The 71,525-nt window shown below is 42.8% G+C and overlaps 3 protein-coding genes and 2 long non-coding RNA genes across 7 annotated transcripts; 3 read left to right on the forward strand and 2 right to left on the reverse strand.

The window, feature by feature from the left end:
* Positions 1–8,737: 8,737 nt before the first annotated feature.
* Positions 8,738–26,606, forward strand: LOC148119270 (E3 ubiquitin-protein ligase TRIM31-like). 2 transcript variants are annotated; one of them, XM_087898670.1, is made up of 9 exons: positions 8,738–8,792; positions 8,895–9,422; positions 9,846–9,941; positions 11,633–11,863; positions 14,534–14,556; positions 15,449–15,564; positions 16,764–16,838; positions 17,282–17,323; positions 18,157–26,606. In XM_087898670.1, exons 2-9 carry the CDS (start codon positions 9,012–9,014, stop codon positions 18,675–18,677), a joined length of 1,515 nt encoding a protein of 504 aa, XP_087754796.1. In that variant the 5' UTR covers positions 8,738–8,792; positions 8,895–9,011; the 3' UTR covers positions 18,678–26,606. The 2 variants fall into 2 exon arrangements, with proteins under 2 accessions (XP_087754796.1, XP_087754795.1); XM_087898669.1 differs by lacking the exon at positions 8,738–8,792 and having other exon boundaries at positions 8,799–9,422.
* LOC148119271 (uncharacterized) lies at positions 8,909–12,228 on the reverse strand. The gene is made up of 2 exons (XR_015735544.1): positions 12,109–12,228; positions 8,909–9,598 (listed from the first exon to the last, which is right to left on the reverse strand). It is a non-coding gene; the product is annotated as an uncharacterized LOC148119271 (long non-coding RNA).
* An 859-nt stretch (positions 26,607–27,465) lies between the features above and the next one.
* On the forward strand, positions 27,466–30,417 carry LOC148119272 (uncharacterized). Its single transcript, XR_015735545.1, has 2 exons — positions 27,466–27,974; positions 29,187–30,417. It is a non-coding gene; the product is annotated as an uncharacterized LOC148119272 (long non-coding RNA).
* Positions 30,418–32,793: 2,376 nt separating this feature from the next.
* Positions 32,794–34,778, reverse strand: LOC125408444 (E3 ubiquitin ligase TRIM40). The gene is made up of 2 exons (XM_048446737.3): positions 34,437–34,778; positions 32,794–32,802 (listed from the first exon to the last, which is right to left on the reverse strand). The coding sequence occupies exons 1-2, from the start codon at positions 34,776–34,778 to the stop codon at positions 32,794–32,796; spliced, it is 351 nt and encodes a 116-aa protein (XP_048302694.3).
* A 2,153-nt stretch (positions 34,779–36,931) lies between these two features.
* On the forward strand, positions 36,932–53,980 carry LOC148119273 (E3 ubiquitin-protein ligase TRIM31-like). Of its 2 annotated transcripts, none has more exons than XM_087898672.1 (8): positions 36,932–37,273; positions 37,697–37,792; positions 39,603–39,833; positions 42,656–42,678; positions 46,159–46,274; positions 47,648–47,722; positions 48,172–48,213; positions 51,047–53,980. In XM_087898672.1, exons 1-8 carry the CDS (start codon positions 37,070–37,072, stop codon positions 51,565–51,567), a joined length of 1,308 nt encoding a protein of 435 aa, XP_087754798.1. In that variant the 5' UTR covers positions 36,932–37,069; the 3' UTR covers positions 51,568–53,980. The 2 variants fall into 2 exon arrangements, with proteins under 2 accessions (XP_087754798.1, XP_087754799.1); XM_087898673.1 differs by lacking the exon at positions 36,932–37,273 and adding an exon at positions 38,679–38,758.
* The last annotated feature ends 17,545 nt before the right edge of the window (positions 53,981–71,525 follow it).

Here is a 71,525-nt window from a genome sequence, read left to right on the forward strand (position 1 = left end):
CTCTTGTACAAGCTGTTCTAAAGCCTGCAACTTTTCCTAAGCTAGAGGCCACTGCTTAACCCATATTGGTTTCTCAGTTAACCATTTTAAAGGTAGGGCTGTTAGTACCTCTGAAGGCTTTTCAATTGCTTTGTATTGTTGCACAGTCTGAATGGCTGGTGTCCATTGTCTGTAATATCTTGTAATATTTCTCTCAGAAACAAAAGTTTTGGGGGCTGCAGAAATGTTAATCTGTGTATTCCATTGCTGCAATATGTTATGTCACCACAAATTCACTGCAATATTGGCTATATATGGCCTTAGTCTATTTGCCCTTCTGACCCTATGCATTAAACCCATCTTGTGCTTTGTTTTACCCGACATAGGGCTCCTATTTCTAGGAACTGAACATCTACCTCTTGAAGAGGCCAATTCAGATGCCAAGATTCTAGAGTAATGATACTTACATCTGCGCCTGTGTCTAATATGCCTTCAATAAAAAATATCATTTATACAAACTCTTAGTTTTTGTCTTTGACCATTTATAAAAGTCTGGCAAAATATACATTTTTCTCTGTCCTACTGGAGTTTTTGACTCATCCTCCACATCTAACTCATCATTCAGACCAATAATGCTGTAGCAGGCATTGGATTCTTTAATTTTCCTGGTGAGACACATTCTGCACAGTAACTGGGAATGAGTAGACCACATTAGTGCTGTGAGATGCTCCCCCATGGCATGTCCTGATGGCATTGAGTTGCCTTGTCTATCTTTCATTGACTTACATTCATTGGTCCAATGTCTACTTTTTCTCACCTCCTACATATTCCTGAAGGCTGAGTCCTCCTATTTCTGCTATTCCCAGAGGGAGAGATTATTCCTAGGAGTTCATTGTCTACAGTTCCTTCTCAGATGTCCTATTCTACTAAGGTTAAAACATTTGGTATTTTAATGTCTTCTCTTACCATTGGAAATTGCTTTTCCTACCCATGCTTCAGTACCATATTCTAGTGTCTCAACATTCATTGTACACAAGACCCATTCATCCATAAGTGCAGATCTGATATTTTAAGGCCCAAGGGTCCAATTTCATTCAATGTTGGCATTCTCAGAAGCCAAAGATTTAATTATTATACGACTAACTTCAGGGTCAGTTACCCCTATTTGTAAAACCCTAGTTAGTCTTTGCAAAAATTCACTAAAAGTTTCTCTCTGACCCTGTTTAACCCTAAGATATAATTCAAGTCTCTTTTCTAGTTCCTGAATCCTGTTCCAAGCCTTTAAAGCTGCTGTGGTACATAAGGACAAGGTGTGGTCATTATAAAGAGCTTGATCCTGAGGATCAGAGTAAAGTCCTTTACCTAGAATTTGATCTAGGGAAATCTCAAGTCCTTTTGCTTTTTTTGTTGTTGTTGTTGCTCTAAAATTCTCTTCCTCTTTACAAAAGTCCCACCAAAGCAATTGTGGCCCACTTTCTAGGACTGTTGAGACTAACTGAGTCCAATCTTGAGACGTGGCTTTGCTACTGAAAGCCCACATTTTGACCATTTCCCTAACAAAGGATGAATGTGCTCCATAAGCTACAATTGCTTGTTTAATTTCTTTTAGATCAGTCATATGGGCTCCCATGTATACTCCTTAACAAACTTTGGGTACAGGGAGCCAGATACTTTTTCTGATGTTATTTCTGAAAAGGCAGGCAGAACTCTGGGGTAGCTGTCCCAGAGATTTTTATGTACTGGCGAGGTTAAACTTTGCCTTTTTATCTTTTGTGCCTGGTCATCAAATTTGATAATTTTTTCAATCTTTTTAGATCTGTTTACCACTGCCTTTTGTAGCATCTGGATCTCTTGTCCAGTGTTCTGCTCTAATTCTCTCATTGAGGATTCCAAAGCATGAAATCTTTCCAGTAGAGATAGTGTCTCATCCTTAGACATAGTCCTTATAGCATGCATATTACCTTCCTGAAGAGACATTCTATTAATCAATCTGTCATACCCCTTTGGCAGACTCTGATTAAGACATTCAACAGTGCGAATTCTCTCAAATAATGTTTCAGCACCCACTGTCATTGATTGGGTTTTATGTGCTAAATCAGCTGTTTCCTTCTCCAGTGTGCTAAAACTTCCTTTAAATATTACTATCAGTCTATACCATTTCCAAAAGGATCTCAGTTGACCAAGCTTTGTTAGTTAAAGTGGTTGTATCCTTCTTCAGATTTCCAACCTCTTTCTTGAGAAGTGTGGTTTCAGACCGAAAAGACTGTACCATTTCTAAAAATGCCTCATTCTTAGCCCTATTGTCAAACCATAATTTTACAAAAAAAAAAAATGAGTAAAAGACTAATCCCCAGAACCAAAAATAGTGATATTGAAGGGACATCATATATGTCTTGTAAAATCTCGCATATTGTGTAAGTAATGAGGCTATTGAAACCTTGGATGGTCATATTGTCTGACATATTGTCCTTTTAATTCAGCAACTTACGATCTATAATTAGGATATTAAATCTTACCTCTGGTTTAATTAGCTGAATTAGGTGCAATAACCATAACCTGCCAGTAGGTGTCATGGGCTACCTGCAAAACTAACCCAGCAGGGCATAGCTGTGCATGTAAATTCACCTGTGGCCAGTCTGAAATCTGATTTTTGAGAAAATGCTGAAAGAAAAGACTGTGTACTCTGGATGTATCTAGAGCAATGGAATAGGCAAATGCAAACAAATCATTACAAAGATGCCAGGGACTGGCTCAGGGGAGCCACTCAGACCGCGGGAGAATCAGGGTAAAGGTTCAGGAGAATTCAGGAATCAGCGAAGGAAATGACAGACAGACACATTCAATGTGGTTGACTATGCTGCTGTAACTTTACTTCAATTAGTGTAAGGCTTTTATACTTTACAAACAAGGAACTTGGCAAAAGCATACCTCAGCAAATTATAAAATAGAAAAGAACAGCATAAAACAGTTTTACACAGAGAATCTTTGAAGATGCTTTGGCATGGGTACAAGGACTTTTGCTCTTTCATATTTTGTTAATTAAACTCTTTTTCTTGCCTTCAGAGAGGCCACTGCCCTTGAGCCAGGCCATCTTTATAAGCCTATACCAGGTGGCTGGCTGGGTTGAGCTAAGTGACCTTGTGCTCAGAATATCCTGGGTGGGAGAGAGAAAGGCCACTATCTTCCTGGGAAAACTTTCTGCTAGGAAATTTCATAATCTCAAACTTCTCTGAAACTCATCTTACACCATTAATCTCAACTCTCCTCCCTCCCTGACTCAGATGTTGTTATCAGTCTAGGCTTTTTCTGGCCATAAGGAAGGCTTCATAGGCCTCCTGTTTGCAACTGCACGTATCTCCCCAGGCAGATGCCTAGTGGGGACTGCTGCAATTGTTTTTCTGCAGAAGGCTTCTAAGGTTTCTCCTAGTAAGATTAACTCCTTTTGCTCCACATCATCAAAGAATTATTCTAACAATGACCCCCAGTTCCCAGAACTGGCTACTTCTTTAAAGGCTTTAATGAATGGTGGGGCAGAGCTCAAAATGTCCTCAGCAGTCTTGTTTGTATCTGCAACTGCCTGGAATAGTCTGATCTGTTGGCAATATGCAAGAATCACAAAGAACAGAAAGACAAGGAAAAGACAGCCATATTGGCACCAAGGAGAGCGAGGTCAAGTCAGTGCAGGTAGCAACTTCAGGTGGCATCATGACCACAAATGATTGCCAAGGGACAGCCTGGGGCAACAACTCCGCGGAGCACAGACCCCAATCCTACGGCAACAGTCCATCCAGTCAGCTTTTCTGCTACACCGGCGTGACAGCTGTGGATGTAGCACAAAGAAACAGAACTCAGACCAGGGAAGCTGGTCTCACCCAAATGTTTGCAGTGCACCCTGGCGGGAAGAAAACAGTAGGACACTGGGGACTTGAAGCCAATCCGAGGTGTGTAAAGAGAAAATATAAAGAACTGCAGCTGATCTGTAGCAAATAAGGCCACTGTGCAAGATGCTATATTGAACTGCTGGCTCCACACACAGACCACAGCTTGGCTAGTGGTGGGCAGTAGAGATGGGGGATTCTAAAACCAAATGTTGGGCAGCAATTATGCCATAAAACAATCCCACACCAATTCAGAATTAGGATAATAAAAGGGTCATTTATTTAAGGGGAAAACTTACAGATCACCATCCTAAACAACAGTCCTCTGAGCACAAAGAAACAGAGTCTAGCAGTCAGAATGGGAGCTGGAAGCAAGAGAGATATTAGAGACCATGCCCCAGGAGGCTGGTATCTTATAGGCTATTGGCTGAAGGAGCAGAATGTGCTCCCACAGCTCCTGGGTCCTCTGCAAGAACAACAAGTGTTCTTAAGCTGAGCCATTTCTTCAGGCTCCCAGGACATTTCCTTTATGAATTATGACTGAGACTAGAGAGATGGCTCAGTGAATAAAAACGCTGGTCACACAAGTTTGATGACCTCAGTTCCATCCCTACAATGCATTTAAAGGGTTGGCTGTGGTGGTGCATAAGTGCAAGGCCAGCAGTCCCAGGCAGAGCAGGAGGCAGGCAGGAGAATAGGTCAGAAACCTTCAGGGTAGCTAGCCTGGACTACTCTGTAGCAGAAACACGACAGGCCCTGCCCCAACAAGGAGGAAAGTGGAAACAGACTCCTGAAGTTTTGTCCTCAGATCCCCTATTCTTTATATGCTATGGCATAGTCAGTACACACACACACACACACACACACACACACACACACAGAGAGAGAGAGAGAGAGAGAGAGAGAGAGAGAGAGAGATCGGAAGAAATGGAGCTCTGAAATATATAGATGAGGAGAGAAAAAGTGGCTGTAGGATAAAACTATGATGGTTTTTGTTTAAGTGCATTGTACAAGGGCAGAGGCAGGGAGACCAAGGAGGCACGTGTGTGCCTGTGAGAAATCCTTCATGCTCTATAGTTGTGTCCTTTGATGATCCCATCCTTTACCCAGGATGCAAATAACATCTAGAGAGAACTGCCAATCAACATGTTGAATAGAACCACATGGCACAGGGGGCACTTAAGGACACTACAGAAAATGTTCTAGGCTCTAGGTTTGAGCATAAGAAATCCAGAGAAACAAGACAGCTCTTGGGACTCAGAAGACGTGGGGAGCTCTTGGCAGGTGCCCCTGAATTTCATCCAATAGCCTGGAGGAAACAGCCTCCAACTCTCAGCAGTGATCTCAAGTAGAGTGGACTATAAGAAACTGAACTCAAGCTGGGGTGGCTCCTGCCTGTGACCCCATCATTTGTGAGACAATCATGGAGCTAGCTGAGAGCATCACCATGGTGACCACAGTCTCTTCAAATGGGCTGAGCATAGATGTTAAGTATTATCAACATAACAAAACAAGGGAGCTGGAGAGATGGTTAGCAGTTAAAAGCACTGACTGCTCTTCCAGAGGTCCTGAGTTCAATTCTCAACAATCACATGGTGGCTCAAAACTATCTCTATTGAGATCCGGAGCCCTCCTCTGGACTGCAGGCATATATACAGGCAGAACACTGTATACACAATAAATAAATAAATATTTAAAAAAAACAAACAAAAACCTAATTAGCTCAAAATATATCCACTTGGCCTTTGGTGGTAACAGGAGCCATGGAAATCAACACAAACCGAAGCTGCAGCAGACATGGGCCTTGGCAGCAGCCCAGACCCAGTAATCACCAAGGCCCAAGGTGGCAAGCAAGCCACCTACCTAGGCCGCTTCTCACTGCCTTCACCTCATCAGATCCGCCTCTCACCACAGGACGTGACCATTCTGTCCCTGCCACTCTCATATCCTGCCATGTATTGAAAGACTTTAAATGCATTTGTAAGCCCCCTCAACCCTAAGACATTTTTCTAAAACCTTACACTCACTCTCTCTTGCAAATGGGACAGTTGCCCCCCCCACCACCACATACATGCTGAACTGCTCATCATCCTCTGACCTTGTGAATAATTTTCAAACATAACTCCATTCTGGGAATTAAGGCAAAGACAACCCCCAGATGTTGACTCAGTTCCTGATGTTTGATTTAGTCACTAGAACAAGGTCAGGAAGGCCACAGATGCTCCCCATCTCTCACCTGACCACGCAGCTATTCTCCTGCCCTGGAATGGACCAATCACTGCTAGTGACCTTTTAAATAGGCCAATCCAATAAATTGGAAAAAACCCTACAGGTTCCCCCCTTGTGTCTGTGGTTTTTTGCTTTAAAAGATGGACTGTAACAGCTATCGAGTGTCCTTCTTATCCCGAACCTGAAGGGCCCTGTCATGACAGAATAAAAATCCTCTTGCTTTTGTATCAATTGAGGCTGTGTGAGTGGTGTCTGAAGCAACTCCTCCTTTAAGTTTGGACTTCTAGTCCAACAGTATTTGCTCACTATAATAATGCTGGGCAGGCCCATGGTTTCTCCTAGCATGTACATCTCCTCCTGCAGTCATTATTTCTTAACAAAACTTGCCTGAAAATTAAATTCTGGGAGCTAGAGATGGATCAGTGGTTTAGAACATTTACTGCTCTTCCAGAGGAACCAGGTTAGATTCCCAGTACCCTAGGTGCAGTTCACAACCATCTGGAACTCCAATCCCAGGAGATCAGATGCCCTCTTCTGGCTTTCAGGAGTAATGCATGTGCTTCACAGATTTGCAAGCAAAACACCTATGTATACACTAAAAGAAGTATTGATATCTAAAGATAAAAATTTTAAAGATATAATTTAATTTAAAAATAAATTTTACCTCTAGATCTGACAGCTGAGTGTGAATGCAATCTATAAATCTTTACACAGATATTTACTTCAATTCAACCTTAAATTGAAACAGACAGACAGTCCTGAAAAGGGTGTTATTTCTGAGAGTATATGGCTTTCAGCAGTTGCTATAATCAAGGTGACCACTGTCTTACGAGTGGATAATTTTGAGAATGAACGGAAATGCTGTTGATATTTATATCAGGACAGAAATAAACCTAGGACTGTTCCCAGGAAATCAGAATGAATGGTTGTTGGGGCTATAACCACAAGATCAGCCACAGCCTTGTGTGACCTGACAACGACCTCACACTCATGAACCTGTCAACTGTGGTTGCCTGTGCAGATCAGGTCAGTCAAGAATTCATCTGGATGGGAGAGGGTTCCTAACTTCCCACCTCACTCTGAGGAGCCATTGGCAGCTGATGGATGCTGGGGAAGGACAGTCCTTATCTTTGGGGTTGTCTAACTGTAGTTGTTCATGCTACAGACAATGGTCCCACATCATTTGCAGATGGTTGGTACTAACTGGACTCATTGTTTTTCCCCAATCACCTGGACTGTGTGTTATAAAACATAAATAAAGGGCTGAAAAGTCAGCTCAAGGGTGAAGAACACTTGTTGCCCAAGACCCAGGTTTGGCTCCCAATACCTACATGGTGATTCACAACCATTTGTAATTGTAGTTCCAGGCTATCCTACCCCGACTCTGACCTTCACAGGAACCAGGTATGCATATGATACACATACATACTTACGGGCAAAATACTCTTATAAATAAAAATACATAACTATTAAAATATAAATAGCTGGGTGGTTATGGTGGTATATTATTTGTATAATAAATAAATCTTGCCTGAAGACCAGAGGCAAAGCTAAAGTCATTAAAGGTCAGGTAATGGTGACACATACCTTTAACCCCAGGATTTGGGAGACAGAGGCACATGGATTTCTGTGAGTTCAAGGCCACCCTGGGCTACACAAGATAATGCAGGAACAAATCCAGGTGTAGGTGCCTCGCACTTTTAATCCCAGTACTAGAGGGAATATAAAAAGAGAAGAGAGAGAGGCTTGGTATATTTAGTTTGTGGTCACCCAGCATGGTAGAGGTTATACTTCTCTAGTGACTTGGCTGATTTGCTTTTCAACTTTTTGGGTTAAACCCCAATTTCAGTCTCTGGGTGTTCGTTATTTGTGCTGTAGGTGGTATCGGCTCATGCCTTTAATCCCAGCACTCAGGAGGCAGAGGCAGGTGAATTTGAGTTCAAGGCCAGCCTGGTTTACAGCCTAGTTCCAGGATAGCTAGGGTCCCCCACACACATAGTCTCTTCACTACTGGCTCTGACTCCAGTGTCCATGGAAGAGACAATATTCTCCTTTACCTCTGTAGGTACTAAGCATGCACACTGTGTATACACACACATATGGGCAAAACACTTATGCACATAAAATTAAGATAATTAAAGCTAAGACTTTTTAGTTAATTGAAAAATGAACAGTTTGGTTTTTAATGACAGAAGAGAGGAGAGGTGTGGGGGATGGGGGTGGGAGAAAAGGGAGACAGGGAAGTGGGGGACAGGAAGGAAGGAGCAGAGTGCCCTGGGGACCAAAGAGAAAGAGAAAGGGTTAAGAAGTGAAGTATTGAGGACTGAAGGGTACATGAATGACACTAGGTAATACTTTCCTAGTCGAGATAAAGGAAACAGGTCAGGCAAGCTGGGGATCTAAGAAGTACAGAGACAGAGGAAGAAACTGGTAGACCAAACCGAACAAAGGATGGCTCAGAGACAGGGAGAAAAAAACCACCAGAAGACAGGTGGAGGAAGTAAGAGATCTAGGGGGTTAGCACACCTCCCTGAAATGCCACTTTGCCTCTCCACTCCCTAACTGTAGTAGAGTAAACTTTGACACTTGGGTCTTATGTTATCAGACAACTGCCTGTAAAGATAATTAGTTCAAGGTCCATGGAAATTGCTCTACTTATAGGAAGCATGAATTCACAGTATCTCTTTGCTCTTGAGACACAGTGAGGTAGGACTGACTGTTTTCTTCTCTTTACAATATTCCCCATTTAAATTTTCCTCTTTTCTGTTGTTCATTTACTTAACCCCCTCTTCATTTGTCCTTCTCTAGTTTTCCAATTGAGAGGCTCTATAGCCTCTGCTTCCTGTTTCATTTACTCTTCCCAGTACTGGCACCTGCCTCGGACTTCTGGGCTTTCACATTTCAGATTAGCCTTGCTGCTCCAACATGGCAAGCCTGAACCGGGCCAACAAACTACTGGAGGATGTGATCTGCCCCATCTGCATGGATATTCTACAGAATCCTGTCACCATTGACTGTGGGCACAACTTCTGCCTGCAGTGCATCCATCTGGTTGGGAAAACTACAGAAAACCTCCAATGTCCACTCTGCAAACTCCCTGTGAATAAGAATATGTTGAGGCCCAATAAGCTGTTGGCTAGTCTTGCAGAGAAAATCCAGGCTATGGATCCTGCTGAGTTCCAACCAGAAGAAGAGCCAAGATGTCGGAAGCACAAGGAAAAGATACATTACTTCTGTGAGAAGGATAAAAAGTTCCTCTGCTTGGTGTGTCGTGACTCCAGGGACCACAAAACCCATGAAGTTACCTTGGTAGATGAGGCTGCCCAGAACTACAAGGTAGGTACCTGCCTCCTTCTCTGTCCTTAGCTCAGCAGAGTAGAACTCTCTGGGGACTTGGAGGCTGCTGACTTTTCAATCTGGTTGACACTGACTGTTGCACTCTTAACACTTGAGTTAGCAGTTTGCAGCTGGGTCCAGTGAGCTCAAGGATCCAGGTTCTGGGAAATACCAATCTGTAAACAAGGCAAGAAGAATAATCAGAATAGTACTTTGGGGGCAGGGGAGATAATTCAGAGACTAACGGCACTTGCCACCAAGAATGAGGACTTGACTTTGAACCTCAGGATCACATAATACAAAGAAAAAATTGCTTTGATCCCTGAGAAAGAAAGGGGGCTGCGAATAATGACATCAGGACCCTGGGATATCTTCCCTGCCTCCCTAGAACCTGAACCTGACTAAAGCATTCTCTCCCCACAGGTGCAGATTGAGACAGAGGTCCAGTATTTGGGACAAAAGGACAAGGAAATAATTAAAAAGAAGAAGAAAGGTGAAGGAGCAATCCAGGTGTTCAGGGTAAGAAATATTCACTCCAAACATTTCTGTAAAGTTGAGCATCTCTGTTGAGTACATGTCTGAACACTCCTTATACATCAGGCTGGGACAAAGTCCTGGTGACAAGATGGCGAGGGGCAGAGCAGAGGGTATGGTGCCTGAGCCATGCTCCTGAGCTGTACTGACCTACCTGCCTGGGTGCTGCACCAGTGAACCAGGAGGGCTTCTGCTCCTCAACACACAGCAGACTTTGTAAGGAGCACACACACACACACACACACACACACACACACACACACACACACTGGCTCACACAAGCCCTTTTTCACTAGGGACTGATCACACAGTAAGAAAAGACAAGAGACTATGACACCATCAAATGTCTCCACCTGATTTTGTTTTTGTTTACTTTTTTAAAGGTTTTTGCATTACCTTTATCTATGTGTATGTGTCTGTGTGAGTGAAAGTCATGTGTGTGCAAATCTTAGCAGAAACCAGAAGAACTGAAAATATAGATATTTGTGAGCTGCTCTTCATAGGTGCTGGGAACTGAATTCAGGTCCTCTGGAAGAGCAGTAAGCATTCTTACCTCCTGCATCATCTCTCCAGGTCCATCCATGGGAAATTCAGTGGGAAGGCAGTTAAATTGAGGAGAGTTCTCTCTCTCTCTCTCTCTCTCTCTCTCTCTCTCTCTCTCTCTCTCTCTCTCCATTTGTTTATGTTCTTCCCCATTTGACTTTTAAGAATCTTTTATTTACTTGTTTTTAGATTTAATTTTATGTGAATGAATGCCTTGCCTCCATGTATGTATGTTCGTATACCAGGTGCATGTCTGGTACCCATGGAGATCAGAAGAGGGCACTGGATTCCTGGAACTGGAGTCAGGATGGTTGTGAGCTACCATGTGTGTTGGGAATTGAATCAGAATTCTTTGCAAGAGGAACAAAGTCCCTTACTGAGCCATATCTCCAGCTCCTAGACACAGTATCTTATGTAGCACAAACTAGAAATTGTTATAAAGAAAAAGGATAGTCTTGATCTTCTGACCCTTTTGTCTTCCCCCAGTACTGGAACTGCAGGGCTATAACAGCATTCCCTGACTATGCAGTGCTGAGAATGGAATCCAGGACTACACACATGCTAAGCACGCACTCTCTCAACTGAACTACAACCTCATCCTGGGTTTTCTATGGTGGTGTCATTTGTGTGTTAGGAGCATTGTTCAAGTAATCCAGGCTGACCTGGAATTGAAGCTGGCCTTGGCTTCCTAAATCTCCTGTCTACACTTCCCACGTGCTAGAATGTCATAAGTTGTGCATCTGGCTAATGTCCTTCAAGGTTTAAAAAAGTCATTGAGCCTAAATCTTTGAACACAAGAAGTGCTTTGATCTCCTTGCCCCTCCCCTCTAAACCAGCCTCAGAATAATCTTTACATATTCCTAAAGTATGAATTGTTTCAGATGGTGTAATCCCTTGATTTCAGCACTTAGGAGGCAAAGACAGGTGGATCTCTATGAATACAAGGCCGACTTGTTTCTCTTAGTGAGTTCCTGGCTAGCCAGGACTATATAGGGAGACTTTGCCTATAATTAGTTAATTGATTGACTGATTGATGGTTGATTGATTTAAAAAGTGAATGATGGGCTTAAAGGAAGATTGGAAAATCCTCTCTTATTCCTCCCTCATCTCTGCATCCCTTCCCTTACCCACAGGCCCAGGTACATCTAGAGAAACTAAAGGTCCTTGAGGAATTTAAGAATGTGCGCCAGAGACTGGAAGAGGAAGAGAGATTCCTCCTGTCCAGGCTGAGCTGGCTGGAGCAGGAGGGAGTCAAGCAGATAGAAGAGTATGTCACTGACACAGAGGGACAGCTGACCACCCTTAGAAAGCTTACAAGGTCCCTGAAAAATAGGCTACAAGCGCCATCCATGGAGCTACTGGAGGTCAGTGCATTGGGAACTCTCTCTCTCTCTCTCTCTCTCTCTCTCTCTCTGAAAGATACTTAAGAATCTGTATTATGCTGTGTCCTAACAGCTCCTAATATCTGACTCCTCCATGTTGTCCCCTAAAATGAAATTTTGGGAAACTCCTATCACTCCCTGAAATGACATAAATGTCAGACAATTTCCTTTTGGGGGGATTTGACTGAGGCTCCCGTCGACCCTATCATAGAATCCATGACCCTTACCTTTCTTACTTTAAGCTGTCATTTTGATAAAGGTCCTTCCTGTCCAGGTTTTAAAGGGAAGCCTGTTGCTCCCCACAAGGCTCCATTCGTATTCTCTCCGACATAATGTACTGTTCCTCTCTATGCTCTCCCACCCCAAGGCCCAGCACTCACCATGCCCTTTCTCCTAATAAGCCTCGTGTATGAACTGTGGTTGCTTTAATACTTTTTATTGCCTTCCTGAACTAGTCTACCAGGTCCTACCTTGCTTCACCTAACCCAGCAGCTCTCAGCCTGTGGGTCCAATCCCTCAGGGAGGATCTGCCAGCCCTTTCACAGGGCCCACCTAAGACCATCAAAAAATATCAGATACATTCCATTTCATAAGAGTAGCAAATTTACAGTTATGATGTAGCAATGGAAATAATTTTATGATTGGAGGTCACCACAACGTGAGGAACTTTATTAAAGGTCTGCAGCATTATGAGTTTGAGAACCACTGAATTAACCAAAGCTCCTCTCATAATCCAGGACACTGAGGCAAGAGGATTGTTGCTAGTCCAAAGCTAACGGGAACCAAGATCAAAACACTATCTCAAACAGCTGGGCGTGGTGTCTCACCTCTGTAATTCTAGCACTCCTGAGGTAGGAGGCTTCCCTGGACAACTAGAGTTCAAGGACAGCCTGGATACTCACACACACACACACACACACACACACACACACATACACACACGCACACACACACGGCTAAAGGAAAGAAGGGAGGAAAAGGAAAAGAAAGTGAGCCACAAAAAAACTAGAGCTTTTTGATCTTGTTCTTTGAGGCAGGACTTCATGCAGCCCAGGCAGCCTGGCACTGTTAGGACAAAGGTCATGTGATCAAGGGTAACACTGGATTACTGATCTCCCCATCCCCTACACCCAGCTCACAGTTTAGAATTGTAATGTAGGACACATATGTTTCTTTAAAACATCTCTCAGACTCATTGTGCAAAGGCACCTGCCACCAATCCCAAGACCCACACGGTGGAAGAACGGGGCCAATTCCCATAAGTTTTCCTCCAATCTCCTTTTGTAACTCCAGATCCAGCAGATCTGATCACTCTGGCCTTGTTGTGTACCTCCATTCTCATTTACATGCCCCCACACAGACACACATATATACACAATTTAAAAATAATAAAAATATGGCTGGAGAGATGGCTCATTGGTTAAGAGTACTATCTGCTCTTTCAGAGGTCCTGAGTTCAATTCCCAGCAACCACATAGTGGCACACAACCATCTATTATGGGATCTGATGCATGTAGGCATATATGCAGATTTAAAATAGTAAATATTAATTGACGGGGAGTGTAAGAGTCTGCGTTTCTCAATGGATTCCCACGCCCGACCCAGGCTGCGCACTTCCTGAACTCGGGCCCACGAGAAGGGACAATTGTCCTGAGGGTTGAAAAAGAGACACAGACAAAAGAGACTTGGCTCATCTACAAGAGTAAATGGCAACTTTATTAAACTCAAGACAGGTATTTATACCAGTGGGCAACCAGGATCAAAAAGGCAAGGCCTCCTCCCAACCAGAAGCAGGAGGAGAAGATTAAAGCTTCCTGGCCCCTCGGGCAGGGTCAGCTAGGGGAGGCAGGCATGGGCCCACTGCTAAGACCTTGAATACAAGTGGAATTACCATAACAAAGAGAACCAGGTTCTTGCTAAGTTATCCCCTCAAGCCAGAGCTAGTGCAGTCTCCAGGAAGTCTGAGGTCACACAGCCCTGCCCTGCGAATCGCCAGGAGAGAAGGGAAGAAACTTTGGTAGCTACAGGGGAGGACTGAGGTGTTAGTGCATTCCTGTCCTCTCAGCACTCAGGAGTCAGTGCCAGAAGAATCGGTAGTTCAGGACTGTTCTTGGCTACACAGAGAATTTGAGCCAGCCTGCAATACATTAAACTGTCTCAGATAAAACAAACAAACAAACAAACAAAACCAAGAAGGAGGAAAAATAGGACACCCAAGTGCCAGGACTAATACGCCTGATTTCTGTTTTTGTTTATTTTTTTTTCTTTAAAGAACCAAGGACAACCTCTCCACCTTTGCTGTAACACTACCAAGTTGAACTCCCTGGTTGTATATCAGAGGCAACACCCATTTCCCAAATGTCACTCTTTCTTCTCTCCTTACTCTGTTTCTTTTTAGGTTTAAACACTATCCCAACTATAACAGTAGCTTTTAGGGTAGCAGTTCAGAGTGGATTGGGAGGAAAGAGGAAAGACCAGTCAGAGACAGACAGATAGACAGACACACAGAGTGAACAGAGAAAGAAAGACAGAGAGAGGAAAGAGAGGGTGGAAAACTGGGGTGTTCTCACTCTGCCTCCAGCTGAGTCTGAACCCCTTTTTGGTGCCTGTGACTCAGGTAAGCTCTGACATTGTTCTCTCTTTCTCTTCCAGGGCCTCAATGACGTCTTGGGCAGGTATGATGGGCATCCCAAGTGCACTGTGCTTTCTGGTTCACTCACACATACAACATTCAACATATATTCGAATATGTTCACATACTCCATTAACTTGGCTATAAACTCTTTAGCCTGAAAGTGGGAAAGAACAAGTTGGCCACAGTAGCATGTGGTCTGCTGGGCACAGCTCTTTTCACTAAGACCCAGCTTTAGAGCAGCTGCACTCCCCTTCCATATTCCTCTTGGTCGAGTGGGTGAACCCTGGGTTTCCTACTCTCCCTCCCTATTCCTTGTCCCTTCTCTCTTCTCTGATCCATCTCCCATCTTCATTTCTATATTTTCTTAGGTCTGATCTCATTCAGCCCTGCATTCTTGTTCTGGCTCCCTTGCTGTGGGACAACGGTATTATATCCTGCAAAGTTTTATTATTTGTACTATTTAATAAAATGCTAATTGGCCAGTAGCCAGTCATGATGTATAGTTGGGGCAGCCAGGCAGGAAGTATAGGCAGGGCAACAAGAACAGAATTCTGGAAGAGGAAAGGTGCACTCTGTAGTCGTCACCCAGACACAGAGGAAGAAGTTGAGAATGCCTTGCTGATGAAAGGTACCATGCCATGTGGCTAACACAGACAGGAATTATGGGTCAGTGTAAGTTATAAGAGTTAATAAGAAGCCTGAGATATTAGTCCAACCAGTTTATGATTAATGCAGACCTCTGTATGTTTCTTTGGGACTGAAAGGCTAATGGACCAGGTGGGAATAAATCTCTGTCCACACCCCCTGACACTCAGCTCCCTGGCTCTAGACTGTATTTATCACTCTGCTTCCACACCAGGAACCATCTCCCAGATTTTTCCTGCCCACACTCTATCCTCAAAATTACCACTCAGATCAACATATCTTCACAGGACTAGAGAATTTGAGTTTCACAACCCAACCCCAGTTCCCATAAAACTGGAGAAAAAAATCAGTGAAGCCAAAGCAAGACACGACTCCATCATAGAAACCCTGAAGCAATTTACAGGTAAGATGTGACTGCCACTTCCTTTGCTTCCTGCATCAGGATTCTTTCCATCACCCCAGATACTGCCTGGCATCTCTGGTACAGCCCCAGAGTCTTTCAGAACCCTGGCTGAATGCTGAGTACCTTCAGAGAACCATTATGCGGAAATTCCTCATGCTGTGCTGTATCAGGTTTAGTGCTGAGGATGGAACTTAAGGGTTTCTTGACAAGCACTCTGCAATCTGAGCTACATCCCCAGAGTCAAAGCACCGCTTAGACAAGAAATTTTCCTTGTTTACTTGGTGGTGAACATGGGACTAGAAGTATGTTCCCAATTTGTTTGTTGTTTATCATATGTACCCCTGGGCACCAAAACACAGCATTCACACATAGTGTAAGTATAGAATACACATTGGCTCTGAAAGACTTAATATTAAAATAGAACATAAAATATAGCAATGAAAACTAAAGCAAACAGAAATATTGTCCAGGGTAGTCTCTTATGGAAGACTGCAGTGATTTTCTGAGTAACTGAGTCTCCAGCAACCAGCACTGTGCCCAGGTAGCACTCAACTATTTTTGGACATGTTGAAATGGCAGTATGTTTTAACATTCTGAGCTAAACAAAACATATTATTTAAATTCATTTTATTCATTTCTTTTTAAAATGTTTCATTTATTTTATTTGTATTGGTGTTTTGAGTGCATGTGTTTGTATATTTGTCTGGTGTCCATGGAGGTCAGCAGAGGGTGTCAGATGCCCTGGGACTGGAGTTTCAGTGGATGCTGAGAACTGAACTGGGTACCTGGTGCTGTTAACTGCTGAGACCTCCTTCCAGCTCCCTTCTCCTTTCCTTTTGAGACACTGGAACTCACTATGTACTGTTGACTAAAAGTTGTCATCCTCGTGGGTCAGCTTCCTGAGTGTCAGTGTGCCCTGGTCTTTTAGGGTTCCAAAATAGCATCTAGAAAAGTCCAAATTCAGTGTCTTATGCTTGTGGCTCCTAATACTTCTGTTCTGGACTGAGCTGTGCTGGAGAGCCACATCAGGGAGACCCTAGAGCAGCTCTCCCTATTTGCTGCCTTCTTGGTTCAATGAGACTATGAGAGAAATCCCAGTACCACCTCTTCCCACATCAGCAATCAGTGCCTCACTGTGTGTTCCTTGTTGCTTGCTTAACCTCTGTGGACTCCCCATCTCCTTCTCTCTCTCCTGACAGACAACCTGAAGACTGAAGGGAAGGAAGATAAAAGCGCATTCCTGAACAGCCTGGATAAAAAGGACATGAAGAACTGTAAGTTCTTCCCTGCTGTTTGGGAAGTGAAGAACACAAAATCTCTCTTCAATGGGAGATTGAGGGTGGAAGGTCCAGTGTGTGTATGAACAAGCTTAGAGAATTGTTTTATTATTTTACATGTAGGTAGCCATAGTGACACCCCCACTAAGTAAGAAATGTTCATAATGAATGAAAATTTACAGATTTATTTCTTCATTGCACAAGGCTCAGGTACAGGCAGCTCAGTCTGTAGCTGGAGCTGACCTAACAGGCCTAGTTAGCCTAGCAGAGCTGAGGAGTTGAGGCACACAGGGACAATACCTGTAGTGATGTCTTCTGATTGGTTCAGCTTTGAGAATAGTTAGGATAAAAGCCAGGATCAGCTGCTCATCCCCAATATAACTTTTAATTCATAACCACTTGTTATTAATGTAAAATTTGTTTTCTCTCTCCAATCTTAGGGCACCTGTTACATAAGAATAACTCAAAGTTGCCCACCTCAGGTAAGATTCCTGCTTGGCACATGGGTCTTCCTTAGGGAAGCAAGGGTGCTCTAGGTGTGCAGGTCAAAGTGTTCTGTTCATTCCCAGCTCTGATACAGGAGAGAAAATTCAAAGGATGACTTGGGGAAGTCAGTCTCCCACCATGTGAGTTCCTGGACTGAAATCAGGTGTCAGGCTTGGGGGCACAGGCCTTGTCAGCTGAGTCACCTCTGGGCCCCAGGAACTCAGCTTTAGAAAGTCAGGCTAGTGGTGACCCCAGTTTAGAAAAATAGGCTGAACCTTGACCTCTCATAATAGCCCCAACTGTCTGCCAAATGAGAACCAGGAAACGTGGAAATGGGAAGACGTATCTTCATTGTTAGAAGATCCAAATTATCCAGGGTGTTATGACCTTGATTCAAGACCCCTTTCCCTAATGATTCTACTACCATGTGAACTGGGGGAGCTTCCCTCTGCACCCACAGAACAGAACCTCATAAAATCAGGAGCTAAGTTTGAGGCCTGGGGATAGAGAGGAGGCAGAGGTACTGGAGAGAGGGGTGTAGGTAGCATGGACATGGTGTCCCACATCTATAATTCCAGCAGGTGCAGTTTGAAAGATGAGAAGTTCAAGATCGTCCTTAGCTACACAGAAAATTTCAGCCCTGCTTGGGTTATATATGACCCCCTTCTCAGAAAACCAAAAGAAACAGGCAGAAGTCTTCTCTGAGGACAGGAATTGGAATTTTAAGGGGAAATTCTCCCTCTAGCTACATCATGAGAAGCTCAAAAGCAGGGTGCTGGAGGACTTGGCCTGAAATTATACCTCTTCACTCTTCTTTATCTTCCCACAGTACTTATAACCCTGGACTCAACCTCATCTGACCCAAACCTCACCTTTTCTCAGGATTTAAAGAAAGCAAGCTTGTATGTCTTCGACAGCACATTGAATACACAGGCAAAACCTCGACAACTCTATCCTTTCCATTGTGTGAGGGGATCCCCAGGCCTCTCCTCAGGCCGTGGGTTGTGGGAGGTGGAAATCCAGGGACCCCCAAGTAGGGTTGGCATAGTGGGCGTGGTTGCCGAGTTGCCTCAGGGGTCCCAGATTCAGAACTCTGAGCCACACTATTTGTGGGCACTGCGCATTTCGTCCTCTGGATGTCAGTCAATCACCAACTGCAGTATCCAGGAGAATCTCCCAATCTGTCTTAGGAAAGTGGGCGTCTACGTGAATTATGACCGTGGAGATGTCGTCTTCTATGATGCCATCACTAACAAACACATCTACACCTTCCAAACGTCCTTTAACAAACAGGTCTTCCCCCTTTTTGGGCTCCTAGCTGCCCGCAGCTCTATCACCCTGAGCCTCTAGGGCTGCACCCCTGTGGATCCCTCAGCCTTTTCCCCACTCATCCTTCATGATTGAATGCAAGTGGCAGGAATGAAGCTTGGCCCTAATCAGGCATACTACACACATCCTACACATCCTACACACCCTATACACACTACATACCCTACATACACTACAAACACTACACACCCAACACACACTACACACCTCACACTCGCTCCACACTCCACACACCCTACACACACTACAAACACTACACACCCTACACACACTACATACACTACATACCCCACATACCCAACATACCCTACATACACTATACACCCTACACACCCTATACATACTACACAAACTACACACACTGCACACTACACACACACTACACACCGCTCATACCCTACAAACCCCACACACCCTCCTACATACCCTATACATCCTACACACACTACACACCTCACACACTACACACACTACACACACTACACACACCCACACACTATATACCCTAACACCCTACATACCCCACACAGTCTGCACATCCTATACACCCTACACACACTACACATACTACATGTACTTCTTTCCCTGAGTGAAGAAGATAGTGGAATCTCCAAATACTAACCACAAGGCTTTTCATTGCTGAACTTTATAAAAGGACACAATTGGAAGTGGCCAAACTTCAGCAACATCCCATTGGAAAATATCTGGCCACTCCCTGCTTGAGATGCAAGTCCAAGATGCTGCCCAGCACCCTGCCTGCCCCTTTCTCTACTTCACAACCTGGAGCTCCTATGACTTTGAACTTCAGCACCCGACTATCACCCTTTCCTGATGTCTGAGAACCAGAGGCTACATGCAGAATCAGCCAGGCCTGTGCCAGTTTGTAGACAGGGCAGTCTTCAATCAGGGCTCTAACCTTTTGACAATTCAAAGCAATGTTGTCATCCTCAACAACTCTGCCTTCAACTTAAAAACAAAATTGTAAACCAACCTTCATGTTGACTCAAATTTCTGATTTTATGTTAGGCCACATCCATAAGCTTTCCTTGGCCTCCATTGATGCTCCAGACTCAGGCAGGTTACTACTGGAATAGATTGATAGTCTGAGGTAGGGAAGGAACCATACATAGAGCATACTGCATTTCACAATTAAAATTTTAATCTATTTTACACTTCTGTATTGTGTGTGTGTGTGTGTGTGTGTGTGTGTGTGTGTGTGCACCCACGTGTCATGGTCTCCCTGGAAGGTGAAAAGATGACTTTTGAGTGTCAACTCCCCTTTCTTCCTTATGGGATCCAGGATAGATCTTAGCTCATAGACTTGGTGCAAATGTTTTACAGATGAGTCATCTCACTGTCTCCATTTCCCATTTAAAGAGAAGACTGTACATAGACATGTTTGTTAGCTTATTCTCCCTAGGGTTCATGTAGCCCACCCTAGTCTTAAATCCTGTATGTTCCGGAAACCTGGTAGGACAGTAAATTCAATCAACAAATGGCTCCCTTGTGAACAACTGCATCTACATAAAGCCTGAGAGAGCTAGGGAAGTAATTCTAAAAGAATAGAGTTAAGTACAGCTTATTGATAGAAGCATTTTCTCAGTGGGCTCTGTTTGCTAGAGGCAAATGCATCTCATTTAAGAGAGGCTTCCTGACTCAGCTTTAGCTGTAAAACCTTGCAGCCCTTTTAAGAAGTCCTGCCACAAAACACTTAAATGGTATTGATTAAAAGCTGACCGCATGCTTTTTGGTTTTCAGCATTAGCAGGAAAAAGGCTGCACTATTTTAAAGTGCTGGCTTTCTGGGCCATCCTGCCAGCACAAACTCTGACTCTTTCATGCAGGAGGTCTTGGTGTAGGAGGTCCTTCTGTATTTATAACCTTTCATTGGTTATTAAAGAAACTGCCTTGGCCTAATTGATAGGCAGAATTTAGGTTGGCAGAGAAGACAGAACTGGATGCTGAGAAAAAGGGCAGAGTTACAACCACCGTGAAGCTCCTGCCTGAGACTGACACTGGTTAGAACCTTTTCTGGCAAGCCACGACCTCATGGTAATACACAAATTACTAGAAATGGTTAAAGCAAGATATGAGAGTTAGCCAGTAAGAAGCTAGAGATAACGGGCCAGGCAGTAATTTAATTAATACAGTTTCTGTGTGGTTATTTTGGGTGCAAGCTAGCCGGGCGGCTGGGACAAAAAGCAGGACCTCACATACTACAGATTGGCACCCAACATGATGGACTAAATCCACTTAAAAACCATCGAGAGCTTAATTCTAGACACACAGAAAAAACAGAGATTTTGCTGTTTGCTGAGGTGTGCTGCAAAGAGATTTTCCTGACTCAGCGACAGCAGGAAAAAAAAAAGCCATCCCATTTTCAAATGTGGCTTCCTGGGCCTTGCTGCTAGTGCAAACTTCCGGCTATGGGGCATTTGTGGGCCTGGATGTTTGTGTGCCCACTCAGGGTCAGGAACAAAGTAGCTGAGACCATGCCCATGGCTCGGCTCTTCCTGCCTAGGCAGATGGCAGGATCAGACTTGGGCAGGCCAGAGAGCATGGTGGATTCCTGCCACCATACACAGAGATGTTTCCAGGCTGTGCAGTGCTCTGTGTGGCAGATTTGGCTGTAATTCAGATAAAAAGAGTTTATGAACTGCATGCTCATTCTCAGAGTTAAAGTGCTGAGTGCAGCTCCTGCCTGGCAGCCCCAGAGCTAGCAGAAGTGGTACATCCACAATTTTGAAATTGGAGAGAGGCAGAGCAAACATCCAGAGCAACCACAACCAAGCTGCTTAGCATTTTAAAAGCTCCTCAAGATAGTAGAGAATTAAGGACAATTCAAAAGGCAGATTCAGAATAAAAGACCTCTAAATGGGTCATACTGTTAGATAAACATCCATAGGCTTGGGAGAGAGAAGAAAAAGAATATAGAAAGTCATAAAATAAAGTTAATGCTTTAAAAAAGGTGTAAAATCTTTAAAAAGACAGAGTACAGATAGTCATAGAATAAAAGAAGTAAAGAGAAATAGGCCATGTAAAATGGAAAATTCACCAAGAGTGTAGATTCTGTATATTATTGTGGTTTTTTTTTTGAATTTTTGACTGTGAAGGAGCTAAGTACAGAAAAATATTTCATTAAATGGGCTGCACATCTAAACCAGCATAGCATATATGTTCTAAAGGTATCATGACTTACAAATTTGGGTCTAAGGATATGGAGCTTTGGAAAAGAATTTCTTTTTTGTTTTCACAGAGAATGAGACCCTGTGGATTGCTTCTAGACCAATATGGTATGATAGACCACACCCTCCTGAAAGGTTGCTATAAATACCCTCAAAAATTTCTTTGCCCTTCTTCAGACTGAGATGAATCTAGCACACAGGATACACCATAAAAGACCTGATTAACAGCTCCCCCAAACAACACGAAGCAGTTTGGAGAGAAAGAACTGTGCCCATATTTCCAAATATTGTTTATAACTGTTTGTTTACATTTAAAGGGGGATATGATATAGAAGTGAATAATTTGCATTGGTATGGATTTTGCTTTAGTGATATAAATTTAAGTTCAATCTTGTTATATGTATATTTCTGCTCTTGATTAAGGTATTGTGATTGTGTAGTTCATTTAAAAATGTAATGTATAATTTGGAAATATAGGTTGTTAATGAATAATCATAGATAATAGTCAAGCATGTAGTCAATATATAGAGATATATTTCAGTTAGAAAGGCACACTTCATATCTTTCAAAGACTACAGATTAGGGCCTTTAAAATGTTTTAATAACTTAGTACTTTTCATGACAATGAGACACGTCTGCTCCTAGCAGCACCAAACTACTTCCTGAGGAAGATGGGCATCGAAAAGGCTCCTTATGAACTTGGTTAGCCATTTGGGCAAAAAACTGATCTTGCCTGGACTGTTGCATAAACTAGACATGAAGTACTCACAGATAGAGGACTGCTGAACTTGCCTAAAGATGAGATGGTCCTTCAGGGTTTCTGATTCATGAAAGAGTCTGCAAGACATTCTGCAGGATACAGAAGAAAGTGACTGAACTGTCTTTAAAATTTCCTGCTTCATGGAAAAGTCTGCTGGATACTATGGGCCTGAAGGCCTAAGATGGATGCCCCAATGGTACAGAAAAACTTTGGTTGACTGTCTAGGCAACAAGATGTCTCTGTCATTTCTAGAGTTTTGGAAGTTGCTTAAAATGCACTTCCTGTTTATTTAGGTAATATTATATCCTTCTGGAGTCTTTGATGGAGTTGAAGAATGGAGAGTTATAATTATAGTTTTCCTTTGTTATGATAAAAGATAAAATAGACATAAATATTATAACTATAACCCTTGCTTGATAACTGTATTATTATATGTAATTTTACTATGTTAAAGTGAAATCCCTTCTTTTTTTGTTTAAACAGAACAGGGGAAATGGTGTAGGAGGTCCTTCTGTATTTGTGTTGCTTTCATTGGTTATTAAAGAAACTGCCTTGGCCTAGTTGATAGCGTGGTATTTAAGTAGGCAGAGAAGACAGAACTGGATGCTGAGAAGAAGGGCAGAGTGGCAGCTGCCATGAACCTCCTGCCTGAGACTGACACTGGTTGGAATCTTTCCTGGTAAACCACAACCTCATGGTAATACACAAACTAATAGAAATGAGTTAAAGCAAGATGTGAGAGTTAGCCAATAAGAGGCTAGAGATAATGGGCAAGGCAGTAATCTAACTAATACAGTTTCTGTGTGGTTATTTCAGGTGCAAGCTAGCCAGGTGGTATGGATGAAAAGCAGGCCCTCTCATACTACATGGTCAGGCTACCCAGCATTTGAGTGTGGTTTGTGAGGAAACTGCTGCAGCTTGCTTGCTGGCAGGGACTTTTAACCACCATAGCGTTGTGGCCATAAGCATGACTACAGCCGGTACCTCCGCCATGAGGCTAGAAACTTAGAAAACTAAGAAATGGGCTGGATCCATCTGCCAAAGCCATGGGTTTGACCTTAACCATATAATTTAGTAAATCAAAGACTCATGTGGTCAGAAAATGAGAGATATACAGTAAACAGAAAATTAAAGCTGAAGAAAACCTCTAAATTGTTTCCAGTATGTTAAAAATATATGCAGGCTAAAGGTTAAAGTCCTTAAAATAAATAGAAAGAGAGTACCTGGGTGTGGTGGCACACACCTTTAATGCCAACACTTGGGAGACAGAGGCAGGCAGACCTCTGTGAGTTCCAGGTGTGGTGGCACAAAACTTTAATCCCAACACCTGGAAGGAAGAGGTAGACAGATCTCTGTGAGTTCAAGGACAGCCTGGTCTGCAGAGTGAATTTCAAGATAGTCAAACATACACAGAGAAACAAATCCTGTCTCAAACGGCCCAAAATTAAATATTAAAGAAATGGAGGCTAAAATATAGCCATGTAAAGATGAGTAATACACAGGGAGTTTGGATATTGTATGCTATTATGTTCTCTTTGAATTGTTTAAATGCTGAGAAAAGAGCAACATCTCCTAAAAGATATTTGTTTATAAATGCTGCTGAATTAATCCAAGATAGTTATTTTGAAAATATTTTGACTTTAAAATTGAAGTCAAAAGATTTGTTACTTTGGAGAAGAGGTTTTGCTTTTGTTTCCACAAAAAATGAGAGGCTATGGATTTATTCTGAGTTCAGAAAAATCAGGTATAGTCAGGAAAGACCACATGAGAAATCTTTGGTAGGAGCAGATGGCCCAGATGTCTGAGTTCTAAATGTGGAACAGATTCAAAATGCTGCCTGAGATGATCAAGCCTCAGAGGATACTCCAGTTAGGACTTGATCATAATTCTAAATTTCTTTAGGTCCCCATAAAATTATCAGTGCCCCCAACCAGCATGAAGTATCCTGGAAAACTATGCCCACATCCCCAAAAAATGGACTATGGATATTTTCCTTTGTTTAGAATGTTTGTTACAAATTATTATGGCTAATGGTGAGGAGAAAAGCTAAATAAAGTATATTAGATTAAGAATTTTTGTTGCTTTTTTTTTTTAAAAAAAAGAGGGGGAAGTAGTATGGGACAATGGTTAGTATTCTGTCAATTATATTTTAAATAAACCCTGATTGTCCAGTAGTCAGGCAGGAAGTATAGTCGGGACAACCAGTCAGGAAGTAGAGGCAGGTGAATGAGAACAGGAGCATTCTGGAAAGTAGGAAGTCCTAGTCAGCAGTTGTGACCCGGCCACAGAAGAGGCAAGATGTGACTGCATCACTGAATAAGGTACCGAGCCACGTGGCTAACACAGACAAGAATAATGGGCTACATAAGTTGTAAGAGTTAATGAGAAGCCTGAGCAAATGAGCCAATCAGTTTATAACTAATGTAGATCTCTTTGTGATTTCTTTGGAACTTAACGATTGTGGTAACCTGGGCAGGACAAAAACCCCGACAACAATCTGTCAGATGTGTTTCATAAATGTTTTATCTGTCTGTGTCTTAAAATTTAATTTTAATATTATCTTCAGCAATGCAAATTTTAAAATGTGCAACAAATTCCAAGGTACAACTTTTAAATATATATTTGCTAATTCTTATGGAAAAATTTTTAATCATATTGTCCTGTGATTTTTCCCTGCAGCATCTTTTTTGTGGTTTGTCGGAAGGCAATGCTGACTGCACAGGACACGCTGAGAATGCTTTGATTTTCTGTAAAGGTCTGGGGAGTTCTTAATGTGTTTAGTGACAGTCATAAATGAAATGTATTGTTTTGTGCAGCTAACAAACCAACATAGAAAGAACAAGAATCAATTTGAAACAAAATCATAAATGAAACCATCAGGGTATTGTGAATTCTTTAATTTTTAGAAGGTTATTGTGGGTTCAATCTCTTTAATAGGCATGCCAATTTGGATTCGCTGTTCTCCTTGGAGAATATTCTTTTCTTTTTCTTTTCTATTTTTATATTGTATTCTGGGGCCACTATTTATTGATTGATTGATTGATTGATTGATTGATTTTTATTGCTTTTATTGAGTTATGTACTTTTCTCCACTTTCCTCCCTTCCTCCTCTCCTTCAATCCTCTCCCATGGTTACTATGATCCCAATTTACTCAGTAGGTCTTATCTTTTTCTACTTCCCACGTAGATTAAATCTATGTATATCTCTCTTGGGGTCCTCATTGTTGTCTAGGTTCTCTGGGAGTGTGGTTTGTAGACTGGTTTTCTTTGCTTTATGTCTAAAAGCTGCTTATGAGTAAGTGCATATTATATTTGTTTTTCTGGATCTCGGTTACCTCACTCAATATGGTGTTTTCTAGTTCCATCCATTTGTCTGCAAAATTTCAAGATGCCATCATTTTCATAATCCATTTTTTGGTTGAGGGGTATTTAGGTTGTTTCCAGGTTCTGGCTATCACAAATAATGCTGCTATGAACATAGATGAGCACATGTCCTTGTGGTATGATTCAGCATTCTTTGGGTATAAACCCAAAAGTGGTATAACTGGGTCTTGAAGAAGGTTGTTTTCTAATTTTCTGAGAAATCGCCACACTAATTTCTAAAGCAGCTGTGTAAGGTTGCACTCCTACCAGTGCAAGTCCCGGGCCTTCCCTTGCTCCCTGGGATGCAAATCAAGGACTGCTTTGGCTAACCAGCTAAAGCTTCCTGCTAAGTTCTGTGCTTGTTCTGCTCTAAGCCTATTATAATAGCCTAGGGCCCTATATCACTTTAAAATGGTAATTTCTCAACCTGCCTGGAAGAGCCCAGGTGCCAAGGTACCTCTCACCTGTCTGACACTGCCTTGCACCCCTCGCCCACCTGCCTGTGGAGAAGCTCACTCGGCGCCAGCTTCCCCATCCCCCTCTGGCTGGGAGGGGTTTCCGTTACTGGGGCCAAAGGGTATTTTAACCCCAGATTAAGTTTGGATAAACGGGCATTCTCCTCTTGAGAATGACTCGAACTCTCTATCTCTGTGTTGTGTGTCTTGTGTTTTAAACCCTAGGACCTTACCTAGCTCGTGGAAGGTATGGAACCCCAGTCCATACCAGGTGGGTGGTGATGCAGACCTTGGGTGTGGAATGTTTGCCACAAATGAAGGCCCCACTGGGATCAAAAGCAGCTACAACCGAAGAACTCTCGTCTGCAAAACTATCTGCGAATTTTGGAAAGGTAAAAATCCATGGGGTCACCCTAGGAAAGGCTGGCCAGCTAAATGAGTACAGTGGGTGGATTGGCCAGGTTTGGCACATTTGGGTGCGGAAAGCTTCTGCTCCAGGGTAAAGGCCAGTAAACGGATGTGGTTAGGTCTTTTGGGAGAGAAATGGGCACCAATAATTAAGTTTAAGATGACACGAGAGTTTCTTAAGACAGTTTTCTTTTATGCAAGGTAGTAATCGCCTAATTTTTTTTAAAGAGAGCTCAGTCCCTGGCTCTCACATGCAGGGAACTTTAACTTTTACTAAAGAGAATAGGCAGACGAGCGAGCGCAGGCAGGAGGGAGAGGTGCACAGCGCAAAACAGTGCCTGCCTGGGCCGCAGTGGAGCCTCAGCCGGAGGGCAACCCAAGCGGGCGCCTGGGTTCCCGCCCCTACTTGGCGGGGCAGTGCCCAGTGTTCCCCAGTGCAGGCAGCGGTGGCTGCGAGCAGCGGGCCACAGGGACCACCCGCAGACACATGGTGCCCCTGGGACAGGGCCAAAAGTTTTCGTCATAGCCAGAAAACCACGTCGGGTTGGGCAAAAGTGCCAGCAGCCAAGGTGCTTGCAGAGCCAAATAGAGAAAGTATGAGAGTAAAATGGCTAAAAAAGGCTGGCCACACGGGCCAAGCCAAAGAGCGCCCACATGCTAGACAGGACATGGTCCGGTCCGCCTGGCGGGCTCCGGCGGGCGCGATTGGGCCCGGCAGGCAACGCAACAGGACGCTAACAGCCACATTATGGAGTCCGTTTCCAAGGCAAAGGACTCACGGAGCCACCTAGCTCGTGCGGCTAAACACAGGCCCGGGGGAAACAGCCTACGGCAAACAACTAGGTCCAAAAAACAAAAGCGCGGCCTCAATAACAAACGCTATTGAGCCGGCAGAGGCCACGGGCCCGTGACTTAATGGTGGACAGTTCCTGCATCTGGGCACGCTCGGAGGGCACGCGGCGGCTCCCGCGCCCCGCGCCCCCCCTTTTTGTTCCTGGTGATGGCAAGGTCAGAGCCCACAGCTTGAGCCAAGGCGAACACAATAGCCGACGGTGCGCGGAGGTGGAGCCACAGATGCGCTCAAGATTCGGCCTCACCTGTCACCACCTTGGCCGAGAAAGGCATTGCTTGCTAAATGTATAAAAAAGGTGCAAAAAAAATGATTTTTGGCCCCAAAATCACCAAGTTACTGCTAAGATTAAATAGCCACATGGTCACATTAGCCAGCTAACCTAACTCACCTGCCGGTAAAAGACAAGCAGGGGCAAGAGTAAATGTGGAGAGCAAATTTAACCTCACACAGTCTATAAACAGAGGAGAGGATTAAAAAATTCTCCTAAGTTTATGATTTACAAGTTAATATAAAAGGATAGTTAAAGATCCGCCCGCCAGAGCTCAGGAGGCAGTCTGCAGACGGAGTGGGCCTGTGTCCCGCCCCTGCTGTGCAGCACGGCTTCAGCTAAAGGGGAAAAGACAGGTTTAAATTAAGACAGCCTCTAGATAAAGACTGCTTAGGCTATCCTGAGTTTTGTCTTTTCTCATAATGTTGAGGATTTTTTTTTAAAGTCTAAGATTTCATTATAAATTCAATGGGCATTTACATTAAATTTGTAGATTGCTTTCAGTGATATTGTCAATTCTGCTATATTGGCACTGTCTTTACAAGAAAATAGGGGATCTTTCCATTATCTGATGGCTTAAATTTCTCAAAAGGTTTAAAGTTCTTTTACATTTCTCCAACGGTTAAGGATGTTATATTTGAGCGTTTTTTAAATGTCTTTCAGTCATTTTAAGTTCATCTATTGAGAGTTTTCAGTTTAGGTCTATTGCATATATTTTTATTTGATTAGTTGTTCTTTGGAGGACTAATTTCTGGAGTCCTTATGTTTTTAAAGTGGATTAATGACTGATGAGGATTTTCCAATTCTATAGCCTGATATGTCTTGTTGACTGTCCTTTGCTATACGGAAGCGTCTCAGTTCTAAAGATCCTATTAATTATTTCTCTAAATTTTGGCGAAAGGCTATATGCCCCCATGAAAATGGCAATTTGGATAATTCTATCCAGTTGTGTGAGTGCTCACATACTGGATCAGATAATTATTTTCTGCCCCTGGAAAAATTCCAGGCGGAGCTAGTTCTAAAAGTTGTTTAAGGGCTTGATTACTCAGCCCAAACAAAAGGCCTGCTGCAGTGGCACAGGCCAATAGGATTTACTCTTTGGAACAGAGACCTACAGATCTCTAAGTTCAAGACCAGCCTACACCAGCGCTGGCTGTACTAAATTTTAACCTGAGTTTTTTTTTTTTTATTACTCTTAAGTATTAACTTGAGAGAGGAGTTTGTTTATGTCTCTCCTAGGAATGCTGATGTCCATTTGGGTACTGCTATGCTGTGCTATGGATTCAACTGTCCAGAAGCCTGAGGACATATCTTCTGCAACGGAGCTGGCGGATTCCTGAGAAGTGATCCAGTACCTGGATTTACCCCTTTCCAGCTCCCTACCCTTGATCTGTCAATCATTGCTGTGCTGTCATTGCTGTACATTGCTATGCTACTGGATTTTCCCTTGTCCTGTCAGCTGTTTCTGCTGAGCGCTATGGGTACCTTCAGGGCAGGTTGCAAAATGCCATGGTCGTTTAAATTGAGCTAAATTTACAATTGGACACTAAGGTTAATCTTTACGGACTGGATATGGGTTTTTTACATCTGCTGGTCACAAAAAACGGCATTTTGCTGTTTTTCATGGACCCTAGAGTACAATATTTACTATTTGGCTCTCATTTATTCTAGTTAGCTTACCAGGGACCTTCCACCAGTGCTGAGTGAGACATTACCTAAAGGACTCCATTCTGAGCGGACTTTTTAAGAACTGTACAAGCACAGTCTCCTTTAGGAATGCTTGTGTGTGTGCTGGAACATCATCTTCATGATTTCATGGTGCCAGAGTCAGTGGCAAACTCAGGTCAATGCTGCCATGTGACAAGTCAACTCAAACATTTGCCCCAGAGCATAAATCTCAGCATAAATCCGGCTGGTTTTGATGATGTATGACTATGTGTCAGAGACGGGTTCGGTTTGAATGGGGGGCAATCTCAACCTAAGACAGGGATGTGTTTGGACCTGGGCACATTCCAAAGACGGGTAAGGGGTCTGCCTGACGTCCATCCCACCTAAGATAGGCCTAGTCATCATATTTTATATTTAAAAGGGGGACCTTTAAGGCCCAGGCCTTCCCTTGCTCCCTGGGATGCAAATCAAGGACTGTTTTGGCAACCAGTTAAAGCTTCCTGCTAAGTTCCAGGCTTGTTCTGCTCTAAGCCTGTTATAATAGCCTAGGGCCCTATATTACTTTAAAATGGTAATTTCTCAACCTGCCTGGAAGAGCCCAGGTGCCAAGGTACCTCTCACCTGTCTGACACTGCCTTGCACCCCTCGCCCACCTGCCTGTGGAGAAGCTCACTCGGCGCCAGCTTCCCCATCCCCCTCTGGCTGGGAGGGGTTTCCGTTACTGGGGCCAAAGGGTATTTTAACCCCAGATTAAGTTTGGATAAACGGGCATTCTCCTCTTGAGAATGACTTGAACTCTCTATCTCTGTGTTGTTCGTCTTGTGTTTTAACCCCTAGGACCTTACCTAGCTCGTGGAAGGTATGGAATCCCGGTCCATACCAGGTGGGTGGTGATGCAGACCTTGGGTGTGGAATGTTTGCCACAAAGAGTGTTCCCCTTACCCCACATTCTTTCCAGCATAAGCTGTCATTAGTGTTTTTATCTTGGCCATTCTGACAGGTGTAAGATGGAATCTCAGAATTGCTTGATTTACATTTCTCTGATGGCTAAGAATGTTGAGCATTTTCTTAAGTGTCTTTCAGAAGACTAACTTTTAAAATTAATGTAGAAATGGGACCATCATAAAAACACAAAAAGGGCAATTAATTGTAACAAAGCCAACACCAAAAAAATATTAAAGGAAATAGAAGAGGAAGAAAGACACTCTTGGGATGTGGGTCCCCTCTCCATGCTGTGAATACCACTGGTTAATAAAGAAGCTACTTTTGGTCAATGTCTTTAAAGGATGTAGCCAGGCTGGAAAAGATATAGAGCGATTAATTGGAGACAGAGAAATGCCACCAGAGGAGAAAGATGTCCATGTGCCAGTACCAGTAAACCACAAGCCTCATGATAAAATATAAAATAATAGAAATGGGTTAATTTAAGGTGTAAGAGCTAGTCAGAAATATGCTTAAGCTATTGGAAAAAGAGTATTGCAGTTAATGTAGCTTCTATGTGATTAGTTTAGGCCCGGGCAGCTGGGAAATGGACGAGTAGCCTCCATAGACAGTCTTGTCCATGAGAACTCAAGAAAGAGCAAGTTGCATGAGAGGAATGCATTACATGATAGAGAAGAACACATGGATCACAAAAGAGAAAAGAAGCTACGAGAGTGGAGTATGATGGAAAGCTGGAGTAGTGAGGGAGATGGAGGAGAATCAACAAAAAATGAATTACATCCAGAAATCCTTAATAAGCACTAATACTTTGGGCACTCTTTTTATTAAATATATGTATATGTATATATATGTATGTATATACAATGTTACATATGTTTATAAAAGATTCTAATGAAGTCCATTGCTCTGTGTAATTAATAAATGCTAGAAAATAAAGCTGTGCCAGCATAGGTGGTTTTTAAACATAAAGCAAAGAAAACCAGCCTATAAACCACAATCAGACAGCAATGAGGACACTCAGAGAGGTTAACATAGATCTAATCTACATGGGAAGTAGAAAAAGACAAGATATCCTGAGTAAATTGGGAGCATGGGGACCTTGGGGAGGGTTGAAGTGGGAAGGAAGAGGCAGGGAGGGGAGCAGAGAAAAATGTAGAGCTCAATAAAAATAAATAAAAAATGCACAATTCTTAAGGTGGTTTAACATGGTGATTCTGGTGGCATATGCCTGCAATGTTAGTTACTCTGGAGGCTTGCAGCATGGGAATCAAAAGTAAGAATTGGTCTTAAAATAAAAAGTAAAAAAGAACACTGCGCGCTGGACTGAGCCCCCCAAGGTCCAAATGAGGAGCAGAAGGAGGAAGAAAATGAAAAAGGAAATAAGGACTGTGAGGGATGCAATCACCCACTGATACAAGGGGACTGATCTAATGAGAGTTCACCAAGGCCAGTTGGACTGGGACTGAACGAGCACGTGATCCAACCAGATTCTCTGAATGTGGCCGGATTCTCTGACTGTGACTGGCCCGGAGTCTTTCTGAAAAGCCATCGACAATGACACTGGGACATGTTTCCTCTACATATACTGGATTTGGGGAATCCAGTCTGTCTGGACACTCACCTTCCTGGACCTGGAGGGAGAGGGGAGGAACTTGAACTTCCCACAGGGCAGGAAACCCTGACTGCTCTTAGGGATGGAGAGGGAGGAGGAGAGGGAGTGGGGGGAGTGGGAGGGTGTTGGGAGGAGGGGCAGAAATGGAAACTTTTATAATTTAATAAACTTTGAAAAAAAGATAAAAAAAGAACACTGCATATTAGAATATCATGCTTGCCTTGCTTTTGCAAGACCTAGGTTCAATCTTTATCCTTAGTACTATGGGAGGAAGAAGGAGAAGAAAGGGAGGAAAAAGTAAAGGGAGGAGGAAGATGAGAAGGAAGAGGAGGAACTTTGGCACACTAGCAGGACCATACAGAGTAATAGAACAAGGCAGGATCTACACAGTACCTTCAATAAATAGTAGTGAGACAATTTACTATAACTTAGAGAAGGTAAAGTTAGCTTTCTATTATACATTTTCACCAAAAGATCTTGGGTATTTTAACTTCTCCAGAATACAAGCTAAAAGATATCATTATAATATCCTGTGTTACCTAAAAACAATACCTGAGTACAACCCAGTTTTCTAACTTGTGATTTATTCACAGTATTGGACAGAATGCAGTTATTGAAAGATGTTCAGGAGATCTAGATGGACAAATGGAAAAAGTGGGAAAATGTTCAAAACATATTATTAGATGATAAAAACAAAATAAATTTTTTTAAATAATGAGGGAGACAGAAAAAAAGACTCAGTGGGTAAAGGTACTTGCCACCAAGAATGACAACCCACATGGTATAGGGAGAGAACTGACTTCACAAAGTTCTGGCCACCATGTGCATGCCATGGAACACCGCCACCAAATCATACATATACAAAAAACTGGATAAATGAATAGAGTACTTTATGTATTTATTGTTTTATTTTTCTGAGTACTGGGAATTGAATGTATGGCTTCTTTTGTGCCAGGCAGAAACTCCTCAACTGAGCTACATGTCTGGTAGCTGTCTCTGTCTCTCTGGTGTGTGTGTAGGTGTGTTTTAAAGAGAACATTCAAACACAGTATTTCTGGAAGGATAGAATAAAAGAAATCTAATGCTGGTTATCACTGAAGACAGAATGAGGAAAGACAGGAAGAAAGATTCATTATTATTTTATTACATTTATTTATTTGGAAGGAAGCACACACCACGGATCTTGTGTGGAGGTTAGTGTACAGTCAGTGGGAGCCATTCCCATCCTACCATGAGGGTTCCAGAGATCAAATTCAGAGTAAAGCTTGGTGACAGTCTCCTTTCCACTCAACTATCTCTTATCCCAGAGGCAAGATTTTTAGTTTTCCTATTAATCTTTAGGTGTTGCCTAAATTTACTGTCAAAAATGTGAATCAATTATGGAAAAAAGATAAAGAAAGCAAGAGACAACAATAATAACCCATAAAGGAAGGAGAGGGGGACAAGGACATCATGTTTTCAGATTTCAAATCTTTGAAAGGGGGCTGGAGAGATGGCTCAGTGGTTAAGGGCACTGCTTGCTCTTCCAAAGGTCCTGAGTTCAATTCCCAGCAACCACATGGTGGCTTACTACCATCTGTAATGAAATCTGGTGCCCTCTTCTGTCATGCAGGCATACATGCAGAATACTAAGAATACTGTATACATAATAAATAAATCTTTTTAAAAAATCTTTGAGGGGCTGGAGAGATGGCTCAGTGGTTAAGAGCACTGCCTGCTCTTCCAAAGGTCCTGAGTTCAATTCCCAGCAACCACATGGTGGCTCACAACCATCTGTAACGAGGTCTGGCGCCCTCTTCTGGCTTGCAGACATACACACAGACAGAATATTGTATACATAATAAATAAATAAATATTTAAAAAAAATAAATAAAAAATCTTTGAAAGGTGGCCATTAGCACAGATAAATCTTGATTGCATGTCTAGACTGGGTTCTAGAACCATCCACCCAGGGAACCATATAATCTTGGTCCAGAAGGGGTTCTTACTATCTGGGACAGAATCTATCTACACAGCTGCAGCAAACACAGTGGTCCATGCTTTCTAGGACTTTGCCATCACAATGACAGGATCACCTAGATACACAGAGCCCTAGAAACCCTGATATTAGCAGTGAGGCACACAGAAAACAAAGATCAGGGCTTCAAGTTTGTTGGTGAAGAAGATTCAAAGGAAGCTGTCAGTCACAGCATCTGTGAGAAACCAGGCTTAGAAGAAGTAACTCGTGGAGCCAGTGGCAGGGTCAGGTGGGGGTGGCACAGCCTTACCTTGTAGTGGCTGATGGCATTTTCAATGGAGAGCTCAGCATGGGCCTGGTATTCGGGGGACTTGAGGCATTCCACACACAGGAGATGTCTGCTTGCCTCACAGAACATGCACACCCTCTTCTGGTGGCTGAAGCAGATATAACAGTCCCCATGGACCCCCTCAGAATAGGGCTTCCTGCACACTAGGCAGCTGAGGACCCCAGAGACTGAGGCCTTATCCATGTGCTGGGTCAGGCACATTCGGCAGAAGAGGTGGCCGCAGTCTGTCCTCACAGCCTCCTTCACGGGATCCAGGCAGATGGGACAGATGTCCTCCTCGTTGTCCTTGTACAGAGGAACCATGGTCCCCACCTCACCAGCCCCTACACTGGGTGATTTGCAGACCAGAGAGTCCCAGGAAAGAGAGCTCGCTGGAGGAGGATACTATGACTTTGCTTAATAAGACTGGGTCAACTGAGATATTTTTGGAATACATACATCTTATAGTAATTTATTTAGAGAGAGATTCATCACTCTGGAGGAGTAAACAGCTGATTTGACACATAAAACCCAGTCCATGACAGTGGGTGCTAAAACATTATTTGAGAGAATGTGCACTGTTAAATGTATTAATCAGACTCTATTGAAGATGTATGACAGATTGATTGACAGAATGTCTCTTCAGGAAGGCAATAAGCATGCCATGAAGATTTTGTCCAATGATGAGACATCATCTCTACTGGACAGAATTCATACCTTAGAATCCTCAATGAGGGCATTAGAGCAGAATACTGGACAGGAGGTCCAGACTTTATAAAAGGCAGTAGTAAACAGATTTAAAACGACTGAAAAACTTATCAAATTTGATGACCAGGAGCAAAAGGTAAAAAGGCAGAATTTAACTTTGTCAGTAAGTAAAACTCTCTGGGATAGCTTTCCCAGAGTTCTTGCTAAAGGATCTTTTTTTAAAAATGGGGGAAAATTGGATTATGGGATAATAGATTGGTATTTGTGAGTTATTATTTAAGGACAATTACATTGGTATAGATTCTTGTATGTTGATACAAAGTTAATTTATAATGAATATTTTAATCATGTATGCTTCTACCTCTGTTTAAAACATTATGTGATGATATATATATATATATATTTACCATGTTGTAGTGTACATTTCTACTTCTGATCAAGATATTTATACATTGTTTACATTTGTAGGTCATTGTCCTTATGTATTACACAGTTGTTTATTGTCTTAGTCTTTAAAGTTAGATAGGTATTAAGAATTATTGATCAATAGTCATCTATGTTTGTCTTATTTATAATTAGACTGATCAAGTTCTTTAGATACATAGAGATTATATTCTATATAGATAAATAATCTTCAACCTCTTCAAAGAACTGTAGAAAATGGCATTTAATTTAATATATATATATATATATATATATATATATATATATATATATATATCCTCTTCTTGGCTAACTCTCACATCTTAATTAACCCATCTCTAATCTGTATATCACCACGAGGTCATAACTTACCGGAAGATTCTAACCCATGTCCATCTCAGGCTGGAGCTTCATGGTGTCTGCCTGACTCTGCTTCTTTCTCCTAGCATTCTGTTCTGTCTACTCCACCTGTCTAAGCTGCTGCCCTACCAAGAAGTCAAGACAGTTTCTTTATTAGACCAATGAAAGTAACAAATGCACAGAAGACACTCCTACATCAGGAGAGGTGTGTGGGATGGGATTGGGGGGAAATTTGATCCAGGGAAGTGGGGGACAAGAAGGAAGAAGCAGAGTGCCCTGGGAACCAAAGAGAAAGAGGAAGGGTTAAGAAGTGAAGTATTGAGGACTGAAGGGTACATGGATGACACTAGGTAATACTTTCCTAGTCGAGATAAAGGAAACAGGTCAGGCAAGCTGGGGATCTTAGAAGTACAGAGACAGAGGAAGAAACTGGTAGCCCAAACAAAACAAAAGATGGCTCAGAGATAGGGGGGGAAAACCACCAGAAGACAGGAGCGGGAAGTAAGAGATCTAAGGAGCTAGTACACCTCCCTGAAATGACACTTAGCCACTCCACTCCCTACCTGTAGTAGAGTGAACTCTGACACTTGAATCTTCTGTTTTCAGACAACTGCCTGTAAAGTTTAAGGTCCAGGGAACCTTGCCCTATGTTATAGAAAGCAGGAACTCACAGTATCTGTTTGCTCTTGAGACACAGTGAGGTAGGACTGACTGTTTTCTTCTCTTTACAACATTCCACATTTAATTTTTCTCTTTTCTGTTGTTCATTTACTTAACCCCTTCTTCATTTGTCCTTCTCTAGTCTTCCAATTGAGAGGCTCAATAGCCTCTGCTTCCTGTTTCATTTACTCTTCCCAGTACTGGCACCTGCCTCGGACTTCTGGGCTTTCACATATCAAGTTAGACTTGCTGCTCCATCGTGGAAACCAACAAGGAGCCATCAAACCAAGGGGGAATGTGATCTGCACCATCTGTAAGGAATTTCTACGGGATCCTGTCACCATTGACTGTGGACACAACTTCTGCCTGCAGTGCATCAATCAGGTTGGGAAAACTACAGAAAACCTTCAATTTCCCCTCTGCAAATTCCCTGTGAATAAGAATTTGTTGAGACCCAATAAGCTATGGCTAGTCATGCAGAGAAAACCCAGGCTACGGATCCTGCTGAGTTCCAACCAGAAGAAGAGACAAGATGTCAGAAGCACAAGGAAAAGTACCATTACTTCTGTGAGAAAGATGGAGAGTTTCTCTGCGTGGTGTGTCGTGACTCCAGGGACCACAAAACCCACGAAGTTACCTTGATAGATGAGGCTGCCCAGAACTACAAGGTAGGCACCTGCCTCCTTCTCTGTTCCCAGCTCAGCAGAGTAGAATTCCCTGGGGACTTGGAGGCTGCTGCCTGTTCCATCTGGTTGGCACCGACTGCTGCGTTCTTAACACTTGAGTTAGCAGTTTGCAGCTGGGTCCAGTGAGCTCAAGGATCCAGGTTCTGGGAAATACCAATCTGTAAACAAGGCAAGAAGAATAATCAGAATAGTACTTTGGGGGCAGGGGAGATAATTCAGAGACTGACGGCACTTGCCACCAAGTCTGAGGACTTGACTTTGAACCTCAGTATCACATAATACAAGGGGAAAATTGGTTTGATCCCAAGGAAGAAAGGGGGGCTCTTAATAATGACATCAGAACTTTGGGATATCTTCCCTGCCTCCCTAGAAGCAGAACCTGACTGAAGCATCCTCTCCTCACAGGTGCAGATTGAGACAAAGGTCCAGTATTTGGAGCAAAAGGACAAGGAAATAATTAAAGAGAAAAAGGAACATGAAGAGGCAATCCAGGTGATCAGGGTAAGAAATATTCACTCCAAACACTTCTGATGAAGTTCAGAATCTCTCTTGTGAAAATCCCTGAACACTCCTTATACACCAAGCTGGAACAAAGTCCTGCTGACCAGATGGCGAGGGGCAGAGGGTGTGGTGCCTGCGTCATGCTCCTGAGCTGTACTGACCTAACTGCCTGGGTGCTGCTCCAGTGAACCAGGAGGGCTTCTGCTCCTCCACACACATCAAGCTTTGTAAGGACCACACACACACACACACACACACACACACACACACACACTGGTTCTCTCTCTCTTTCTCTCTCTCTCTCTTTCTCACACACATACACACACACATACACACACACACACACACACACACACACACACTCACACAGTGGCTCACACAAGCCCATTTCACTAGAGACTGATCACACAGTAAGAAAAGACAAGAGACTATGACACTACCAAATGTCTCCACTTATTTTGTTTACTTTTTAAAAGGTTGTTTGCACTACCTTTATTTATGTGTGTGTGTCTGTGTGAGTGAAAGTCATGTGTGTGCAAATCCTAGAAGAAACCGGAAGAACAAGAAGTACAGATATTTGTGAGCTGTTCTTCATAGGTGCTAGGAACTGAATTCAGGTTCTCTGGAAGAGCATTAAGCATTCTTACCCCTTGCATCATTTCTCCAGGTCCATCCCCGAGAAATTCAGTGTGAAGGCAGTAAAGCTGAGAAGATTTCCCTCTCTGTCTCTGTCTATCTCTCTCTCTCTCCTTTCTCTTTCCTTCTCTCACTTTCTTCATTTGTTTATGTTCTTCCCAATTGACATTTAAGAATCTTATATCTACTTATTTTTAGATTTAATTTTATGTGAATGAATGCCTTGCCTCCATGTATGTATGTACACCAGGTGCATGTCTGGTACCCATGGAGATCAGAAGAGGGCACTGGATCCCAGGAACTGGACTTTGGATGGTTGTGAGCAACCAGGTGTGTTCTGGGATTTGAATCTGAGTCCTTTACAAGAGCAACAAAGTCCCTTACTGAGCCATGTCTCCAGCTCCTAGACACAGTATCTTATGTAGCACAAACTAGAAATTGTTATACAGAAAAGGATAGTTTTGATCATCTGACCCTTTTGTCTTCCCCCAGTACTGGAACTTCAGGGCTATAACAGAATGCCCAGACTATGCAGTGCTGAGAATGGAATCCAGGACTACACACATGCTAAGCAAGCACTCTCTCAACTGAACTACAACCTCATCCTGGGTTGTCTATGGTTTTTTTTTTTGTTTGTTTGTTTATTGAGAGAGAGGCCCAAGAAGTCCAGGCTGGCCTTGAATGGAGGCTGGCATTGGCTTCCTAAATCTCCTATCTGCACTTCCAGTGCTAAGATTTCTTAATTGTGCATCTAACTGATGTCCTTGAAGGTTAAAAAATAGTCATTGAGCCTAAATCTTTGAACACTGGAAGTGCTTTGATCTCCTTGCCCCTCCCCCTTTTCCTCAGGGATGCCCCAGCAAGCTGTTCTAAACCGATCTCAGAATAATCTTTACATACTCCTAAAGAGTGAATGCTTCCAGATAGTGAATGCCCTTGGTTCCAGCACTTAGGAGGCAAAGACAGGTGGATCTCTATGAATACAAACCAACCTGTTGTTCTTAGTCAGTTCCTGGCTAGCCAGGACTATATAGTGAGACTTTGCCTGTAACTAGTTAATCAATTGATTGATTGATGGTTGATTTATTTAAAAAGTGAATGATGGGCTTAAAGGAAGCTTGGAGGATTCTCTCTCATTCCTTTTTCATCTCTGCATCCCTTCCCTTATTCCCAGGCCCGGGTGCATCTCGAGAAACTAAAGGTCCTTGAGGAATTTAAGAATGTGCGCCAGAGACTGGAAGAGGAAGAGATATTTCTCCTGTCCAAGCTGAGCTTGCTGGAGCAGGAGGAAATCAAGCAGATAGAAGAGTATGCCACTGACACAGAGGGACAGCTGACCACCCTCAGAGAGCACACGGAGTCCCTGAAAAATAGGCTACAAGCACCATCCATGGAGCTACTGAAGGTCAGTGCATTGAGAACACTCTCTCTGTCTTTCTCTGTCTCTCTGTCTCTCTCTCTCTCTCTCTCTCCCTCTCTCTCCCTCTCTCTCTCTCTCTCTCTCTCTCTCTCTCTCTCTCCCTCTCTCTCTCTCTTTCTGTCTCTGAAAGATACTTAAGAATCTGTATTATACTGTGGTCTAACAGATCCTAGTATCTGACTCCTCCATGTCCGTTGTCCCCTAAAATGAAATTTTCGGAAACTCTTACCATTCCCTGAAAGGACATAAATGTCAGATATTTTCCTTTCTTTGGGAATTTGCCTGAGGCTCCCTTCGACCCCATCACAGAATCCATGACTGTTACCTTTCTTACTTTAAGCTATTGCTTTTGATAAAGGTCCTTGTCCAGGTTCCAAAGGGAAGCCTGTTGCTCCCCCACAAGGCTCCATTTGTATTGTCTCAAACATAATATACTGTTATCTCTAATGCTCTTCCACCCAAGGCCCAGCGCTCACCATGCCCTTTCTCCTAATAAGCCTCATATATGCGGTGTGGTTTCTTTATTACTTTTTATTGCCTTCCTGAACTAGTCCACCAACTGCTGCCTTTTTCCCCCTAACCCAGCAGCTCTCAACCTGTGAGTCTCAATCCCTCTGGGAGGATCTGCTGACACTTTCACAGGGGCCACCTAAGACCATTGAAAAATATCAGATACTTACATTCCAATTCTTAAGAGTAGCAAGTTTACAGTTATGATGTAACAACGGAAATAATTTTATGGTTGGAGGTCACCACAACATAAGGAGCTGTGTTAAATGTCAGAAACATTAGGAAGGTTGAGAACCACTGACCTAACCAAAGCTCCTCTCATAACTCAGGACACTGAGGCAGGAGGATTGTTGCTAGTCCAAGGCTAACATGAACAAAGATCAAGACATTATCTCAAACAGCAGGGCATGGTGTCTCACCTCTGTAATTCTAGCACTCCCGAGGTAGGAGGCTTCCCTGGACCACTAAAGTTCAAGGACAGCCTGGACACACAGACACACACAGACACACAGGCACACAAACACACACACACACACATACACACACACATGAAAGAAAAAAAGAGAGGAAAAGAGAAAGAAATAGAGCCAAAAAAACTTCTAGAGCATTTAATCTTGTTCTTTGCAGCTGGATCTCATGCAGCCCAGGCAGCCTGGCAGTGTTAGGACAAAGGTCATGTGACCAAGGGTATAACACTGAATTACTGATATCCCCATCCCCTTTCATGTGCCCACTACTCCCAGCTCACAGTTTAGAATTGTAATGTAGGACACATATGTTACATAAAATCCTCTCTCAGACTCATTGTGCAAAGGCACCTGCCTCTAATCCCAAGACCCACACAGTGGAAGAACAAGGCCAATTCCCACAGGTTTTCCTCTGACCTCCTTCTGTAACTCCAGATCCAGCAGATCTGATCACTCTGGCCTTGTTGTGTACCTCCATTCTCATTTACATGCCCCCACACAGACACACATATATACACAGTTTAAAAATAATAAAAATTGGGCTGGAGAGATGGCTCAGTGGTTAAGAGCACTGTCTGCTCTTTCAGAGGCCCTGAGTTCAATTTCCAGCAACCACATGGTGACTCACATCCATCTATAATGATATCTAGTGCCCTCCTCTGGCATGTAGGCATATAAGCAGACAGAGCACTCATACATCATATATTCATATATTTAAATTAATAAAATATTTTTCAGATTATTCTTAAAATTGATAAATTTTAAAAATAAAATGCAATGAAAAGAACTATATTTCAAGATACATTTCTAGTAGCTACATTAAAAAGAAAAAAATAAATCAGGTGTAGTGATACATCCTTAATCCCAGCACTTGAGTGGCAGAGGTGAGTTCACAGTCAACATGATTCACAAATGGAATTCCAGGCCAAGCAGGAAAAAAATTCAGATAAAAGTAATATTAATAAAAACACTTTAAACAATTTATTTAATCCAATAATCCAAATGTAATCATTTTAGCCTCTTTATACATATTTTTGAGCTATTCCATGTTCATGGGTTTTTTAGTTCTGAGTCTTTGGACTCTTATTTTGCACATCTCAGTTTAGATGCCAAATCATCAATTGCTGAGGTAAAATGTAGTTAGTCCTACTAAATCAATAAAGTTGTACTTAAGATGCTTTAGATTTTAAATTTAGATTTAAAATAGTAAAAATTAATTGGTGGGGAGGACTGAGGTGTTAGTGCATTCCTGTCCTCTCAGTGCTCAGGAGTCAGACACAGCAGAATCAGTAGTTCAGGACTGTTCTTGGCTACAAGGAGAATTTGAGCCCAGGCTGAGATACATTGAACTGTCTCAGATAAAAACAGACAAACAGACAAAGCCAAGATGGTGGAATAATAGGACACCCAAGTACCAGGACTAACACGCCTGGTTTCTGTTTTTGTTTATTTTTTTTCTTTAAAGAGCCGTGGACAGCTATTCCACCTTTGTCCTAACACTGCGGAATTGAGCTCCCCAGCTCTATATCATGGGCAACACCCATCTCCCAAATGCCACTCTTTCTTCTCTCCTCACTCTGTTTCTCCTGAGGTTTAAACACTAGGCCAACTATAGCAGGAGTTCTGGGGGTAGCAGTTTGAGGGGAGGTAGGGAGAGAGAAAACCATAGGCAGAGACAGACAGACAGAGACAGCAGAGACAGAAAGACAAAGAGAGGAAAGAGAGGGTGGAAAACTGGGGTGTTCTCACTCTGCCTCCAGATGAGTCTGAACCCCTTCTTGGTGCCTAGGATTAGGCATGCTCTGACATTGTTCTCTCTTTCTCTTCCAGGGCATCAAAGACATTTTGGGCAGGTATGATGGACATCCCAAGTGCACTGTGCTTTATGGTTCACTCACAACATTCAACATATATCCCAATATATTCATATCCTCCAATAACTCAGCTATGAGTTCTTTAGCCTGCAGGTGGGGAAGACCAAGCTGGCCACAGTAGCATGTGGTCTGGTGAGCACAGCTCTTTTCCCCAATACCCAGCTTTAGAGCAACCTTTTAATCCCCAGATGTACCTGGGTTTCCTACTCTACCTCCCTACTCCCTGTCCCTCAACTCTCCTGTGATCAATCTCTCATCTTATTTCAATATTTTCATGGGTTTGATCTGTTGTAGGAATCTGCTTGTTTCTTTTCTCTCCTGCCTAGACTCCCAAATAATCACACAGAAACTATATTATTTAAATCACTGCTTGGCCAATCAATTAAATGCATTGCTAGCTAGCTCTTACATCTAGTATTAACCTATTTCCAGTATTTTATATTTTACAATGAGTGTTGTGACCTACCGGGAAGGTTCCTACATGTCTGCCTCTGGTGGCGGCTCCATAGTTTTTCTTTGACTTTGTCCCCTTTATCCTAGCATTCAGTTTAGTTTACCCACCTAGCTCTACCCTGCCCTATCAACAGGCCAAGGCAGTTTCTTTATTCACCAATGGTATTCACGGCATACAGATGGGATTCCCACATCACTTCTCCCTTTCTGTTTAAATAAAAATGAAGGTTTTAACTTTAACATAGTAAAATTACATATAACAAAAGATGTATCAAGCAAGAATTACAGTTACAATATTTATAGTTACTTTATCTTTTATCATAACTAAGGAAAACTATAACTATCTATTCTTCAATTCCATCAAAGACTCAAGAAGGATATAATATTACCTAAGTAAACAGAAAGTGCATTATAAGCAACTCCCAGAACTCTAGAATTGACAGAGACATCTTGCTACCTGGACCCAAAGATCTTCTGTACTGTCTGGGCGTCTATCTTCAGCCTACAGGCCCACTGTACCCAGTAGACTTTTTCATAAAACAGGAAATTTTTAAAGGCAGTTCTGCCTATATTGGCAGTTTATCAGTCACTTTCTTCTGTGTCCTGCAGAATGTCTAGCAGACTCTTACATGAAGCAGGAACCCCAAAGGATCGTCTTACCTTTATGCAAATTCAGCAGTAATTTCTTTGTGGGACCTGCATGTCTAGTTCATACAGCATAGCATCAAACAGTCCAGGAAAGTGCAGTTTCTTGACAAAATGGTTAACCAATGCCATAAGGAACCTCTTCAGTACCCATCTTCCTCTTGAAGTAATTGGAGTTTCCAGGAGCAGACGTGTCTCATTGTCATGAGAAGTCTAAATTTTTAAAATTTTTTTAATGCCATATTCTGAATGTCTTTGACAGACTTGAAGAATACCTATCTAACTGAAATATATCTCTATATATTTAACTAACATGATTACAAGCTTGACTATTATAGATGATTATCTATTAACCTATATTTTAATTAAACATTACATTTTTAAATAAGCTGCACAAACACCTTAATCAAGAACAAAAGTATACATATAACAAAGTTGTCCTTAAAATTATATCAATAATCCAAGATCTGTACCAATGTAAATTTCTATAGCATATCCCCCTTTAAATGTAAAGAAACATTTATAAACAATATTTGGGATTTTTTGGCATAGTTATTTCCAAACTGCTTCCTGTCATTTGTTGGCAAAGTATTTTTGGGGGGGGTTTCATGGAAACCTTTTGGGTGGTCCATCAAACCACATTTGTCTGGAAACAATCCACAGGTTCTCATCCTCTGTAGAAGCAAAAGTAGAACCTCTTTTCCAAAACAACAAATCCTTAGACCCAAATTCTGAAGTCAAGATACCTTTATGTTGGCTTAATTTAGCAGTCCATACAATGAAATGTGTCTCTGTACTTAGTTCCTTCAAAGTCTAGAAATTCAAAGAAAACACAATAATATACATAATCCAGACTCTATACGTATATTCCATCTTTATGTGGCTTAATTTCTTACTCTATAACTTTTTAGTATTTATTTTATTTATCTTTATTCTGTGACAGTCTGTACTCTGTCTCTTTAAAGACTTTTTTTAATAAACTATTTACTTCCTTTTATAACTTTCTATATACTTTGTCTTCTCTCTCCCAAGCCTATGTACATTTTTTAAACACACTGTGTCTCATTTAGAGGTATTTTATGTCTCAATCTGTCCTTATTGCATATTTGTAATCCTTTTCTGAACAGGATGACTTCTTAAAATGCTAAGTGCTTCTTAAGAACCTAAGTGGCAGCCTTGCTAGGACAAACAAGGCCCTGCCTCGTTGCTTGCCCAGTCCAACGTGGTAGAAGTTCTTCACTGCCTCTGAGACTGCTAGGTGGGAGCCACTCTCACCATCTCAACTCTGGTAACCAGTTGGCCCATGCTGTCACCAAGTAACTTGAAGCACACTACCCAAAAACCCCACTTAAAGGCTCGGCCTCCTGAAAGAGCCAGAGTTTGTGCTGGCAGCATGGCCCACAAAGTCGCCATTTGAAAACTGCACAGTTTTTTTTTTATGCTACTGCTGAAACAGGAAGACCTCTCTTATAGGAGATGCGGCATACTATTAGCAAAATGCTGGCTACCAAGAAGCCATGATTAACTCTGTGTTTTTGTGTCTAAAATTACTTTTTACTTTCTTAGGTTTTATGTAAATTAAACTGGCACAAGCTTGAGCACCAATTTATTGTATTGAGGCTGCTTGTTTGTTCCTGGCTGCTCAGACTCCTGAAGTAATCACACAGAAGAGCAGTCTTTTCTTTCCCAGCTTCATTCCTCTCCCACATTCTTCTTGGTCAAGGGGGTGAACCTTGGGTTTCCTACTCTACCTCCCTACTCCTTTTCCTTTCTCTCTTCTCTGATCCATCTCTCATCTTCATTTTCATATTTTCTTGGGTTTGATCTCATTCAGCCCTGCATTCCTGTCCTGGCCTCCTTGCTGTGGGACAATGGTCTTATATCCTGCGCAGTTTTATCAGTTGTATTAGTTTAATAATATGCTGATTGGCCAGTAGCCAGGCAGGAAGTATGGACAGGGCAGCCAGAACAGGAGAATTCTGGGAAGAGGAAAGGCACCTCTGCAGTCATCACCCATAAACAGAGGAAACAAGATGAAAATACCTCGCTGATAAAAGGTACCAAACCATGTGGTTAACAGAGACAAGAATTGATTAATGTAAGTTATAAGAGTTGATAAGAAGCCTGAAGCTAATAGGTAAAGCAGTTTATGATTTATGTAGACTTCGGTGTGTTTCTTTGTGACTGAAAGGCTGTGGGATCAGGCAGGACAGAAACCTCTATCAACTGCCCCTGACACTGAGTTCCCTGGCCTCTAGACTGTATTTATCACTTTGCCTCCACCTCAGGAATGATCTCCCAAGTCCTTCCTGCCCACACTCTATCCCCAAACTTACCACTAAGATCAACATATCTTCACAGGGATAAAGAATTTCAGTTTCACAACCCAACCCCAGTTCCTATGAACCTGGAGAAAAAATTCAGTGAAGCAAAAGCAAGACATGAGTCCATCATAGAAAACCTGAAGAAATTAACAGGTAAGATGTGCCTGCCACTTCCTGTGCTTACCTGCCTCAGAATTCTTTCCATCACCCCAGAAACTGCCTGATGTCTCTGGTACAGTCCCAGAGTCTTTCAGAACCCAGACTGAATGCTGAGTACCTTCAGAGAAGCATTATGCAGAAATTCCTCATGCTGTGCTGTATCAGGTTTAGTGCTGAGGACTTTGTGCTTGTTTGACAAGCACTCTGCAATCTGAGCTACATCCCCAGAGTCAAAGCACCTCTTAGCTCAGAAATTTTCCTTGTTTACTTGGTGGTGAACATGGGACTAGAAGTATGTTTCCAATTTGGTTGTTGCTTATCACATGTACCCCTGGGCACCAAAACCCAACATTCACACATAGTGTACATAAAAAATACAAATTGACACTGAAAGACTTAATATTGAAATAGAGCATAAAATATAGCAATGAAAACAAAAGCAAACAGAAATATTGTCCAGGGGAGTCTCTTATGGAAGACCGCAGTGATCTTCTGAGTAACTGAATCTCACCCAGCACTGTGCCCAGGTAGCACTCAACCTTTAATGGACATGCTGAAATGGCAGTATGTTTTAACATTCTGAACTAAAGAAAACACATTATTTAAATTCATTTTATTCATTTCTTTTTTCAAGTTTTTTTAATATTTATTTATTATGTATACAATATTCTGTCTTCATGTATGCCTACAGGCCAGAAGATGGCACCAGACCTTATTACACATGGTTGTGAGCCACCATGTGATTGCTGGGAATTGAACTCAGGACCTTTGGAAGAGCAGGCAATTCTCTTAACTGCTGAGCCATCTCACCAGCCCCTCAAAAGTTTTATTTATTTTATTTGTATGGGTGTTCATGTATTGTGTATATCCTTGGTGTCCATTGAGGTCAGCAGAGGGTGCCAGATGCACTGGGACTGGAGTTTCTGCGGATACTGAGAACAGAACTGGGGTCCCTGGTGCTGTTAACCACTGAGGCCTCTCTCCAGCTCTCTTTTCATTTCCTTTTGAGACACTGGAACTCACTATTTACTGTGGACTAAAAGTTGTCATCCTCCTGTGTCTGCTTCCTGAGTGTCAGCATGCCCTGGTGTTTTAGGGTTCCAAAATAGCATCTAGAAAATTCCAAATTCAGTGGCTTAAGCTTGTGGCTCCTAATACTTCTGTTCTGGACTGGGCTGTACTGGAGAGCAACTTCAGGAAGACCCTAGGGCAGGTCTCCCTATTTGCTGCCTTCTTGATCCACTGAGACTATGAGAGAAATCCCAGTATCACCTCTTCCCACATCAGTAATCAGTGCCTCACTGTGTGTTCCTTGTTACTTGCTTAACCTCTGTGGACTCCCCATCTCCTTCACTCTCCCCTCACAGACAACCTGACCACTGAAAGAAAGGAAGATGAAAGCACATTCCCGAATAGCCTGGATAAAAAGGACATGAAGAAGTGTAAGTGTGTGCATAACCTGGTGTTTAGGGAAATTGAAGAATACAAAATGTCTTTTCAATGGGAGATTGAGGGTGAAAGGTCCAGTATGTGTGTTAACAAGCTTATAGAATTGTTTTATTATTGTATTTTTAGGCAATCATAGTGACACCCTGACTAATTAAAAATGTTCAAAATTAATGAAAATTTATAGATTTATTTCTTTATTGCAGAAGGCTCGGGTGGGGGCACATCAGTCTGGAGCTGGAGTTGACCTAACAGGCCTATTTAGCCCAGCAGAGATGAGGAGTTGAGACCCACAGGGACAATGCCTGTAATGATGTCATCTGGTTGGTTCAGTTTTGAGGGTAGTTAGGATAAAAGCCAGGATCAGCTACTCGTCCCCAATATGACTTTTAATTTATAACCACTTGTTATTAACCTAAAATTTGTTTTCTCTCTCAAATCTTAGGGCTCCTGTTACAGAAGAACAACTCAGAGTTGCTCAGCTCAGGTAGGATTCCTGCTTGACACACGGGTCTTCGTGTAGGGAAGCAAGGGTCCTCTAGGTATGCAGGTCAAACTGTTCTGTTCACTCACAACTCTGATACAGCAGAGGAAAGTTAGAGATCAGACCCTGGGAAGAGCTACCTAGCATGCAGAACACCCTGATTGCTCCCAGCTTCCCTGAGAAATACAGGAACAAAAAAAGATTGGAAAGATGAATAAGGCTTCCCACAGGAGAGACCGAGAAGGGCTGTGTAATTGTGCAGATTTCAGGGGCCAGAGATGGGTAGACTTAGAGTGAGGACCAGGCATCTCCCTCTTCTGCTTCCCAAGCTATACCTTCACTGGGAAAGACCTAGACTCCAACAGGGGACCCCTAATGTGCAGGTATACCCTGCTGCTGGTCTATGCCCCTCCTATTTCCTCTGGAGCTCAGCAGTACCTAATACTCAGCCCTATTCCATCCCCTTCTACTTTGAGACCTCCTTTGTGGGACAGCAGCCCCTTCGGTACTGCTCTGTAGCAAAACTGGGCCCCTTACTCCACGTTCCTGGAGGAGGAGCTGGCTGTGATCTGGGCTCTGTGCACACTGACAGCCTCAGATTTGTGGGCTGCACATCCCTGGATGTTGCCCTTTCCTTCTCGCTCCCCCACCCACTTTGGATTTTCTCTTTAAAATTTTTCTTTTCTTGATTAAAATTTATGTGCATACTTATGCACAATGGAGGTGAGAGGATATTTTGCGAAGAGTGTTCTCCCCTTACACGAAAATGTTGTGAGTTTGGGGCTTAGGGAGCAAGCATCTGTGTCTGTACCTGCCAAGCCATATTACCTGTCTTTTAGTAGTTCTTTTTTATATCCCTCTGACTGTATTGTGCGCGTGTATGCACATGTGCGTGTGTGGTGTGTGGGTGTGTGTGCATGTGTACATATGTGTGGGGTGTGTGTGTGGTATGCAAGTGTGTGTGCACGTGTGTGTGGTGTTTGTGGTGTGTGGTGTGTGTGGTACGCTTGTGCGTGTGTGTGTGGTTTGTGTGTGTGTGTGCATGCATGTGTGCAATGTGTGTGCTATATGTGTGCATGCATGTGGTGTGTGTGGTAAGTGTGTGTGTGCATATGTGTATGTGTGCGTGTGTGCTCATGGAGGCTAGACTTAGGCATCTTCTTTCACACTCTTCCTTAGTTTCATGGAGAAGATCTCTCACTGAACCTCAAGCTCACTAGATAGTGTGTGCTGTCTTACTACTGAGGCCCATGCCCATCCAGTCATCCCTGCTACTCTGCACCAAAGTTACAGTTGTTCAAGGGCCACACCCAACTTTTATCCTTAGATGCTGGGGATCACGACTCATGTCCTCATGCCTGCACAGCCAAGGCACCTCCCAGGTCCTTTGTTTGCTTGCTTGCTTGCTTTTGAGACAGAATCTCATGTAGTCCGGACTGTCTTTGAACTCATAATAGTCCTCCTGTCTCAGCTTCCCAAGTGCTGAAATTAGAGGTGTATGCACTACCATGCCGGTCAATGAGCACCTCCAACAAAACAGAAGACAAGCCCCCATGGTGGTTATTCTCACCCAGTGCTGCTCTTCTCCAATTGCTTTGACTCTGATGCCCCCAGTAGACCTTAGAAGTTCCTACCACTGTCTTCCTCTATGGTCGTTGTCCCCATCCCCCTGTCCGCAGTAATACAACTTAACCAGATCTGGGGAGCAGAAATGGGTAAGATCTGCTTAAGTCATGCCCCTAGCCTACCCCAGTGCCCCTGACCACATGCTTTAATGCGCACTTCCACATCCACCATCTCCCCAACCCTACACACAGTGGAGGTGAACTATCATTGCAGCAAAGGCTGAGATGCAACACCAAATGAGGGGCTAAAATGTTCCCAGTTTCTAAACCTCAGCAGAGCTGGGACCACTAATTCTCTAGCCTTTGAATAGGACAGATAAAGACTCTAGCTTTAATAAACTGACATTCAATGTCTGAGCCATAATACAAGGGTGGGGGCAGATCAAGGGTCTCTGAATATCCTCTTCTTCAAGTTCTCCTTTGTTTAAGGGACTACATTCTCTCATGTGCACTCACACATGCACACATGTGCCTATGTGTGGGAGTCAAAGGATGACTTGGGGAAGTCAGTCTCCCACCATGTGGGTTTCTGAACTGAAATTGGGTGTCAGGTTTGGGGGCACAGGCCTAGTTATTTGAGTCACCTCCTGGCCCCAGGAAGTCAGTTTTAGAAAGTCAGACTAGTGGTGACCCCAGCTTTAGAAAATCAGACTGAACCTTGACCTCTCATAGTAGCCCCAATTATTTGCCAAATGAGAACCAGGAAACGTGGAAATGGAGAAGACATATCTTCATTGTTAGATGATCCAAATTGTCCAGGTTGTTATTACCTTGATTCAAGGCCTCTGTACAAAATGATTCTACTACCATGTGGACTGGGGGAGCTTCCCTCTGCACCCACAGAACAGAACCTCTTAAAATCAGGGGCTAAGTTTGAGGCCTGGGGATGGAAAGTGGGGAGAGGTACTGAAGAGAGGGGTACAGGGAGCATGGGCATAGTATCCCACATCTATAATTCCAGCAGGTGCAGTTTGAAAGATGAGAAGTTCAAGATCGTCCTTAGCTACACAGAAAATTTCAGTCCTGCTTGGGTTATATGAAACCCCTTCTCAGAAAACAAAAAGAAACAGGCAGAAGTCTTCTTTGAGGACATGGACTGAAATTTGAAGGGGAAATTCTCCCTCTAGCTACATCATGAGAAGCTCAAAGGCAGGGTGCTGGAGGACTTGGCCTGCAACTATCCCTCTTCACTCTTCTTTATCTTCCCACAGTACCTATGACCCTGGACATGGCCTCTGCTGACCCAAACCTCACCTTTTCTGAGGATCTAAAGAAAGCAAGCTTGTATGTCGTCGACGGCAAATCGAATACGCTGGCAAAACCTCGACAACTCTATCCTTTCCACTGTGTGAGGGGCTTTCCAGGCCTCTCCTCAGGCCGTGGGGTGTGGGAGGTGGAAATTCAGGGACCCCCAGGTATGCTTGGCATAGTGGGTGTGGTTGCTGAGTTGCCACAGGGGTCCCAGATTCAGAATTCTGAGTCATGCTGCTTATGGGCACTGCGCATTTCGTCCTCTGGATGTCAGCCAATCACCAACTGCCGTGCCCAGGAGACTCTCCCAATCTGTCTTAAGAAATTGGGCGTCTACGTGGATTATGACCATGGAGATATCTTCTTCTATGATGCAATCACTCACAAACAAGTCTACACCTTCCAAACTTCCTTTGACAGACAGGTCTTTCCCCTTTTTGGGCTTTTACCTAATGGCAGCTCTATCACCCTGAGCCCCTAGGGCTGCTCTCCTGTGGGTCCCTTAGTCTCTTCCCTACCCATCCCTCATGATTGAATGCAAGTGGCAGGAATGAAGCTTGGCCCTGCTCAGACACACTACACATCCCATACACACGCCACACTGCACACACCCTACACACCCTAAACACCCTACACACACTGCACACCCTGCACACCCTACACACACTACACACCCCACACACCCTACATACATACACACACTACACACCCACACACCCACACACTCTATACACCCTACACACACTACACACCCCACACACCCTGCATACACTACACACCTCCCACACACTTCACACCCTAAACACCTTACATATACTGCACACCCTGCACACCCCGCATACCCCAAACAGCCCACACACCCTACACACAGTACACACACGATGCACCCAACACACCCCACACACCATACACCCACACACACACTACACACCCAACACACCCCACATACCCTACACACCCCACACACCCTACATACCTTACACATACTTCTTTCCCTGAGTAAAGAAGACAGTGGACTCTCAAGTACTAACCACAAGGGTTTTCATCGCTGCACTTCACAAAATGATGTAATTGAAAATGGCCAAACTTCATCAACAGTTCAGTAGAAAATATCTGGCCACTCCCTGCTTGAGACACAAGTCCAAGATGCTGCCCAGCACCCTGCCTGCCCCTTTCTCTACTCCACAACCTGCAGTTCCTATGACTCTAAACTTGAGCACCTGACTCTCGCCCTTTCCTGATGTCTGAGAACCAGAGGCTACATGAAGAATCAGCCAGGCCTGTGCCAGTTTGTCGACAGGGCAGTCTTCAATCAGGGCTCTAACCTTTTGACAATTCAAAGCCGTGCTATCACCTGATGAATGATGAACAAACACTTAAAAGAAATCCCATACTAGCTCAAAATTGAGAAATAGATAGTCATTTATTTAAAGGAAAACTCACAAATCAGAATTCTTTGCTTGAATGCTGGACAGAGATTGAATCCAACAATCCAACAATCTGAACAAGCAGCCAGTGAAAAGGAGGAAGGAGTGGACACAGGCTCTGTGTCAGCATAAATGGTCTAAGAGGCCACACCGCAATAGGTGGGTAACCACAAGCTGTAACATTTCCTACACTTGTTTAAATAAGAGAGTTCTAAGTCTAATACATTATATACAATAAGAACAAATATATTCAATAATTGTCATATCCTAACTGATTTTAGTCTTGTAAGATAAATAACTTGGCCAAGTCTTGAGAAGAAGGTAGCTACAATTATCTAGTCTTCAACACATTGAAGATCTGAGAAGGGAAATAATATTACTAGAGTAAGTAAGAAGTGCAATCAAGCACCTTCCAAAATGTGCAACAAACGACAGAGACAACTGGCTACCTGGGCAATCACCCAAAGTCTCATTTGCAACGTTGAAGCAACCAACTTTGGCTAAGGCCTAGAATAATTGACAGACCAATTTCAATGGCAAGACATTTTTCAAAACCGTCTTACCCTGTCATGGCAAGATCTGACAGTCCTGGTTATTCATTTCTGGTTACTATGTATGTTGTCAATGGTTGAGGCATGGGCATTTCTATGCCCAAAGGCCAGTTTTTGCCAAGAAGAATACAAGCTCCAAGTGGAGTGTCTTTTGAGCTCAACATTCTCTTGAGAATAGATTGGCGCTGCCAGGAGGAATTATGTCTTGCTTCAACAGAACTTAAGTTATTTAAATGCCATTTTCTATAGCTCTTTGAAGTGGTTGAAGATTAACTACCTATGCAGAATATAATCTCTATGTATCTAAACAGCCTGATTAGTCTAACTATAAGTATGACAAACATAGATGACTATTGATCTATAATTCTTAATACCTTTATAACTTAAAGATTAAGACAATAAACAACTGTGCAATAAATGAGGACAATGACCTCCAAATGTAAATAATGTATAGCATCTTGATCAGAGGTAGAAATGTACATTGCAATATAATAGATTTATATCAATATATAGAAAACATTTTAAGCAGAGGTAGAAGCATGCATGCATACAATATTCAATATAATTTAACTTTGTATCAATATACAAGAATCTATACCAATGTAATTGCCTATAAATAATAACTCAGAAGTACTCACTCTATTACTCACTATTATTATTAGTGTAAGCTCATACCAATTTATTATCCCATCCAATTTCATCCTCTTTTTTTCAAAGAGATCCCTGAACCTATAAAATTCTCCCCCAACTCCCAACCCTATACCAATTATAATCAACCCCTAAATTATGTCCCTAACCCTCAGGACAAACTTTGTTGGGAGAGGGGATGTCATCTTCTAAAATTACTTCCAGCTGTCATGGGGGTGATGTTCATTCTATGGGATCCTGTAAAAATAAAATGATGATTAAGTTCCAAGATTCATGTCTGGTATAATTGCAAATAGTCTCTGAGTATTTGGTGGAGGTCTGGCCAGAACACTGTAAAAATGTGCACCATTTCACCTAACCAAGTTGGAACCATCTTGAGCAGCTGGCCCAGAACAGGTCTTGTAGTAGTGCTATCAGCAAACGACAGCATATCAACCAGGTGGAGTTGTTGTGGGGCCCCATCTTCTTCCTGGAATCTTCAAAAATTACTACAGGAAAATTCATTATTCATTGTGGAAAACTTAAGCATTATTTATATAGACATATACAGACATATATATTCAATGAAAGGTACGATAAAGACAAAAATAAATATGAAGAAAAGTAAATTTTTTTCTAAATACTTTTTTCTTTCTGTCCCATATCATGGCTCCTGACATGAGACAAAAACTCTGAGTTTTTCTTTTAACAACATGCTTGGATTTAAAGAAGGACAGAGCCATTGCCCAATTCCAAAACCAGTGTGCTCTCTCTCTCTCTCTCTTTCTCTCTCTCTCTCTCTCTATATATATATATATATAAACATTTGTGCAAATGAATCATATTTGATTTTCTTGATGATCCTTATCAGGTAGTTATTTTTCCATCTGTCATTATCCAAACATTCAGGGTCTCTTAAATATTTGAAGATGAGTATTTCCCTGCAAAGACTAGAACAGAACCCTGCCCTATCTTATATAATTTTCTTAACACCTGTATGGTTATCATCATTGTGAATGAGCTGTCATTTTTTCTTTTCAAGAGATTTCTCCTCTTCAAACTGAATCTTTATTAATTTTGATGGTATCCATAATTTTTCTTTTCCTGTGGTAAAAACCCCTTCCCCAATGCAGCACATCTCCTGGCTTCCATTGCAAGGTCAGCACATCCTTGAAATAAACCGGCTGATTTAATTCAGAAGACTTTCTATTAATCAATGTCTTTCTGTTGCTGTTGTCTCTTTCTCATTAGCATTAAGAAAATTCAAGGTTAATAAAGCATTATGCAATCTATTTCTGGGAGCATTTTGAAGGTGGAGAGATTAGACACTTATAAAAAAGAGGAATCCCACACTAGCTCAGATCTAAGAAATAGACCAATGTTTATTAAAAGGTAAAACTTACAAAGTCAGGATTCTCTGCTTGAATGATGGATGAAGATCAGATTCAAAGCAAACCAAACAGCAAACAGGGCCCAGGGGGATGCAGAGAGGAAGGGGCCAGATGCCCTTCTGCATCCAGGTAAATAGTCTATGAGGCCACATTCCAGTAGGCAGGTAGTTGCTAGCTATACACCTTCCCACAGCAGCATTTTCTACCCCTTTTTGTTTGTTTGACATATTCTTTATAGTTCGATTTGATCTTTCTATAACTGCTTGACCTGTTGGATTGTGTGGTATACTTGCAACATGCTTAATATTATAATATGCAGAAAATGTTTCATTTTCCTAGAGACATACACTGGACCATTATCTATTTTTATTTGTGCAGGTATAGCCATGATGGCCATAACTTCTAATAGATGTGTGATTACTGAATCAGCCTTTTCTGAGCTTAAAGCAGTTGCTCACTGAAAGCCTGAATAAGCGTCAATAGCATGGTGTACATATTTTAATTTTCCAAATTCTGCAAAGTGGAACACATCCATCTGCCAGCTCTCATTTCTTTGAGTACCCTTTGGGTTACTACCTATAGGTAGTGGTGTTTGGTTACAGAAAGAGCATCCCTTTATATTCTCCTTAGCTTGTTGTCATGTAATAGAAAACTCTTTCTTTAAACCTTTGCTATTGACGTGATGTTTTAAGTGAAATTCTTAGGCCTGCAACATGCTTCCAATCAATAATTGATCAATTTTTGCATTAGCTTGTGCTAGAGGGCCTGGCAGACCCATATGAGATTGGATATGTATTATGTATATAGGAAAAACCCTATTCCTGATTATGTCTTGCACCTGAATAAATAATGAAGTCAATTTTGTATCATCTGGTATAAATTCAGCAGCTTCAATATGTAAGACAGCTCTTTCTGCATATTGTGAATCAATAACAATATTGAGAGGTTCTTTAAAATCCCTTTGCACCATGAGAATAGCATATAATTCTGCCTTCTGGACAGAATTATAAGGACTTTGTTCCACCTTACTTAATTCTTCTGATTTGAAACCTGCCCTCCCTAATTTATTTGCATCTTTAGGATTGCTGGTTCCTTCCATTTCAGCCTTCTTCTATTATGCTTTCCCTAGTAAGGATTGGTCTTTCAGAGTTCAAGTTATGGGGAAATCAAAGAGGAATTCTGAGGGTTAGGTTTTTTTAAGATGCATAGTGCATAAATGCTTCATGTATATTCTAGTTATTGTCAGCTGTCACTTCTTGAGATACCTCTGCCTGCTGAAGACTCACCTAACACTAGAGATCCAAGTGCAAAGTCAGAGGCCCTGTTGGAATAATTCTGAGCAAAGCATTAGAGCAGAGATACCCTTTCCACTGTACTCTGGCCTTTTCCCATTTCCCCAACCCCTGTCCCTTTCCCCAACACCCCCGATTTCTTCAGGTCAGGGTTCCCCTGTGCCCCTGAGAATTGGTCTCCTGCGTGAACAAGGTCAGCATATTGAGTAAGATCTCCCAGCTCACTCCCGGGTTAGGCCATCTGCAGATGAAACTTTTGTATGGTTTCTGGGTTCTGGGAGCTTGGCGTCTCTGGCTCCTAATGCTGATCCCCAGGAGAATCCGTGGGTCTGTCCAGGGAGTGTAGGTATCTACATGGATCACGATCATAGGAAGGTCATCTTCTAAGATGCCTCTTTGACTGAGCAGATCTTGCCATTATTCAAGTTTCCTGTCCCTGATTCCCAGAACAACCTGAGCCTTTATCGTTGTCCACTGCTGTAACATGAGGGCCGGCTTGTTGTCCCGCTTGGTACCCTACAGCTGGCAAGTCCCAGAGAAAATCAATCACACAGAGATCTCTGTAAGTTATAAAGCTGATTGGCCCATTAGGTCAGGCTACTTATTAGCTCTTATAACTTATGTTACCCCACTATCCATATCTACGTTAGCACATGGCTCAGTACCTTTTCCAGTGGGGCAGCTTACATCTTTCCTCTCCGGTGGTCTGGGCAGAACTGCGGAGGGAGCTTCCTGTTTCCCAGAATACTCCCAGTCTCTTTGTTCCACCTCTACTTCCTGTCTGGCTTTCCCGCCTATACTGCCTGCCTGGCCAATCAGCGTTTTATTAAAATATGATTGACAGAATACAGACAATTCTCCCACATCATTTCCCTCTTTTTTTTTAAACAAAGGAAAATACCCATAGTCCATTTGTTGGGAATGTGGGCGTAGTATTCCAGGCTACTTCCTGCTGGTTGGGGGCGCTGATGATCTAATGGGGACCTAAAGAAAATTTAGAGTTATAATCAAGTCCTGACTGGAGTATCCTGTGAGTCTTGATTATCTCAGGCAGCAGTCTTGAATCTGTTCTGGATGTAGAACTCTGTCATCTGGGCCATCTGTTCCTATCGGAGATTTCTCAGGTGATCTTCCTTTTTCAAACCTGATTTTTCTTAACTCAGAATGAATCCACAGCCTCTCATTTTCTGTAGAAACAAAAGCAGAATTTCTTCTCCAAAGTAACATACCTTTTGACTTCAGTTTTGAAGCCAAGGTATTTTCAAAATACCTATCTTGGATTAGTTCAGCAGCATTTATAAACAAAAGTCTTTTAGCAGCTGTTGCTCCTTCCTCAGCATTCAAACAATTCAAAGTGAGCATAATAGCATATAGTATCAAGAATCTCTGTTTATTTTCCATCTTTATGTGGCTTTACTTTAACCTCTATTTCTTATATTTTTACTTTTACTTTTAGAGACAGGTTCTCTGTATATTTTTGTCCTGGAATAACTCTGTAGACCAGGCTGTCCTTGAACTCACAGAGATCAGTCTGTCTCTGTCTCCCCAATGCTGGGATTAAAGGTGTGGTGCTACCACACCTTGAACTCACAGAGATCCTTCTGTCTCTGCCTCCCAGGCATTGGATTTTTAAATATTTATTTATTTATTATGTATACAATATTCTGTGTGTGCCTGCAGGCCTGAAGAGGACACCAGACCTCATTACAGATGGTTGTGAGCCACCATGTGGTTGCTGGGAATTGAACTCAGGACCTTTGGAAGAGCGGGCAATGCTCTTAACCACTGAGCCATCTCTCCAGCCCCCAGGCATTGGATTTAAAGGTGTGTGCTACCACACCTTGAAGTCACAGAGGTCAATGTACCTCTGCCCCTTGAAGTCACAGAGGTCAATATACCTCTGCCTCCCGGGCATTGGGATTAAAGGTGTGTACCACCATACCCAACTAATCTCTTTCTTTCTTTTAACTTTAAGAACTTTAACTTTTAGCCTTCATATATTTTTAACACATAGTAAACCCTTTAGAGGTTTTCTTTCTCTTTGAATCTCTCTTTACTGTATATCTCTCTTTTTCTGACCACATGAGTCTTTAAGGAGAGGACTAAAACTGTGCCTTTTACGGCTGGAATTAGATCATTCCTTAACTTTCCAGCCTCATGGCTGAGGTACCGACTGCAGCCATTTTTCTTGCCACAACTCCTGTGGCATTTCAAGGTTCCTGCCAGTAAGCAAGCTGCAGCATTCTGCTCACAGACCACACTCAGTCAGACTGCCTGCCTGAAAGAGTCAGAGTTTGCCCTGGCAGGACAGCCCAGAAAGCCGGCATTTTAAAACAGCACAGTTTTTTCCCCGATACAGCTGAAAATGGAAAAGCTTGTGTTCAGCTTTTCACCAACACTGTCTAAGTGTTTTGTGGCAGGACCTCTTAAAAGAGCTACAAAGTTTTGCAGCTAAAGCTGAGTCAGGAAGCTTCTCTTAGTCAAGAGCCTTTGTTTGCCTCTAGCAAGCAGAGAAGACCCGAGAAATTGCTGCTACCAAGAGCGGGACAGGTACCCCAACAAGCCGGCCCTCATGTTACACACTGCAACTACCTCTGTTCTTCCTTTGCCTCTGATCCATAGCATTGGAATGGTATCAAGGTTAAAGCTTGGCCTGGGTTGCACCTGATAGAGGCTCAAAGTTTCTTCTCCTCCAAATGCCCAAGCCGAGAATAAAGCTTTAAGCTCTGCGAAGTCTAACGGCATGCTTGTTCACCAGGGCACTGTGTGAACTGTCCTCAACTGAAGGCAGCCAAACCTCATCAAGAGACCGAAAGAGAAGTTACCATCAGAAAGGGTTTGCCCACACTTTGTTGAGAAACAGGTACAAGGGGCTACCTTGAACACCCTGACTGCCCTTTCTTCTGTGCCTTAAAACCTTAATTATTATAAAACCAAATTGATTTCAGGAGAGGTGAGAGCCAAAGTTATATTTTAAGTTGTAATTATTATGCCTTAGAAATCCATGAAAAAAAAATGCCTCCAGGGCTGGAGAGATGACTCAGTGGTTAAGAGCATTGCCTGCTCTTCCAAAGGGCCTGAGTTCAATTCCCAGCAACCACATGGTGGCTCACAACCATCGTAATGGCGTCTGGTGCCCTCTTCTGGCCTTCAGGCATACAAGCAGACAGAATACTGTATACATAATACATAAATATTTTTTTAAGAATGCCTCCAATGTTTCCTGAAATGCTGGAGTCTGTTGTTTATCTGGGATAACAAGCCACATGTTTTTCATTCCCCTAAACAAATTTGTTTGATCTGTCTTCACCAGACCACATGTGGGTGTGAGTTATGTAGGCAGGAAATAAATCAGAATATATGCTTGTCCCTGATTGGACCTGCAGGGAAATGTAATGAATTAGGTTTTCCTTCTTAAGCCCTTGCCATACTTGATTCTAGGCCATTTCCTAGAAACCTGTGTATGGACCTGTCCAGAGCCCATCCACCTGGCCAGTATTTAATTAAAGCTTGCTTCACATTTTGCTTTAAACTGTGGTAGTAGTCTTATTCTTGATCAGTGTGATTAACAGAGAGACTGGCAATCTGAGTGCCTGGCCAGTCAGAGCTAAGTAGTGAGACACTGACTCAATTAATTTATTAATTAAACTGGACAAAAAATGGAGCTGCCTCATGACAGCTTACATACTGGAGGACAGTTGATTTAAATGGCTTGGTGTGGCCTATAGTAGTTCAGCTACTCAAATAGACTGAGACAGGAGAAACGATTGAGCCCGCAAGTTGGAGATCAGACTGGCAGCAAACTGACACCGCATCTCAAAAATCAAATCTAGCAAAAATTAACTTTCAAAACATTTGAGTCAAGTCAGTAATGCTGCACATTTGTGTGCTTCTGTGATAAACAAATAATGAGCTATCAGCATTACTAAGAAGCAAGATTTTTTTCAACCTAAAAATTTAGGGTTTTTTTTCCCTTCTGAACATAAAATGAAAGAAGAGAAATAGACATGCAATAACTCAGATTTTGAATAAAAAATTAATATAATCTTATGCTGTATTTTCCCTTAAAAGAATACAATATTTTTTACTTTTTCATCCACAAAGAAGTTTTAAAAAAATATGAATTCCTTCGGACCTAGGTCTTCCAGAATCACATTAGCAACACCATGGAAACACAATCTGAAAACTCCAGCTTGAGAAATTCAAAGTGGGGAGAACTGGTTTTCTCCATTAGCTGGACTTTATCCCAGTAATCCACAGGCAGAGGCAAGAGGATCTCTGTGAATTCAAGCAGACTGGCCTATATAACAAGTTCTAGGCCAGCAGGGGCTTTAGAGTGAGACCTTGCCTGAAGAAAAACAAAACAAAACAAACAAACAAAACTTTCTTGGGGAAATAATACAAGCTAAAACAGACTAAAGGAGACACCAGGCAAATGAAATAGCAGACTGGTTTGGCTCCTGTCTTGAACAAATCAAAGCTAACTGAGTTTTAAAAGCATGAGACAGAACAGCTGAATACCATCTGTATGTTTTTGTTAAAGAGCCATGCATCTTTAAATATAACAGTTGTATTTCTAAAAAATACAATATTATTCTTATTTTTAATTTTGTGTATATATGTGTAAGTATAAGTGCTGCCTGTGTGAAGAACATTGAATTCTCTGCAGCTGGAGTTACCTGTGCATAAACTGATATGGAAGGTGTGGGAGTGGGGTGATGACTAGGAACCAAATTCTTCCTCTGTAAGAACAGTGTATTCTTAACCACTGAGTCATCCCTTCAGCCCCAGTTGTAGTTTTTGAAGTTATTTTTAAAATTGTTCTTCACCAGAGACCCTGTGAAGGAAGCCTGTGGTTTTCCTGTCAGGTTCTGACCTTGCAGGGTAGGATGAAAATCACTTATTAAACAAGTGTTAAGAGATAAAGGAGAAGGGATTAAAAGCGTGCACTGCCACACCCATCTTCAGAATTTCTAAAAGCTGCTCCCTGACATTTTACAGTTTAGCGGGCAATGTGCCAGCATGTTAGGATGAGGAGCGCCAACATTGGAGGCAGCGTATTGCTATAAGTTCAAGGCTAGCCTGGTCTACACAAATTCTTGGACAGTCAGTGCTACATAGTGAGACCCAAAGTAGAGGCTGCCATCGGCAGGTCATAGTGAGCCCCCTAGAACTCCTGTGAGAAAAGGTTATCTCCCAGGCTGTGGGTTGATCAGACAACAGCAGAACTTAGGTATTCAGCTGGGCGTGATGCTGCATACCTGTAATCTCAATATTCAGGAGGCAGAGACGGAAGGACCCCTGCAAGGCAAAGCCAGTCAGGTCTACATGATAGTTCCTAAGTCATCTAAGGTTATATAGTAAGACCCTCACTAAAAACAAACATCACAATCAATCAACTAATAAACAATACAGACAAGCACATTTATTTATCCAAAAGCTGAAAACTATGTCCTGCCTTCCAAAGGAGTTAGACAGGATTCGGGGCTTCCCCGCCTCTTGCAGAGTTTTTGTGCAAGAGGAGTTGCTGGGAGTTGAGGAGTTTACTGAGCTCCATGACTCCCACCCTGTGAAGGGCTTCACTTCCCAAGGCCAGCTTAGTGGGCCAGTAGGGAACCCACTCGACCAGTTGTGCAGAAAACCAAGGAGAGGTGGGTGTTCCGCACCTAGAGCCACTGTCTGATCATATTGATAGGTGCTAGGTGTTTGCTTTTAATTTGTACCTTTCGGTTATCAAGACTAAATTTTGTGGGGTTTTGATTTGTCTACATTTTATTTTTTTGCCAATTCCTAGAATGCCTGTCTGAGAAAGATAATCCTGAGTTACCCGCCTCAGGTAAGAGTCTTACCTGGTGAACTGGTCTTCCTACAGGGAGGAGAGGGGACCTCCAGGTCCACAGGTTGCAATGCTCTGTTCATCCACAGTACTATCCTAGTGGGGATAAGTGGAGACAATCCTTCAGGTCTCAGGTACAGGACGCCCTCTCTGTCAGAACGGAATGATGGCTCTCAGTTCCACTTGCCTGAGATGAACAGGATCAAGGAAAGAAGAGACCAAAGTCAGGAGGAGCTAGGAAAAGAGCATTGGAATCTTACAGACTGCAGATGCCCGAAAGGAGTCATAGACATAGGGTAGAGGAGGACATCTCACCCACCTTCCAAACTGCTTCTCCCTGAGTATGAGTCAGCTCCTCCCCGCTTCAGCAGATCCCTAGCCCTGCAGGTGCACCCCACCTCTGTCCACTCTGCTGCGTCTAGAGTTCAGGAGGTGAAAGCAGTGTGGTGGATACCTGCTGACCAGTCCTTCTGACTCTCTTTTTCCTTTTCTTTCTCTCTCAAATGGCAATGGGTCATAGAAACCATGGACCCCTACTACCCATGCCCCATCCATTCCGCATCACTTTGGGGTATGTTTTCTGGGGCAAATGCTCCTTCAGAATTGCTCTCTGGCAGAAGCAGGGCATCTCATGGGGAAGTTCCTGGAGATGGAGGTCACTGCCGGCCTGCAAGGAACCCATGGGTAACACTAGGTGAGTGGGTGTCTGATTCAAGGGAGTTGAGAGAGGCCCATAATGCTGAGCACAGAAATAAGGGGTGAAGGTGGCAAAGACCTTGGAATGTGCCACGCAAGAATGTTTTTATTTATTTACTTATTTGTATTTTTAAAAATTAAATAACATTAGTTTTATTGTTTGGTGTGCATATACATACAGGGATGTCTGAGACAATTTGCAAGAGTTCTCTCTCTCCATCCATTCCATGTGGGTCCCCAGGATCAAACTCAGATTGTCAAGGCTTGGCGGCAACTGCCTGACACTCTTATTTTGATTATTTTAGACAGGGACTCAGGTAGCCCGGGCTAGCTTTGAACTCATGTCCGTCCTCCATCTTAGCCTCCTGGTGTGTTCCACCATGCCTGGTGATGACTACTCAGGTTGTTGCTTCCATCCTGCCCTGGGCTCTTTTAAAAATCAGTTTGGTTCTGATGCCCCCAATGGAGCAGTCAAGTTCACACCACTATCTCACTCCAGTTTCTCACTACACTTCCTCTCCTCTTTAAAGGATTATTTTCTGAAGTCAAAATTCAATCAGACCTGGGAGCCAGAGAAAAGGAAGACTGGGCTGGTTCATGCCACTTAGACAGCCCCACGAACCTGACCTCACTCTCATCCCTACTGCACCGTCTGCCATGGCCCCCACATCCAGCCATGGAGAATTACCAGTGCAGTACAGACTGAGATGAGACCACACATGAGCTAGAATGAGCCCCCTTTTCTAAACCTTCAGCAGAGACGGAAGTACCACTGCTCAGACCTTTACAGGTGACAGATAAAGACTTTCCTAGCCTTGATCAACTCGTATTCAATGACTGAGCCCAAACAGAAGGGTGAAGTGGAGGCATGAGGTTCTGAAAGTTCCTCTTTGTGTATTCTACCCCTTTCTATCATTCTTTGTGTGAGGGAATCCACTTTAAAAATTTGATAAACCCCGACTCATCTGTGACATGAGAATCGCTATCTCACCACCACCAGGGGGAGCTCTCGTCTGCACATAGTGTAGATAGCGGCGTGTGCCAGAGCAATGACTCAGAGATTAGGAACACATGGTCAATCCAAGTTAGATTCCCAGCATCCACCTCAGATGGCTCAAAACTGCTTGTAACTTCAGGGATTTTGATGCCTCTGTCCTCCATAGGTACTCACACAGACATTCACACACACACACACACACACACACACACACTCACTTATATGCCTGCGCGCAAACACACACACACGCTCACACACACTCTCTCACACACACACCACTCACTGCACACACACACACACACTCACTCTCACACACACACATGCAGACACACTCACTCTCTCTCTCTCTCTCTCTCTCACACACACACACACACACACACACACACACACACACACACACATAGAATTAAAGATAAAATGTTTTAAAAGAAAGAACAGTGAGTGGACAGGAATTCAAAGTGTTGAAAGTTTGAGGGCAGCCTGGTCCAATGGAGACCAAGCCTTAGAAAACAAAGCTTTCTAACAGGGATGGGGGCAGGACTTCCCTGGGATTTGGTAGAGGAAGTCTCCCTCCAGCTGCATCCGGGGACTCTGAAAAGCAGGAAACTTGAGCCTTGACCTGAAGTCATTTCTCTTCTTCAATTTGCCACTGCCTCTGTGACCCTGGAGGCAGGCTCCATCCAGTCACGCTTCAACCTTTCTCAGGATCTAAAGACAGTGACTGTACCTCCACAGACATTCTGTCCCAGTGATTCTGAGAGCGGCATGGAGCCCCAACGCTTCCACCCTTTGCGCTGCGTGCTGCCCTTCCCTGGTGTCTCCTCTGGCTGTCGGGTCTGGGAAGTGGAGCTCAAGACCAGGTCATTAATGTCACAGAGTGCTGGAAGAGAACAATGTGTGATGAGTGTGGCTTCGGAGTTGGTTCACCAGCAAGGTCGACTGCAGGCGAAGCCTCTGAATGGCTGCCAGGCACCCCTCATCCTCGCCTTTGGAATTCATCCACTCATGGACAACTGTACTTAGGAGAATCACTGGGGCCTTCGGAAGAAAGTGGGATCCACACGGATCAACTGTGGGAGGCCTTTTAGGACATCACTACAAACGAACACACCTTCCACAGGGACGTCTTCCCCCTTCCAGCTCTTTGATGTTGACACCCAGACCACCATGAGCTCCCAGAGCTCTCTTCCCCCACAGCTCCACGCCCTTCCCCACCATTCTTTTACCGACTCATGTGCCCTGGCTGAGAGGCCGGAAGCTTGGCCAAGGGTCACAGAATCCTGTTTCCTCTTTCCCTGAGTGGAGAGGAAAAACTAAATCCACAGTTATTTGTGGCAGTGCTTTGTAGTAGGACACGCTTGGAAAGAAACAGCTCAGACCTCGTCGACAGCCCAGGGGTGAAGAAAGCTCCATTAGAAAGTGTCCATCAAAATCCCAGCAAAATTCTTTAAAGACCTCTAAAGAACGGTACTCAGCTTCATATGGAAAGACAAAAAAATCCAGGATAGCCAAAACAACCCTGTGCAATAAAAGAAACTTCTGGAGGCAGTGCAATCCCTGACTTCAAACTCTGCTACAAAGCTACAGTACTGAAAACAGCCTGGTATTGGCATAAGAACAGACAGAGGACCAATGGAACCAAATAGAAGACCCGGATATCAATCCACACATCTTCGAACACCTGATTTTTTTTAAGATTTATTAATTTATTTATCATATATACAGTGTTCTGCCTGCATGTATGCCTGCATGACAGAAGAGGGCACCAGATCTCACTATAGATGGTTGTGAGCCACCATGTGGCTGCTGGGAATTGAACTCAGGACCTCTGGAAGAGCAGTCAGTGCTCTTAACCTCTGAGTCATCTCTCCAGCCCCCAAACACCTGATTTTTGACAACAAAGCAAAAAAAAAATGTCAAATGGAAAAAAGAAATCATATTTAACAAGTGATGCTGGCATAACTGGATATCAACATGTGGAAGAATGAAAATAGACCCATATCTATCACCATGCACAAAACTCAAATCCAAATGGATCCAAGACCTCAACATAAAACCAGCCACACTGAACCTCATAGAAGAGAAAGAATGAAGTACACTTGAATGCATTGGCATAGGGAATCACTTCCTAAATATAAACCCAGCAGCACAGACACTGAGAGAAACAATCAATAAATGGAGCCTCCTGAAACTGAAAAGCTTCTGTAAAGCAAAGGACATGGTCAACAAGACAAAACGACAGCCTACAGAATGGGAAAAGATCTTCACTAATCCCACATCAGACAGATGTCTGACCTCCAAAATATACAAAGAACTCAAGAAATTGAACACCAAAAGGACACATAATCCAGGGGCTGGAGAGATGGCTTAGTGGTTAAGAGTACTGGCTGCTCTTCCAGAGGTTCTGAGTTCAATTCACAACAACCATGTGGTGGCTCACAGCCATCTGTAATGAGATCTGGTGCCCTCTTCTGGTGTTGGGCATACATGGAGGCAGAATGTTGTATACACAATAAATAAATAAATAATAAATCTCTAAAATTCTTCCTCTTATTTTTGTATTTCCCCATGTCTAGCATCACTTAGCCCCATATCTCTAGTCCTTACACTCAGCTCACTAGTCCTGACTGTGCCCTTCTCTCTGCTTCTATCCCATGTGTTCATTTCACAGACCCTTCCTCCTTGGACTCCGTCTTCTGATCTCACCACCTAGCCTGCCCATTTCTCCACAGGAGTGGGGAGTTTCAATTCTGCGAGTTCATCACAGAAAGTCTGAGAAATTCCTAGGTGAGGAGTGGGCTATCACCTTCTGCACTAACCTGCCTCTGATTGGTGGTTCTCTCTGTTCCTCTGATTGGTGGTTCTCTCTGTGCCTCTGATTGGTGGTTCTCTCTGTGCCTCTGAAGACCGCCTGACTCACAGGAGACCTCGGCTGCCAGGCTGAACGCTGAGCTCTTTCCGAGTGTCACAACCCAGGACTTTATCACCCTGTCACCATCATGTCTTCTTTGCCTCTCTGGCTCTTTGACAGGTACAGAGGAGCCTAGAATCATATCTCCAGTTTTTAGCTTTTTGTCATGATTTGAGCAAGAATGGGAATAAGAGGATTATGTGGATATCATTTTCCTGTTTCAGAGATAAAAATCCAAGTTGGTGTATATAAGAATCAGCTCTGGGGCTGGAGAGATGGCTCAGCAGTTAAGAATAAATTGAGGCCAGAGAGTGATGGTGCACATCTTTAGTCCCAGCACTTCGGAGGCAGAAGCAGGCAGATCTCTGTGAGTTCAAGGCCAGTTTGGTCTACAGAGTGAGTTCCAGGACAGACAGCCAAGGCTACATAAAGAGAAACCCTGTCTTGAAATAAACAAAATAAAAAACAACAAAAAAGAAAAGAATACACTCAACTCTTCCACAGGACTTGGGTTCAGTTCCCAGCACCCACATCAGGCTGCTCACAATTACGTGTAACTCAAGTTCTGCACTCACATGTACATACTTACATACAAACACACAGGCAAATGTATACTTTTAAAAATGCTTCTGCAAGTCAAGTTGCATATGGTATTGGGTTTTTGTCAAAATCTGGGTAATTTTTTGAATTATAATTAACTGTCTTAAGCTTTCTTCATACTGCCTATTGAATATGGAATGAAGTGAGACATTGTCATGAGAGTCAACTCTTTTTAGGGTCAGCTGAGGTGCCTGCATCATTTCCAGTAGGGTATTAGTGGAGATACAGAGTATGCAGAGTGTCCGGGAGTCCAGACCATTTCCCACTTAGTTGTATGAGATTTTCTAGTTATTTAAGGATCATATATCAAACTCTGAGATTATTGGCTATCATTATCAGTTTGTATTCTGACTACATGGCATTGAATTAATATGTATAAAGAAGTTACGATTATCAACAAAACATTCAAATGGGGGATTCCTTGAGTAGATGAGACTGAGTTTCATCCATTGTGGAATTAGTGTTTGGTACAAGTGGGTCCAGAAAAAAGGGAGAGAGGGAGAACAAAGGAACGTCTTTGTGAGCCTTGGTTGACCATTTTGGAAATGTGCCTATGATCACAGCAGAGATCACACAGCTGAGGTCTTGGAATCCTGGGAGATCAGTGGATCAGGGAAATGGAATCAGATTCAAACCCAGAAGAGAGCCCAAGACCCAGTGTTGTGCATCTCAAACAGACAATGTGGGTCCTGGAGAGCCTGGGGATTTAGGGGTAGGAACTGAAAGGGAGAGTAGAGACTCTGTTAAGGGTAGGAGCAGTGAACAAGTACCAGAACCCCTGGGGAAGGGGAGAGACTCCAGTAAAAAGACTTGGTCACAAAATTATCAGCAGTAGGGGAAAAAACAGTAATAGAGCAAAAGTCCAGAGAGGAGGTGGGTGTGTGGGCAGCTGTGTGGCTAAATAATAGAGACCCCCCCTCCCCCCCAAAAAAAACAGTCAACCTATCTCCTGAGTGCCAAGTTCAGCGTCCTATGTTTTCAGTAATAAAGAATCTTCTCTGTTTCTATAGAGAATCACTGACTCAGATTCCAGGTGAAATATCTATCCTTTGGTAATATTGGCCACCACAGAGGAATCAGCTGGGATAGGAGCTCTAACAACTGCCCTCAAAACAAAGGAAATTCCTTCTTCACACAGACTTTCAAAGTGCGGAATATCAATTCTTACCAGGCAAATTAGGGCTGGTATAAGCTTGGAGTTCTGTGAAGGTTCTAGAGCAAGTGCAGCAGGAAGCAGATCCTGCCCTGCCTTCCCTGGGAGCTGCTAGGTTCTCACTGTCACAGTGTCCCTGAGGTAGGAAGGAAGTTGCAGAGGGGTGGGGAAGATCCCCTCTACAAAGCCAATATCTGTGATCTGCCAAGTAGCATTTTTCTGTGTTTTTTGACAATCAGACCATGTTGCTCTTTCTACTGAGCTCAAATGATACTAAGTATCGTGAACAAAAGATACTAAGTACCATGGACAACAGATACTAAGTATCATGGACAACAGATACTAAGTATCATGGACAACAGATACTTGGTATCGTGGACAAGGGATACTAAGTATCATGAACAACAGATACATACTACAATATGTGTTTGGCAATAATGTTATTTTAATACTAAGCTAAAGAAAGCGTATCATTAAATTTAATTGTATCCAGCCCCTCCCCCTTTTTTGAGATACTCTTACTGTGTGTAGCCCAGTCTGTCCTGTAACTCACTAAGCAGTATGGTCTGATTCCAAACTTGACATCCTCTGCCTCAGCTTTATGAGTGACACCATACCTTGCTCACCTTGCTTACTTTTTAAAATTGATCACCAGAAAAATCTAAAAGTAGCTATTTTGTGGTTTCCAGTGTATTTGTTCTGGGCAAAGCTGCTCTAGAGAGTCTCTGCAGGGAGACTTTAAGGCAGTTCTGCCTATTTGCTGTCTTCTTGGTGTGTTGAGACTATGAGAGAAATCCCAGTACCACCTCTATCCACATCAGCAATCAATATCTCACTGTGTGATCCTGGTTGCCTGCTTAATGTCTGTGCTCTCTCCCCACAGACAACCTGCAGGCTGAAAAGAAGGAAGATGAAATCACATTTCCATACAGGCTGAATGAAGATGAACTCCAGAGCTGTGAGTGAACTATGCTGAGTCTGCTTTTCGGGGAAAGTGAGAAACACAAAGGGAATGTTCTCTCCCTAAGAGTAGACAAAGGTCCAGGGTGTGTGTGAAGGATGTGCTTATCAGCTATGTCTTATCATTTTTAAATATTTATTTTATTTTCAATTATGTGCACGTGTCTGAGTATGTCTATGCATGCAGTACCCTTGGAAGCCAAGAGGACAGTGAATCCCTCTAGAGCTGGAGTTACAGGCAGAGTGACTTCCAGGACAGGCAAGGCTACACAGAGAAACCTTGTCTCAAAAATACCAAAAAAAAAAAAACAATGTTCAAAAGGAACACAAATTTACAAATCTAATTCTTGGTTGCACAAGGTGCAGGAGCCTGAATCTCAGTCTGGTCTGAGCTAATCTGCTTAGCCCTGCTGGCTCAGCACAGCTGTGGTGTGGAGACCCTCTGTCAGAAAGCTCCAGGTGATGTCATCAGAAATGATTCCATTACCAGCGTTGTTAGGGTAAAAGCCTGGCTCTGGCAATCCCCACAAAACAGACTCAGCTGTCATCTCCAATATGCCAATTAAAGAGACAGTCACAATAAAAAAAACAGAGAAAGACTTATTCAGTGTGGCCACACTGGGAAGGGGAACAAAGGGATACAGTGACTCCATAATGTGTCCCAGGGTCCTGACATGAGGTTTAAGTTTAAAAAGAGGGAAAGAAGGGAAATTAAACCCATCACTGAACCATCACTGTCTCAGCTCTGGTCTGTCCCATCAGGTGGTCTGAATTTTCAGACACATATTAAATTTCTCCCAGGTTCCTTTGGCTAAAACCAGGCCTTCAAGTCTTCCCTCAGCATGGAATTCCTGGGGAATTTTAATTCTTTAAAGTCTATTTGGAGGTCTTTGAGGTCAATATAATCTGATGGCCAAAGGGGGAGGCCTAAGTGTTTGTCTTTAGCACATCTCTGTCTTGCTAGGATAGCTTAGTTCTGCTGCCTGGTGATAACACCAGAAGTGTCATTTTCTATGGATCCCCATGTGCTGAGCATCCCACACCCAATAGCAAAACCCCAAAACTTCCCTCTAAGGTAGGGGTTGCTGCCACCTGTTCATAGTGAACCGTTTATAACTCCAGTGAGGAGAGTAACATCTCTCAGGTTGTAGGATGTTTAGATATCACCAGAATTTATTTATCCAGTCTTGCAGGCTTGGAGCTACACTGCCTGTTATCCCAGCACTTAGGAGGTGGAGACAGGAGAATTGCTACAGTTTTCAGGCAAACTGGGTCTCAAGAAAGGAAGAAGAAAGGAAGAAAGAAAGAAAGAAAGAAAGAAAGGATTGTTAAACAAATAAATCAAAACAAAAGAAAGAAAACTCGTTTATCCTATAGCTCGAAATTTTATCTGCATCACAGGAGTGGACAGGATTCAGGGCTTCTATCCTTCCAGTAGCTTTTCTGTGTGGGGGGAGCTGCTGAAGATTTTTCATTCCACCATTTACCTTCTGTGAAAGGTTAACTTTCATAAGTCCCAGTATTGTGAGCCTGCAGGGAACACCCTTCACCAGTCTCTCTCTCTCTCTCTCTCTCTCTCTCTCTCTCTCTCTCTCTCTCACACACACACACACACATACACACACACACAAATGCCCAATAGTTTTCTACACTTCCCAGTGAGTGAGGGTGGTCTGCTCCTGGATCCATTGACCAAGGTGGTTCATGGTACCTGATGCTCATTTTTACCTTGTAACTTCTACTTATCAAGACCAAAATTTGCTTTCTTTCTCCAATTCTTTGGGTGCCTATTAGAGAAAATTAATCCTGAGTCATCCACCTCAGGTAGGAGTCCTACCTAGCACACTGGTCTTCTTGGGAGCGAGGGAACCTCTGGGTCTGCTGGTCAACATGCTCTGTCCATCCACAGCATTTGCACAGCAGAGGAAATGTGAAGGCCAGACTAAAGCAATGTCTTCCTAACATGTGGGACACCCTCACCCAGAACTGAATGATTGC

Source organism: Myodes glareolus, chromosome 18 (genome assembly GCF_982192425.1).
Source record: "Myodes glareolus chromosome 18, mMyoGla1.1, whole genome shotgun sequence".
Taxonomy (NCBI): Eukaryota; Metazoa; Chordata; class Mammalia; order Rodentia; family Cricetidae; genus Myodes; species Myodes glareolus.

Excerpts from the sequence above, each read along its gene's own strand:
- LOC148119270 (XM_087898670.1), top strand. The coding sequence starts at position 9,012 with ATGGCAAGCCTGAACCGGGCCAACAAACTACTGGAGGATGTGATCTGC. Across the intron at positions 11,864-14,533 it reads CATCCATGGAGCTACTGGAG|GGCCTCAATGACGTCTTGGG; the intron begins GTCAGTGCATTG and ends TTTCTCTTCCAG. Across the intron at positions 16,839-17,281 it reads TAAAAAGGACATGAAGAACT|GGCACCTGTTACATAAGAAT; the intron begins GTAAGTTCTTCC and ends CTCCAATCTTAG.
- LOC125408444 (XM_048446737.3), bottom strand. The coding sequence starts at position 34,778 with ATGGTTCCTCTGTACAAGGACAACGAGGAGGACATCTGTCCCATCTGC.
- LOC148119273 (XM_087898672.1), top strand. The coding sequence starts at position 37,070 with ATGGCTAGTCATGCAGAGAAAACCCAGGCTACGGATCCTGCTGAGTTC. Across the intron at positions 37,274-37,696 it reads AGGCTGCCCAGAACTACAAG|GTGCAGATTGAGACAAAGGT; the intron begins GTAGGCACCTGC and ends CTCTCCTCACAG. Across the intron at positions 37,793-39,602 it reads AGGCAATCCAGGTGATCAGG|GCCCGGGTGCATCTCGAGAA; the intron begins GTAAGAAATATT and ends CCTTATTCCCAG.